The 69,643-nt window shown below is 50.7% G+C and overlaps 4 protein-coding genes, 1 long non-coding RNA gene and 2 pseudogenes across 9 annotated transcripts; 4 read left to right on the forward strand and 3 right to left on the reverse strand.

Moving 5' to 3' along the window:
• Positions 1–12,527: 12,527 nt before the first annotated feature.
• LOC100822746 (probable carboxylesterase 15) lies at positions 12,528–13,981 on the forward strand. Its single transcript, XM_003568533.4, has one exon. The coding sequence runs from the start codon at positions 12,674–12,676 to the stop codon at positions 13,697–13,699; it is 1,026 nt and encodes a 341-aa protein (XP_003568581.1). The 5' UTR covers positions 12,528–12,673; the 3' UTR covers positions 13,700–13,981.
• A 1,735-nt stretch (positions 13,982–15,716) lies between these two features.
• On the reverse strand, positions 15,717–16,820 carry LOC104582689. Of its 3 annotated transcripts, none has more exons than XM_010233175.3 (3): positions 16,525–16,820; positions 16,266–16,405; positions 15,717–16,159 (listed from the first exon to the last, which is right to left on the reverse strand). In XM_010233175.3, exons 1-3 carry the CDS (start codon positions 16,784–16,786, stop codon positions 15,983–15,985), a joined length of 579 nt encoding a protein of 192 aa, XP_010231477.1. In that variant the 5' UTR covers positions 16,787–16,820; the 3' UTR covers positions 15,717–15,982. The 3 variants fall into 3 exon arrangements, with proteins under 3 accessions (XP_010231477.1, XP_010231478.1, XP_014755205.1); XM_010233176.3 differs by having other exon boundaries at positions 16,556–16,737; XM_014899719.2 differs by having other exon boundaries at positions 16,266–16,453; positions 16,556–16,737.
• Positions 16,821–16,834: 14 nt separating this feature from the next.
• LOC100823061 lies at positions 16,835–22,387 on the reverse strand. Of its 2 annotated transcripts, XM_014899718.2 has the most exons (10): positions 22,186–22,387; positions 21,973–22,053; positions 20,819–20,908; positions 20,533–20,699; positions 19,178–19,247; positions 18,056–18,145; positions 17,797–17,876; positions 17,656–17,718; positions 17,237–17,313; positions 16,841–17,142 (listed from the first exon to the last, which is right to left on the reverse strand). In XM_014899718.2, the coding sequence occupies exons 1-10, from the start codon at positions 22,264–22,266 to the stop codon at positions 17,042–17,044; spliced, it is 900 nt and encodes a 299-aa protein (XP_014755204.1). In that variant the 5' UTR covers positions 22,267–22,387; the 3' UTR covers positions 16,841–17,041. The 2 variants fall into 2 exon arrangements, with proteins under 2 accessions (XP_003568582.1, XP_014755204.1); XM_003568534.4 differs by lacking the exon at positions 18,056–18,145 and having other exon boundaries at positions 16,835–17,142; positions 22,186–22,381.
• A 1,669-nt stretch (positions 22,388–24,056) lies between these two features.
• LOC104582690 (brain acid soluble protein 1) lies at positions 24,057–27,706 on the forward strand. Of its 2 annotated transcripts, none has more exons than XM_010233178.3 (2): positions 24,057–24,814; positions 26,455–27,706. In XM_010233178.3, the coding sequence occupies exons 1-2, from the start codon at positions 24,361–24,363 to the stop codon at positions 26,463–26,465; spliced, it is 465 nt and encodes a 154-aa protein (XP_010231480.1). In that variant the 5' UTR covers positions 24,057–24,360; the 3' UTR covers positions 26,466–27,706. The 2 variants fall into 2 exon arrangements, with proteins under 2 accessions (XP_010231480.1, XP_010231479.1); XM_010233177.3 differs by lacking the exon at positions 26,455–27,706 and adding an exon at positions 25,878–26,094 and having other exon boundaries at positions 24,058–24,814.
• Positions 27,707–29,088: 1,382 nt separating this feature from the next.
• LOC100823572 lies at positions 29,089–31,857 on the reverse strand. The gene is made up of 3 exons (XR_138095.4): positions 31,428–31,857; positions 30,589–30,815; positions 29,089–29,623 (listed from the first exon to the last, which is right to left on the reverse strand). It is a non-coding gene; the product is annotated as an uncharacterized LOC100823572 (long non-coding RNA).
• A 409-nt stretch (positions 31,858–32,266) lies between these two features.
• LOC100821490 lies at positions 32,267–37,013 on the forward strand (annotated as a pseudogene).
• Positions 37,014–65,564: 28,551 nt separating this feature from the next.
• LOC112270729 lies at positions 65,565–66,461 on the forward strand (annotated as a pseudogene).
• The last annotated feature ends 3,182 nt before the right edge of the window (positions 66,462–69,643 follow it).

The raw sequence follows: 69,643 nt of genomic DNA on the forward strand, positions 1-69,643 counted from the left end.
GCGGAAGGTGACTGCCCAGGCGGCCATCAAGTTCTTCAAGGGCATTGTGTGCCGGTTTGGTGTTCCTAACAGCATTATCACCGACAACGGCACGCAATTCACGAGCGCGGCGTTTCAAGCCTACTGCGAAGACATGGGCACTAAGCTGCGCTTCGCGTCCGTTGCTCACCCGAGGAGTAACGGACAGGCGGAGCGAGCCAACGAAGAGGTGCTGCGGGGGCTAGTCGGGCAACGAGAAGCACTGGATCGAAGAACTCCAGCCCGTGCTGTGGTCCATCGGGACCACACCTAGTCGGGCAACGGGCGAAACTCCTTTCGCCCTTGTCTATGGGGCAGAAGCGGTGCTGCCCCTCGAGCTCAAGTACGGATCTCCCCGAGTACGCGCGTACGGCGACACCAGCCAACACGAGCAAAGAGTCGACGATCTAAACTTCATCAAAGAACTTCAATGCCGGGCTGCTGTGCGAGCCGCGCGCTACCAGCAGGGACTCCGTCGTTATCACAACAGGCGAGTCCGTCCCCGGGGGCTCGAGAACGGAGACCTTGTCTTGCGCCGGTTACAAGGAACGAAGGCCGGGAACAAGTTGACTCCGAAATGGGAGGGCCCCTTCCGGTTAGTGCAGGTGACCAGGCCGGGGGCTGTCCGCCTGGAAACCGAAGACGGCTTGCCGGTGCCCAATAGCTGGAATATTGAGCACTTGCGCAAGTTCTACCCGTGAAGCGGCGGAGCCCGACCCTCAGGTGATGCCTCCGATGCATACCTCTCGAACTAGTGTAACCGGGCAGCCCCCGCGTGTAAACCGCTAGTTAATCGTGAATAAAGATAAGTGTTTCGCCCCTGAGCTTTGGATTTGCCTTGTTTATTCGCATGTTTTTTCTTCTGTTTCCTGCTTTAAGTGCACAAAGGTGTCTTTCCATACTTGGTTGTGAGCAGGGGGCTGTTGTGGCCTCGAAACGTAAACCCGTTGCTGGATCGTTCCGGCACGGGTCATGCCGTTGGCGGGCTTCCCGCAACGTGCATCGCTGGACATGCCGTTGGCAGGCTTCCCGCAACGTGCATCACTGGGCGTGCAGTTGCTCGGCCTCCCGCGCAGTCGCTGCGCCTGGGAAAGGAAATGCTCACATCCAAGTTTGGCATCAACACCTTTGTGCCCGGGGGCTGGGAAGCAGGAGAGATTTGTCTATGTTGCTTGTTTTCGTAAGTTTCGAAAAAATTTGCAGCACCTCGGGCCTGGCAAGAGTCTAACCTGCAGGAAAGGGTGCAATCTTGTACACTGTGGTGCCCGTGAGCTGCCCACGGGTCGCACCATACACCGGTGCCTTGTGGTGCGGGAGGACCGCAACACAAGGGGCTCACCGCACTCCGAGGCTTCTGAGTTGACAGATTGCTGCCACGTGTGCCACGGTTGCCTGGTAAACATGGCGACGGAAACTGCGCCGCGTTTGAGGGAAGGGCGCCACGGTGCTGCGCGGGTCCATCGTGCGCGGTGGCAAACCCCCCTCCCGCGCCTATAAAAGGCGCGCCCCAACCACGGAACGGCTCAGAGCGAAGCCGGGTTCAGGGCCGTTAAGGCGGGTGGTGCCACGGAGGCGCGGAGGTGGTGCTTCCCGCCGGCGCCGGCGGGTGCGCTGCCATCGCGCCCCTGCTGCATCACCCCATCGAGCCCGCCCCCGAGGGACGCCGCAGAGGCACAATGGTAGTGCATGCCATCGGCGTCCCGCACCGACGGGTGCACTGCCGTTGTGCACCTGCCACGCTTCCTCAAGTGGGCGGCTCCTGGTCGAGGGTCGCCGCAGAGGCACTGTGGTGGTGCATCCCATCAGCGTCCGGCACTGACGGGGTGCATTGCCACAGTGCCCTTGCCGCCCCCCTCCATAGGACACCTCCGCAAGGAGCAGGGGCTGCCGCGGAGACTTTATGGTAGTGCATGCCCTCCGTGCCTTGTGCCGACGGGTGCACTATCATAGAGACCCGGCCGCAAGAGAGCCTTTTTCGGGCACAGGTCATTGCGAGGACGCTGTGATGGCACCGGTGCCGGCGCTCATCGCCCGTTCCGGCCCATCACCGCGTCCCTGCCGCGGCCCTCGAGCAGTTTGCTCCCGGGCGACAAGGGCTGTCACATCCCTTGGGACGAGCCCCCCCCCCCCCCCAAAAAAAAGACCAGGTCTCCCCAGTTGCGGGAGCTGTCGCTGGGAGGCTATAACTTCCTCGCCACCCGTGCCCGCCGTTCAGGGTGGGGCGAAGCTGGCGGCGAGGACGTTATAGCCGTCTTGCGGCTGCTCCCGGGGCGGAGTCCTCCTAAGCTAGGGTTCCTCCCTGAAGGCCAGGGTTCCTCCCTGAAAGCCAGGGCCAGTCCCTAAAGGCGAGGGTTGCCGCGCGAGCGTGGTGGTAGCATCGTCGGCGGCGGTTGCCGCTGGCGGCAATCCTGCCCCCGCGCTCTTGCCGCATCCCTCAGAGATCGTTTCCCTTGAACAGGTACCCAACGTGGTTTCCTACCAAGGCAATGCCCCGTCTGCACTCTACTGTCGAGCGTCACAAGGCGTTGAACCGAACGAAAAAGCTAAGTGTCTGAACATGAACGCTGAATTCGCTAAGAGATGAACGAAACTGAGCACTGTCTCCCTGGGTGCGGCCCCAGATCCCGCGCATAGCCGGAGTGTTCAAAGGAACGCTTGCGGGGGGAGTGCGCTCCCCGTGTGGCTTCGCGGGTCCGTCCCAGAGGGGCACGGCTTGGAGTAGTTACCCCGCAAGTGGAGTGGCTCCCCGCTACCGCTTGGCCCTAGGTCGGTGCCACGGGTCCGTCCCGGGTCCCTAGTCCGGTCAAGGGAGAGGCGCGCGCGAGTCCCCCACAACACAAGGCAAAATACGCAAAGGCTAAAAGGGGCCACCCCGCGAGACAGCGTCAGGAATAACGGACTTGTCGAAAAGGTTTACTTAACTAAGTGTTAACGCTGCTTCGCCAAGTGTGGTCCCGGAGCCTGCACGTGACCGGGGTGTGAGGAGGGCGCTTGCGGGGGGAGTGCGCTCCCCGTGTGGCTCCCGGGTTCGTCCTGGGAGGGCATGGCTTGGAGTAGTTACCCCGCAAGGGGAGTGGCTCGCCGCCTACCGCTTGGCCCCAGGTCAGCACCACGGGTCCGTCCCGGGTCCCTGGTCTGGTCAAGTGTGGGGCGTGCGAGTCCCCGGCAACACAAGGCGTAACATGCAAAGACTAAGGGAACCACCCCGCAAGGCAGCCTCGGGAATAAAGGACAAAAATTAAGCAGTTTTAAGAGCTTGATTAACTGAGTGTTGAATGATTACATGGGCTAACCGGAACATGATTGTTCAAACGGCGCTAAGCGCCATACTTGCAGGGGAAGCAAACAAAAGAAAGTACAGTGGAAGCAACGAGCACGGCTGGGGGCTGCGGCAACTAGTTGTCGCCGTCTTCGGCCGGTGGGTCGGCGGGGAGATCAGGCTCCGGCTTCATCTGCATCCACTCGACGACCTCATCGACAAACTCGCGCACTGCTTGGGTGTGCGTGGGCTCGTCCTCGCTGTCGGACCAAGCGTCCAGCAGGGACTCGAAGGGAAACTCCGGGTCTCGGAGATGAATCCGCGGGAGGATTGTCCCGGCAACCTCCCGAGCGCAGTTGGCGACTTCGTTGGCGCCATACCTGGCGATCCAGACATCGAGCGCCCCGAGCTTCCCCACCAAGTCGGAGAAGAAGGGGATCAGCGTCGTGACGTCTGTGCTGTCCTCCTCCGCCGCCTGCAGCTCGAACTTGGGCAGTAGGTCGCGCAGCGATTGGGCGATCTTCGTCAGCTTCTCCGTCTCGAGCTGCCGCTGCCCGATCAGCGTGCCGTGATGGAGTTAGGCATCTTGCGTGGCCTTCTTGGCCCTGCTGATGCGGCCCTCCAGCTTCGCAAGCTCTGCGGCCTTGGTCGCGTTGGCCTCGCTGGCCTTGGCGAGCTCCTCCCGGACGGTGGCCAACTCGGCCTCGAGCCTGGCCGCTCTGTCTTTGGCGGAGGTGAGCCGCGGCTCTCGCTGCATCCTCGACAGCCTTGACCTGCACCTCTAGCAGGACGCAGAGGCCTTGGATTTCACCGCGGTGATTGGCGATCAGCTCGCTCTTCTCGCTCAGCCGCGTCTGGGCCGTCGCGAGCACCTCGGCATGCTCCTTTCGGGCCGTTTCGAAAGTTGCCGCCATCGTGTCGAGCCTTCCTTCGAGCTCCACGCGCTGAACCTCCAGTTGCCGACGGAGCTCGGTCTCCGGGACTACCGGCTCCTGAGCGGCCTCCAGGGCTTGCCGGGCCAGCCGCGCCTCCTCTTCGGCAAGGCGCGCCTCCTCGCGCAGCCGGGAGAGTTCGCGCCACTCTCTTTTCACGGCCTCTCGCACCTCGCCGAGTTGATTCTTGGCGGCTGTGTGGCGCTCCCTCACCTCGTTGTAGGAGGTGACAGAGGCAAATCGCTGGTCCCAGACGGCGTCCAGGAACCGGTGCCCCAGCTCAAAGATGCTCGGATCCCAGGTAAGGGGGTTCCAAGCGACCCCGGCGAGGGTGTCGAGGTCGGTGCCGGGGAGAGCCCCCGAGGATGATGAACCCTGCTGCCGAAGTGGGCTAGGCGCGGGGTCGCCAACTTGCTCCCGGGGATCTTGCCGTCCTTCCCCGGCAACTTCCCCCGCGCCTGCGCTCAGGGACCCCGGGGTTGGAGAAGCCTCCCTGCCTTCGGCGGGGGTTGCCCCCTGTTGGACGACAGGTGAGCTCGAACCGGCCACGTCCGCGGCTTCGGGCGCGTCGCCAGGTGCCGTCACGGCGGCGGCGGTGTCCTCTGCTGCCGCTGTGTCCGTCGCAGCGGGGCCGGACGTGAGAGCCGCTTCTGACTCCACCTCTGCCCTCGCGGCCTCGACGACCGAGTCAGGGTCGACCACGGGTGCGCCCGTTCCTGGCAGGTGCGCACCTGTGCCTGCAGCAATGAGAAGCATGAGAACCAGCGAAGGATGGCGCCTTCAAAGGCAGACAAGAGCGACCAGGGAGGTTACCTTGTGCGGCCGTCGGGCTTGCCGGGGCGGCCTCCTCTGCTTCGCTTGCACCGGTGGGAGCATCCACAAGGGTTGCCGCGGGCGAGCTGCCGCCCACTGCAGAAAGGAGGTACGTTCATGAGCCTAGCTAACAGAAATTGCAGTTGCAGAGAATCAACGAAGACATACCCGGGACCGGCCCTGCGTCCGTTGGGGCTGGGTCGCCAAGGGGCACGCCCGCGCCGCTGCGGACCCCTGCGGCAGCGAGGTCGGCGGTGCCGCCAGCGTCGGCGTGCGTCCTCTTGCTTGGTGTGCCGGGCGGGGAATCGCTCCTCGCCCTCTTGCTGGCACCCGCCGGCGATGAGGACTTCGAGGGGTTGCGCCGGAGCGCGAAGCCCCAGAAGACCCCACGAGCGGGCGGCGTCGTGGGCGCCCGCGAAGTCGTCGTAACCCGGAGCTCCGGGTGTCGTCAGCGAGGCCGCCGCGGCGCCGGGAACCAAACTCGTGGAGGGCCCGACCACCGGGGCGAAAGCCGTTGCCGGGGCGCCGGTGACCCCCGCAGGCGCTGGCGCTACCGGGGTACCGGCGGGCACCCCGGGACCGGTTCCCGCCGCGGAGCTAGCGGCTGCCACCAAGGCAGGGGCTGCCGCCGAGGCACTCGTGGCCCCTGTTGCCGCGGATGCCGTGAAGGTACCGACGGGCGCCCCAGAAGCGGCAGCCGCCGCCAGGTTGGCGGCCGCTGCCGGGGCGGATGTCGCTGTTGAGGAGATGGCTGCGGCCGTTGCGAACGCCCTTGATCTTCTCACGATCTAGGGCGCGCTGTCACTGCTTTCCTCGTCGTCGTCCTCCACGACGACGACATCCGGGGACGCAGCCACCTGGTCCCCCTCGTCGTCCAGCGACCGGAGGGAGCCCAGCTGGGCTCGGACCCGCCCTCGTTCTGCTCGAGCACCTGCTTCCCGCAGGATGCTTGCGGGGGGGGCGTGCGGGACCCGGGTGGGGGTGTCGTCCATCAGCCCCCACTCGTTGCAGGGCGGGAAGGCGCCGACAATGTCGCTGAGCACCTTGACGCCAGCGTGGAGAGCGGAAACCCCCGGCGGGAACTCCGTTGATTGGAAGATCTCGCCGGAGATCCCCCTCACCCATGTCCTGAGTGACTCCAAATCCATGCCGTCCGCCTGGAGGCGTGTCCTGTCCTCGGAACCCGTGTACATCCACGCGGGCCGGGAGCGTAGCTGCAGCGGGGCTATGCGCCGATGGACGAAGGTGCGCGCCACGTCGACATCGGTGGGCCCCGCTAGCCGCAGCGCCTTGATCTTCTCCACGATGGGGAGGAGGTCGGCGTCGTGGTGGTACCTGTCCTGCCAGCCGTTCTGGGGTACCGGCAACTCCGTCGGTGACTTGATGAACTCCTGGGGGTCCTCCACCCGGACCCAGCACCAGTCGCCCCGCCACTCTTTTTGAATCTTCTTCCCCGACCGGACGATGAACTCGGACTTTATCTGGTCACGAGTGCGGAAAACCACCCCCTTCGCGTTGTCGATCCGCGGGTAGAAGTAGGGGCGGAAGAGCCCCACCGACGGCATCACCCCCACGAACGCCTCGCAGAGGAACTGGAAGGTGGCGAGGAGGAACAACGAGGTGGGGTGGAGCTGCGCCACCCGCAACTGATAAGACTCCATCAGTGCGTGGAGGAACAGAGAGAAGGGCAGCACCATGCCGCAGAGGAGGAAGCGCGCGAACACCCGGAAATCGTTGCCCTGGTGCTCGACGCCCGCCGGGAAGATCTGCGTCTCCCCGTGCTCGCTAAAGCTGGAGGCGACGGCGAGCCGGAGCTTCCCCAGCGCCTCGCCGTTATAGCCAGGGCGAAAGAAGGCGACTGTGGCGCGCATCTCCCGCCTCTTCTGGTCCTTGGCGGCGGCCGCTTTGATTGCCGCCTCGGTCTTGCTTGCCGTGGGCTTCTTCGAGGTTTGGACCTCCTTCCCATTCCTGGTGGTGGGGGGCAACATGGTAAGCGAGGGCGGAAGCTGGCAGGAGCACAGGGATACGAGATGTGGAAGAGGATGGAGGCGAAAAGGCAAAATTGTTGTTCCCCTTTTGGCAACAGTAGAGGCTTTATGACGCCCGGCCGTTTGGTAACGGCCGGTTCCGTACCCTACGGGTGCGCGGGGATAACTCCTAATCACTGGGAGTAATGCGCGGAGTGGCCTTAACTACCCTATTTAGGGGGGGGGAGTTAGGGCAGAGATCGCGCGTCCACTGCTCCGCTTGTAACGGCGCCGTACACGGGCAGCGAAGGGACGCGGGCCCGCGACTGATCAGGGCCCACGCGTCGGTTAAGGGCGTAGCTCGGCAACCGACTAGGGGGAGACCCTTCCGGGAACAGGTGATGCCGGCCCACACCCGGGGGCTACTGTCGCACCAGTGGCACCCGGAATACCACCGCTGCGCGACGCGCGGGCCCCTCTCTCGGGTTCCCGGAAAGGTCTCATCCCGGGAAGCGTCTATGAGCTCCCCGGCAAGCTACCAGCCCGAAAGGGGCTAGCGGGGCCTCGGGGAATATTCCCGCTTGGGCACCTCCCGGGAAGCTGCTTCCCATGAGGGGGCTCCCGGGTGCGTTGGGCCCGGGTGCTTCCCGGGGTCGACTTGCTGGGACTGGGGGTTCCCGGGCGCGTGCCCCCGCCTCGGGTCGTGGGGCCCAATGGACAGCGCCGCGCGGGCGCGTGGCAGGCGCGGGACGCACGGTCCCACCAAGGCACACGGCTCAGTAAGCGAGCCGACCGGCGGGTAGTTACCCGTCCGATCCAAGGAACAGTGGTTGTCTAATCCTACCCTAGGGTCTTAGGCCCCTAGCAGCGGAGGTGGCACCCATGCACACCACCAGCTCACCGGGGAGAGTTACATGCCTCCCCGTTGGACACTTGTAGCTCATGCACTGTGACACATGTGGCATTCCCTTGTGTATAAAAGGAGAACCCATGCCAACGGTCAAGGGGGTTAGTCGGTTGGTTAGTTAGTCAGCTGGACAGTCGTTCAGTTCTGCAAGTTCCCTTCGTCGTTAGATCGAGGGTCAGTTGGTTCTAGTAGGCAGCCATCAGAGAACATTAAGGAGTACCTAGACACTGAGAGGAAGCCTGGGAGCTTGCCCGGCAACCTGTAAACATTTGATCCGTAATCAATATCAGCTCAGATAGGCAGGACGTAGGATTTTACACCTCCGGGTGGCCCGAACCTGGGTAAAAAACGTGCGTGCGTCTGTTCTTGGACCAACGCGTACCCCTAGCACTTCGTCTCGCTGGCCCCGTAGGGCCCCATCGGTCGAGCCGGTGATCACCGGGTCTCCGCCCCAGACGCCCCTACCGAACCTAAAAGGGGGACGTGGCCGCACGCCCCCGGTGTCGGAGCACTGAGTGACGACAATAGCAGCCATAATGGCATCCTCCTGATTGTTCCCCCAAGTAAATTTTCTATTGGCCAATTTAATTTCCATCAGGCCATGTCCATTGATCCAATCATTAAACTTGGCAGCCCATCCATAATGGATATTACATTTATTCTTATCTGAGGCAGTGTGACAGAATAGATTGTGCAACTCATCACTAAAAGCCTGTTTATATTCCTCATAGCTAGAGCCATAAACAACAACAAAATTCCAGCAAAAATTATCCAGTTTATTTTTCACAGAGGCCAGGACTAGTATGGTTTAATATCCCAAAAGATTACATCAAACAAATCAGTATTTACACTTACAAGAATGCCTCCTGCAGTACCAGTAGCAGGAAGCCAATTCCAAACAAAGTTACCATAAGTGGTAAAAGACTCTAGGAACTGCATAGAATAATCACTCTTTTTTGTTTCAGATAAACCACTGATGTTGGGGAGTTGTTGTTTAAGAAGATTTTTGACTTTAGACACTTCAGTGGGGTTGTTAAGCCCCCTAACATTCCAAAATAGACCTGTCATAATTTTTTCTTCTAGATTTGTTTTTTCCTCTACCACTCCTTCTTACAGAGCTAGCTATGGCTTGCTCTGTAAAATCTTCTTCTGCAGACTCTCTAGTTGCAGAAGAAGATTCTTCCTCACTAGGAATGGAGTGTAGCCAATTGTCAGTAAAAAGATCATTTTCATTAGGTAAAAACATATCAGGGTGATTATCATGAAAACTAACCATTCTGTCAGATTCAAGTTGTTTCAGTTGGTTAACATTAGTCTTAATAGCATCAGGGGTAGGCCCCAGACAAATGCCAACAACATGAGCAGAATGGATTAAGCTACTGCTAGAGCAGGAAGCATAAGAGTGTTTCAAAGTACCTTTTCCTATCACTTTAGCCTCTTTGAGCTCTTTAGCCCTCTCCAAGATAGATTTACCATCCCGTGGGATTCTTTGGCTCATTCTTATAGGTTGAGTAGGCCCCCACTTCTTGTTGGTCTTCATTGGAGATGTGATTGTAGTAGCCATCTGCACCACCTTGAGAGGAGTGATCTGTTTATCCTGCTGTATGTCAATATAGATATCCTCCATGGAGTTGAAGAACTCAGGCAGGTGAGCCTCAGATGCCACAGTCTCATCACATTTTGCCCACTCATCAGTGGAAGGGTCCTCCACTGTTGTATCCTAGGGGGGGTCTTCCTCCACATCCACAGCCAGGATCTGAAAGGAGTTGTCTGTCCTAATCACACAAACAGGAAGAGGCATTGCAGAGTTGACAGTCTTTGACCCAGATTGTTTGTTCTGAGTGGCTGGTGGGGAGCTTTTGCCAGAGTTGATGGCTGGGTCATCCAGACCATCATATTCATCATCCTCATAATCTTCACCATCATAACCATCCAACTCTTTGTTGTCACCATCTCCTTTAGCATCATCCTTGTCATCATGCTTGTCATCATCAGGGTCATCAGCAGGTTTGTCAGTGATCATCTTAGTGGGTTCAGATTCTGTAATGAACTTGAGCAGATACATCTTCTTCTGAATGACAAAGCATCTCTCAGCAGGAATTTTGTTCAGTTGTTTTACAGCAATCTTGACTCTAACCACATCATAGAAGGACTTGAAGATTTCATGCCAATCCACATCAATGAGCAGGCCAAACACCTTGGTAACTTGTGCAATGAGAGACCAGGAGATGCATTTTGGGGGGATCCCCCTATCTGAACCCAAATCTCATGCAGTTCTCTGACAGCAGGCACATCTCCATCCCAGGCAGTGATCTTGACTGACACAGGTTGATAGATGGAATGGCTGTAAGATCAGTAACCTTCTTCTGCGGAGGGAATCTCACAAGAAATTGCTTGTCTGCCAGCTGGCGAACTTGCCAAGGCCACTGGCTGTCCCAGATCGCTGAAAGGGCTTGAGACAGTCCCTGTTCGTCCAGCCTTCCCTCAAGCACAGAGATGACACCGCAGTTCTCCAGATTGAGCCACTAGCTAGCCTCAGCTTGATCGACCGCCAGATGGAAGAACCCTAGACCCTCGCCACCCGTGCCCACCACCTGAGCCACCGGAAGTGTCTTGCCCCATTCCGGGCAGTTGTCCATGTGGTGCCCAGTGCGACCGCACATGAAGCAGAGACGGGGTCGAACGTAGTTGTTGATGTAGTGACCCGGGAGCCCGCAATTGAAACAGATGAGATTGCGATACCTTGGGTCGAGCGGCTGAACCAGCAAGGTCGCCGGTGCAGAGGTCGCAGACGCCGTCGAAGTGGACGTCGCCGGCTGGGGAGCACCCTGTTGCAACGCTGGTGCCAGAGCTTGGGTCGTCTGCGCAGGACCCGCCGAGGTGCTTGCTGTGGAGCTCGCGCGGGGGCCTTCCCGGCACCACGCGTCCCAGCTTGTTGTCGCTGCCCTTGGTTCAACGGACGGCCATCACCACGACCCGCACCACCCTGGCCTCGAGAAACACCGGAGCCTGCCATGGTTGCCTTCCTTAGCACCTCCGCGTAAGTATCACGCGAGTGCTCCGCACTCCAGAAATCCCGAGCAAAGTGGAATTGAGTTGGACGAGGGAGTGGATGGTCACCAGGCCGCACCGGGAAGCAGTCGGCGGCCTGGAATCTCTTCGCCGCCACCAACTCCCTCCGAATATAGACGAGAGACTGGAGGGGCGAGGGTTTAGGAACCCTAGCTTTGGGAGGGGAGGAGGAGGGGATCGCCCATAGCTGGCCAAAGTATTCCTCCAGCACCTCCTCCTCACCACTCCATGGCGGGACCCTCCCGTCAGCCGCGGGGGAAGCGCGTGCGTGACCTCGTGAGGTGGATTCGCCATGTGTCGCACATCCACGAGCTTCGTCTTGAGGGAGGTTGGGTGGGGACCTGACGTCAGCGACTTGTGCCACCCTGGGAGGTGTGTATGCGGGGTAGGTAAAGCGTAAGCGCCGTGCCCGTCGGCGGCAATCTCTCGTCGGAGAGGTGGAGGCGGCAGGGAGAGCAGTCAGGCGGAAGCATTTTTTCCTCAAACTCCCTTCGCTCGATAAGATCGTTCCTCACACACATTCGCCTTTTGTGGCACCAACAATCGAAAATACTAAACGTGAGAGATGGTAGGGCCTGCTTGATTTAAATGAACTTCATACCAATCTCAGAAGGGTCTAATTCTAACAAAAATCGTCTACACAACTTTGCACACGAGGAAACTCCTGCCATAGCCAAGCGAGACAATGTTGCTGAGGAGAAGGAGAGTCGCCGACTCGTCAAGTCGGAGACCGCGCGGAAGCGCAACGCCCTCGCCCAGAACTGCTGGGCCAGCCTCGACATTGGGCTCGAGCAAGTGCTCGAATTGCGGTGGTTGGAGATGGAGCGGGCCGCCGCTCGCCAGTCAGAGCCGCGGAGAGCTCCGGGACCGTTGCCTGGCCGTGAGTCGCTGGGACCACCGCCCATCTTCTGTTTCCGACGATGAGGAGCGCCGCGGGAGGTTCTACGACGAGGAAACCGCCTGGACCATCTCGCGAGTACGAAGAGCCCGCGAGGAGGACTGGGCGTGGCGCTTGGAGGCGGAGCTCCAGTTGCATGGCTCCTCCGATTCTGAGCGAACCGGTGAACTTGCTAGTGATGTCCTGTCCGAGTCTAAAGGCTCCGGTGAGGAGCTTGGACCTTTTTTAGGCATAAAAGTTAGGTTACGTCTTCGGTTGAATGATGAATTGATGTGTTCGTGTTTGTGAATGTTGAACTATAATGATCATGAACTACCATGTGTTGTTTTCAAATTCTCCCGCGAACTATGTTATCTAAAAGTATATTGCAAAATTCGTTGGTTATCGACCGTGACACATAAACGCACCCGTTTAAATTTAATTTACAATGGCAGAAAAAACAGAAAAAAGAAAAAAAACAGAAAACGCACGGGCAAGAAACTGGTACGAGGAAAAAGTCAAATTGTTGGGAAATTAATCGACTGATCGATTCCAGCCAAGAATTTGAATGAGCCAGTGTACCGCACGAGGCACGACCCACGTCACAACAAAATTTCAGTGATTTTCCATTTATACAGTATACAGCTGTACAGGAAATCTTGGTTGCTCCGCCAGCCGGATATCACAGGTGAGTGACATGTGACCAGCTCACAGCCTGGCCTTCTCTCCTTCTATAAATCCGGCTCATCCATCAGTTCAGAAGAATCGCAGCAACCCGCTACCTTCTTCCGACGGCATCGGTTGGACCGATCGACCCATCCGACCACCATGTCCAGCTACACGGCACCACAAGCGCAAGCGCACGTGGTGGAGGATTTCTTCGGCGTGGTGCAGCTCCGCAGCGACGGCTCCGTGATCCGCGGCGACGAATCCGTCCTCTTCCCGCCGGAGCAGTACCCGGAAGTCCCCGGCGTGGAGTGGAAGGACGTGGTGTACCACGCGGCGCACGGCCTCAAGGCCCGCGTGTACAGGCCGTCGTCCCCGGTGGCCGCCGAGAAGGAGGAGAAGAAGCTCCCGGTGCTCGTCTACTTCCACGGCGGGGGCTACTGCCTCGGCTCCTACGCGCAGCCGTCCTTCCACGTCTTCTGCCTCCGCGCCGCCGCCGAGCTCCCCGCCGTCGTGCTCTCCGTCCAGTACCGCCTCGCCCCCGAGCACCGACTCCCCGCCGCCATCCACGACGGCGAGGGTTTCCTCTCCTGGCTCCGCGCCCAGGCCGAGACCCGCAACGCCGACCCATGGCTCGCGGATTCGGCCGACTTCGCCAGGACCTTCGTCTCCGGCTGCTCCGCCGGCGCCAACCTGGCCCACCACGTCACCGTCCAGGCCGCCGCCTCCTCGGGGATCATTGATTCCTCCCCGGTGCCTTTTCGGATCGCGGGGTTCGTCCTCCTGTCCGCGTTCTTCAGCGGGGTCCAGCGCACGCCGGCCGAGATCGACCTGTCGCCCGCGGACGTGTCCCTGACGGCGGACATGGCCGACCAGCTCTGGCGCATGGCGCTGCCGGCGGGGGCCACCAGGGACCACCCGTTGGCCAACCCGTTCGGCCCGGAGACGGAGAGCTCGGGTTTTATTGCGGCGGTGGAGCTCCCGCCGGTGCTCGTTGTGGCGCCCGGCATAGACGTGCTCCGCGACCGCGTGCTCGGGTACGCGGCGGCGATGAGGGAGCTGGGGAAGGACGTCGAGCTCGCCCGGTTCGAGGGGGAGCAGCACGGCTTCTCCGTCAGCCGCCCGTTCAGCGACGCCGCCGACGAGATGATGCGGCTGCTCAGGCGGTTCGTGTACCAACCGAGGTGACAGACATGTGGTCTCCTGAACCTGAAGTCCTGATGCTTCTCTACTCCTTTTTAGAATAAACAGTCTGAAACATTGTGATACGGAGTGGTTCTCAGAATAAACAGTCAGAAACTGTATGCTGGATTTCGTTGCTGGATTCTTCGTATTCAAAGTCAAAGAGTAGAACTGCGCTCTGCATTTCCGTGTTGTTTAACTATGGATGCAGTGATTGTCTTGCATCTGCTTCGAGCTCTATTTTCTGGTTGGAGTGTTGGACTCAGTACTGGTTCCGACTTTGTTCAAGTTTCTACTCAGTGCTAGCAAAATCCACCTCATCCAAACAGAAGATTGCCACTAGGAGTGCTCCGGGGTCAATATCCAATGTGGTGACGTCGCGAAACGCCAAAAGCAACATTGCCAGAATATTGATTCATCACGCAAGTGAGATGCGTTCCTTCTAAGGACTAAGGACTAAATTAACGGGGAACACATGGAGAGAGGACTAAGTAATTTGTTCTGATGAATGGGGCAAACAAATGGAGAGAGGTTGGTGACAAAGATGAGCTTCACAGGCTTACCATCACAACGCTGTCAGATGAAAAATGAAGCTTTCTTCCAAGTTGACTTGGCACAATTACAGAGCACGTCGCCGCTGCAGCGATGCACGCAGAATACAATATCACTGCGGCAGTGATGCCGCTCGCTAGCAAATCAGCTCAATAAGTTATTACCCACTATCAGGATGGTAACTTAGGCTAATAACAAAAGCATGTTACTACTTGAAGTTATTTCCAACTATGATCAGCCTTAAGTGTTGTCTCTTAGCCACCCTAAATGGTAAGAAACCATATATTCCCATGTATTGTCTCTTAAGATGGTATCTAAAGTAGCAAATATTTAATAAATTTGTGAGAGAGAGAGAGTTAATGATTTTGTGTTGGTTTGCATGAAGAGACAGTTGCTATCATAAGAGACAGTTTCATCATGTGCAATGTCAGTAAAATGTCTAATATAGTGTGCTACGAGACTAGCATTATTGGGAGTGACCTGAAGATTAAGCATAGTCATGGCTGTTCGTTTTTTTTTAAAAGGAAGTCATGATTGTTAGTTAGTGAGGTAATTGCACCACTGGCCCAACAACTTGAGAGGTGCGAGCAGTTTAGTCTAACAAGTTACAAATGAGCAAAACTAGTCTCAGAAGTTGAAATTCGGGAGCATTTTAGTCCAATTAGTCCGAATTAGACACGTGACAGCTAGATGGAGTCCCATCGGGTCGTGGAAATTACAAAAAAGCCCCCCGAACATGAACAATTTGTACACATGTCGGTCGGTGAGGCCATTGGAGGCGAAGGAGAGCTTCCATAGGGGGTTTTCAACAAACACACACTGGACACGTGTGTTGCGTCTGATTGTTTTGGACCTCTAATCAATCCGAATCTCAACTTTTAGGACTAGTTTGCTCATTTTGTAACTTGTTGGACTAAACTGCTCGCACCTCTCAAATTTTTGGGTCAGTGGTGCGATTACCTCTTAGTTAGTGCTAGAAATTTTGTGTCATGTTTTTTCAATGTTGACATCCGTGTCGTGTGAATACAGTCCTTTTTTAGAAACACAACGGAAACGCACATGCTCATCAACACGCACCATATATATGTAAAATTGTAGTCGAATGGTGATTCTTTTGAAGAGCTAAAAATACAGTGGAAACGCATATGCTCATCTTTTTGTTGGAGTTGTAACATGTGCTCAACATTTGCTGAATGCCCGTTTATCGAAAACATGAAATATAGGGAATTCTTCAGTTCCGTCTCTGGCAAGAAAAAATGCATGTAAAATGCTGAGCTGATGGTTCTCACCAGGAACTCGTGCTGTCGTGCACCATTCTTGGATGGACCCAGACGAACCGTGTGCGATGCAAAGCGTGCGCTCTGCTCTGTCGAGGTGATCAGAGCTGTGTGCGCACGGGGTCGAGCGATTCCACACCGCAGAAAATGAAAAAGGATCTCTCTGAAGTCTGAACGTGTTAGGTCTCTGAAGATAATCCGAAAAGATCAGATTGCATTCTGGGCCGAAATGAGAGTGGCGGCCCGAAAAAGAAACGACTGGTGATATGTTTTATACGATTTGCTTCGTAGCCCGTGGTCTCTCACACACAAGTACACAACACCAGTCGAATACGGTTCGGTACATACATCACACCTTTATTTTTGTACCGTCATACTGACTCAGGGTACAGTAAGCAAAGCTATCACGCACTGTACCGTGTGTAGGGCCACTTGGTCGAGATACGTAAGCGAGCTTATACTAGAGTAGCTGCCTGCCTGGTTGGGGCGCGCACGATGTGTGTAAGGCCACTTGTTCACTTCCACTTCCTGCCGTGCTTGCCGCCGAACATGCCGCTGCCCTTGTGCTTCCCGCCTCCGTAGATGCCGCCGCCGTGCTGGTGGTGCCCGGTATGGTATGATCCCATCCCCATGTGACCTGCATGCACGTTTGAAATTCAAGGGTGGCATGTACGTCTCAATTTGGCCCAGCTCGTGCACACTATGTATATAGCTTGATGATGACAATTTATAAGTTATGTTACCGTGCTGAGTCCCGTGCGAGGGGTAACCACCGGCGCGTAGCCGCAGTGCCCGTGCGGAGGGTAAGCGCCGGTGGCGGCAGGAGGGTAACCACCGGCGCGTAGCCGCAGTACCCCTGCTTGTTCCTTGTTCATCCCATACTCTACCATGAGAATAGAACCCTTGAGCTTGAGCCTCTAAGGAAAGAAATCTAGAGGAGGGGGAATCCATGGAGAAGAAAGAAAATCGACAGGAGAACCAAATTGAGGTGAAAAGAGAAACCTAGAGGCAAGAACAAGGCAATCTTTCTCACAGGAAGAAGAGAGTGTAACAGTGAGCTCCCCCATCCTTTGACCCATCCATCTTCTCGTCCATTTCTCTCATCCATGGTTTGAGCATGGGGAACGTCCACAGCATGTCGGGCGTAGGGATCGATGACTCCAACCACATTTGCACCATCTACCCCCGTCAGTTTTGTTGCAAGCATATGCCAAATGGTAACGAACGGGTAATATCCCAACTTGATATAGTCACTTCTGGTCATCCCTGACTTCCTAAATTGCGACGCTGAATATATTAGTGGTAGTGGGAGTGAATATCCTGGTAGTAAATAATGTATTGAATGGAAAAAGGGCGAAGTTAGCACAAGTACATCATGTCAAAAAGGAGTCACCAGAAAAGAAAACATAGTTTGGATAATCTGCGCCATTTCCAGCTATTTGAGCTTTTTGCTGAAGTCAGGGAGATCAATGACCTGGACTCTTCAGAACATAGTTTGGATAATATGTGTCATTCCCATCTATTTCAGCTTTTTACTGAAGTCAGGGAGATCAATGACCTCGATTCTTGAGATGCCGCCTGCTTCCTCCCTCTCTTTCGGTGTGTTGTATCCCCAGTTCACTGCCCAAAATGGTATCCCGGAGCATCAGCTAAAGAAAGCAGTTCAACAACTAACCATCGTACAGGTTGAATAATTACTAGAAACATGGCTTACCAAGGTAGAGGTTCCATCCGTCCAGTGCCGGCTCTTTGATAACATTCTTCAAAGTTGCAAGCCGGTCCTCAACAAAACTGGTTAAGATGCAACAGAAGGAAAAAGGGCTTCAAATGTCTAGTGTACAGTTCAGGGTGATTAACAGGAAAAAGAGAGAGAGAGACACACACACACACATCAACAAACTGTCATTCTTTACTTCTGAGTTTTATGATCATAATTTGTAAGTGAGTGTCATCTGATACGTGTAATTCATTCATTTGATTGCCATGCTTACTGTGTAGCAAATTGGTCAACTCCAATTAGCAGATTATGGCCTACCCGTAAATGATGTGGGCGGCAATGAGCTAAACATTAATGGTCAGAACTAATTCAAGAGAGCAGTATTCCATTTAAGAGAGCAAGCAGTTGGGACTTACTGAAGTGTCAAGCCTTGATGCTGTGGCATTTGCTGGAGTTGCTGGAGAACTTTAACCTTTGGACTGAAGCAAGAGGAAATTCACAGATTCAGCAGTCAACTACTTAACACGTATAGAGGATAAAATATGTACTGTACAAACCCAGTGCCAAGGCCATATATCCTTTCGGAGGGAATCTCTATTCCAGCCAATTCTTTCAATAGTGCTTCAGCAAATCTTCCCTGAAAAGACAATCAAAAGCTGAGCATGGAGTATCAGGCTATCAGCATCCTACTCTTCCTGTTGCCTACACAGAAGACAACCATGAAATACGAAATGTAATTCCATTTCCCATGTAAATAGTAGAAAATAAACTAGTTAAGCTTGAAATACGGTAGTTGGCATCATTTGTAGTCAATACTCGGTTATTCACAAGCTTTGAAAATCCTTTCATCGATATCTTGGCATAGCTGACAAGCTGATACCAATTTGATGTCATTTTCAACTTGGCCTGAAATATGATGCAAAAAGCTCACAAAAATTGGGATAAACACGCACAAAACGAACATTGCAGCTCAATGTCATGCAAGGAACTGACCACCTTCGGCATAACACACACACAGAAATAGGCACCTTATGACACAAAATACCAACAATTATGGCATAAATACAAACAAATCAGGGTGAAGGAGATGTAAGTTTGGCACTGCAACTTCTCTGACTGGAAATGTGAAAATGACACCACCAGTGCTGCACTCTTGCAAGAAATGATAAGGAATCCACATATTGGAGCATAAGGTGGATGGGGGTTCACAGCTCGCTGTCACGATTAAAAAGGCTGAACCATATACGACGACTGTAAAGAATCTTCCTGTATGCCTGTGCCCTGTATGGATGAGTAGAGGAGATTGGATTCGAGGTGGGCTGGTGATTGTATTCAGCCACACATGAGGTAGGGCCCTATCTTTGGACACAAGGTTGGTTGGGCCAAGTCTCCTTGTACTTTATTTTCATAATTTTTTTTATTTTTCAAATTGTTTCTTTGGACATTTTCTACATTGTGTATTTCAACTGCCAAAATTCATGGTGGCAACAATAAATCCAATAATACATGGATCTGTGTTAGATTAAATTGGTTACACTGGATTTGTATTCAAAAGAATTTTCTTGTGTTTGTGATTTTGCATCTATTAACAAAATATTTTACACAGACTTCAATACCAAAGATCAAAATTGGACAGACAAAATACACACAGAATTTTCGAGGGGGCGCAATTTCTTGGAGGTCATTGTTCTTTCATATATATATATATGTCAAATTTGCTGTCAGTATTGGGCATGCGCAGCTATGTTAGTCCAACTAAATATTATGTAAATACTAAAGATTTTGGTACAGAACATAATATATGGTATATCACCTGGCATCTGGTATCAAATAAACCAAAGTCAAATCTAATATGAACCACTCTTTGGAAGCTTTGGTTGTGAACGAAAAGCAGTGTACAGAATTAGTGGCTGGATGTAGCTATTGTAAGTGAGGTACCTGTTTTGTAGTAACTATGTACACTTCCGAGCTTGAAAATTTCAATGCATCAGCTGTTCCGGGATAAAATCTGCAATTATGTACAATTGTTGCTAAAATATTTGCAATGGTGGGACGTCACCAAGTTTCTCATAAAAGGTTATACACAATTCGAGGGCCTAATTATCCCGTCTTTTTTCCATAGTTTTCTGAACAAATGGAACAACCTCTTGTGCAACTCTAAAAAAACTGAAGAAACTTTCCCTTCTTTTCAGTTCAATACAGTAGATTTTCAGTTTCTGATATTACGCTTCTTTATTTTCTCAACAAAATGAACAACCTCTGTGCAACTCTCAACAAAATGTCATTCTTTTTGGAAAGCAAAACATAACTTTAATATAATTGTACACAATTAAGGGTTGAAAGAGACAGAAATCATTCTAAATAAATATACATGCTTTAATCATGAATATATTAGTAAATTCTGTAGCAACAGCAACACATATGGCATTCCTCATTCCACTAGTTATAATAAACATACGATAATTCAGACAATAACTGAACATCTTCAGTTTCATTACATCACTTACACCTTTTCAAGCTTTCAGTTGTGTACAGATCATAAAATAAAGTAGACACTGCAAAATTAGTACTTCTTAAGATTCTTAAGATGCATCACAAGGTAGAAGGTACGATGGCTCAAGTATTACTTGTACATAGATAATTTGAATTGAGTTACATCACAATGCCTGATAACCAATGTTGCGCACCAGAGCAGAGATGTCCACATGCAACCAGATCTATGGAGTGCGGATATGGAGCCATATTTGAGATCAATGTTCAATTTTCTTTTGAATTGAACAATTGGTACTCTGTAGTCTATCATTATCCTTGCACTTATAAACATCTGAGTTGGTGGTTGTCCGTTCACTCCACTGAGACTACCTCCTCAATTGCTACGGAATCACCTAATTGCCACTCATTTTTATGCGGTGGATATACGTATCATGATCTTTTGATTATGGTTAGCAAAAAATTAGAAATAAAATTAAACAACTGAAGCATAATACATATTTTTATTTCTGTAGCAAAGCCGCATGCATTTAGCTAGTTCCACAAAGGTTATAGTATTATACCATTGAGTTAATGTAAAATAGGAAGTTCTTTAATTACTACACTTAAATATGATAATTCATCTTGTGGTACCTTCCTAAGCCAACTTAGGACAAACGATAACAAATCTAGTGATAACTGGCTTTCCCAGTTGAGCGTACCTACCAAGTTTCAACGCTGAATCGGAGAGTGTTCGGTTAAATCTACCTTAGCTTATACTGGAAAAGAAAACATACACTGATTATTTCATATATATAAGTCACCTGTTAGCGCCTATCCAGCCTGGCAAATCGTTTTCAATCCAGTCATCCCTTATGCGGCCAAAGAGGTCAACTAGAGAGTCCCTATCTTCATTCCATTCAGACATGATGGTGGGCTTCAATTTCAACCAGTTCTCCAATATTTCTTGGACGCTAAGCCCATCTGAAACCTTGCACAGATAACCCACATATAAACATCAATCAGCTACAACCATATGTACTGCACAACATATATTATAGGTCCATCCATTACTGACACACGAATGAACTGGAGTATTGAAGAAGTTACCGATGATCGTCGAGCAGAGGGTATTCGGATCTCGACAAGCAGCCTAACAAGCAACAGATTCTCATATCCTGTTTCCACCACCGGTCGAAGCTGCAATAGTCGGATACATTCTAAAGCAGTATTGAAGTTTGGTCGTAACTCGTGAAGGAGAATCTTATGCTCCTCACAAAACTGTGTTTTATGATAATGAACAGCATATATAACCCATTGCACCAAAGTTGTGAAAAGCCAATAAGCGGGTTTTTTACAGTCTTGAATGTCTCACACACAACTGGCATGTTAGTTTCCTACACAGGCTAGAGGAATGTGTGAACAGTGAAAACCATAGGTAGAGGCTGAACAGCGACGGCTGGAAGGAGTATTGGCACTAGACCAAAGGGGTGCACAGCCAAATAGCCAAGGGGAAAGTTGCTCCAAAGTGTTTCAACTGAGTTTGCTTGGCTAGAACTCAAATCTAATTAACACAAGGATGCCATCCAGGAACAATGAAAATTTAACAAATTAAGCGAAGCCATTTGGATAAAGACACATTATCTTCTTTTTTATATGTAAGGATCTTTTTGTAGATGCTGCAAGGTTGCGTTCTATAATTCTATTTAGTGCAAAATTATGAGCTAGCAGTATATATATAACACACCTGAAGTGACATGCTGGCTTCATAGGTCACCAACAAACTAGTACTAGCCATGTAGTCAGCATTACTTTAGCAGCACAACTAGTCAAAGCAAAGCTATTTCTGATACACAAATGTATGACCATCTAGCCTAAACTCAGAGCCGGGTCATTCAGTTGGTGACTCAACCATTCAATTAAACAACTAATGTAAGCATCTAGTGTAGTTCAAGCATTCTACAAACGACCCAACCATCTAGCTAGCGTCAAATCGCCCCAGGGTACTTCTACGTGTGGGAACCGTTGAGGTGTCTAACTCCTTATCAAGCGGTGATGCCAACCCAAAGGCTTGGAACAAAGGTCACACTAGCAGAACGCCAGAACGGGCGACATCTTTTTCCTTGGTGCCAATGAAAAGCATCGCATTGGTCATGGCCTTAGATGATACAGTAATATTAGAAAAAATATCGCACCACTAATATAACCATTCAGGTGTAAATTGCAAGGATTAATGTGGGTGTGTGGGCACGAATTAGACTCACGGTGTACATTTGCTCCACAATCCACCCTTCCATGGCAGCGTCGACCTGCTCAAACACCCACGGCCATCTGACCTTGGCAGCCTGAAAAACAAAACCAAACCAAGAAATATACAGTTACATATTCGTGCAAACAAATGCTAAAATCCTCGCAACAAATTGACTAAAATGCAATAGGGGGTGGGGGTGGGGGGAAGGAGGAACCGAGGAAGAGACCTTGACGGCGGAGAGGGAGCTCTCGCCGCAGCTGTCGCAGATAACGCCGTCGAAGTCGAGCGCGTACAGGTGGCCGCCCATCGCGCGGCGCTTCGGCCGGCCTTCGGTCCCTGCCTCTTCTCCGCTCAAAATGGGATGGGGATTTTGATTTTTCTCAGGAGAAGGTGAGGTTTTTTTTTTTCTTTTTCCGAAAGGGGGAGAAGGTGAGGTTTTGGACTTCGGAGTTCAGCGATCTTTGGATTGGACGGATCATGGCAATTGACAAGGCGAGATCTCTGGTTCGCACAATTTCGATGGAACGGCCGGATGACCCCAAGAGGCAGCAGCAAACTTCCTCTCTACTTACCTTTGGATGCGTTGGATGATTTCAACTTTTAAAAACACTTTTTCAGACATACAAATACTTTGATGACATATGCTCGGTGATGTAGATCCGGGGTGATTGTTGGTAAACTTCCATTTATTTATTTAGAGATTCCTATTGAAATGAATAGATTGAGCAATTGTGGAAACTAGTGGAAGAGAAAATGGAGAAAAAACTCAAGGTTTGACAGGCAACATTTATCTGGGTCGCTCAAATGTAGATCCGGTCTTAAAAACTAACTTGTCATAGTTTGTTTTTACTACTAAGCACTTGACATGTGACACACAATGGAGTAGAATGTTTCATCGCTGTAGACTGAATAACTCACCAAGATGATCAGAGATGAAGTCACTGACATATATCCAATATGATACTCTAAGGTCCTCACGGTATGATACCGTAAGGTCCCCACATGTCACAGTCGGCGCCGAAACTATCGAGGATAAATTATCGGTATCTCACAATAGTACGGTACGAGTACGTACGTGATTTTTTTGTCTCGCGACACGACTTTACCTAGGTACGATCCTTCCTGCCTTGATTGTATCATATCATGTCCATGTAGTTCGATTGTTTGCATAGAGGGGATAGCTAGTGAATTAGGGTGCCATGGGTTACGGTTTTTGCACACAATTGGCTCATGTGGCTCTTTCGGATCTTGACCACCCTTCAATAGTTACGATACGATGATTATGTCCTGCTAGTTGAGGAGAGGTCCACGACACATCAGTTTGGTTTTCAGGTCGTGTACGAATAAGAGACATGTTACTCTTTTTCAAGTAATCCGCAACGCTTTCTTTATACTTACCTAGACCGGATGGATCCCTGTACGGTCGCCGCTAATGTCACGTGTACTCGTCCTACGAGTGCCGTCTTGTCTAATTGCACGAGTATACATTATCGACACTCTTATATGTGGCTTGATTGTCAAGTTGTAATTCTAACAAATCTGTACTACTCCCATTGATTCTAAATTTTTGACTCAAATTTGCCAAAATATAGATATATTTATTCTTAAAAAGCGTTAGATACATGTAATATTTCGACAACAATTTAGGATCGGAGAGAGTAGTGCATATATGCAAGATGAGACCCAACAAGGATCACATTCACACGCCTCATCAGTCGTTGCCACTTTGGTTCACAACTCCCACCTGTATTTGTCCATTACTAGCAGACTAGCTAGGTTAATTAACCATGGAGGATATCGACGATTCATTTTGCTGCAAAGAAACGGCAAAGAAAATAAATTGGTTTCTTGTTTACAGTCTCACAATTGGCCGATCTCCTGCCGGCCAAGCCAATGATGTTGAGCGACCCACAACGCACAAACGACGAGCCGGTGGTCAAGTCCGGCGTGCCGGCTCGCCTGCCGGCGGAGTTTCTCGAGGGCGGGCCATTGACAGGCCGTCACTGTCACTTGTCAGCCCTTGCAATGCAAACTCCATACTCCTAGTATTTCTCTAACCAAGACGGCCTCTGGTTAATTTGTTGTTCCTGGCTTCCCAAACTCTGTCGTGCCTGTTTGTTCATCGAGGTTGACTTTTCCCGTGCATGGACTTTTCCCGGAACGGGCGGGGTGCTATAAAAGCGGCCGTACCAGCGCAGCCTCTCCTCGCCTCCAATCAAATCCTTCCTCCCCCTCAAAACAAAAAAAATAAAAAAAATCAAATCCTTCCTTGGAGCTCGCTCGACGTACAGCCCGAAGGTTCCTCTCCTCCGTTGTTCTCTCTTCTTCTTCCTCCTGCAATTCTCCCTCTCTCTCTGAGGCCTCGATCGTCGATCGGCGTCGGCAGCGCCGGCCGGGCGCCATGGGTTGCGGTGGCTCCAAAGAGGACGTGGCCACCGGCAACAACAACAACGGCGCCGGCCGCGGCAACAAGCTCTTCAGGAGGAAGTCCACCATGGCTGCCGCCAGCCACCGCTCCTCCCAGGCGTCATCCCCGTATCCGTCCGACGACACCTCCGTCACCGTCAAGGACGTTGTCAAGGACCCGGCGGCCGGCGAGGCCAAGGCCCCTGAGGCCAAGGCGGATCAGTCATCGGCGCGCGAGAAGACACCCGTTGGTGCCGTCGTCGAGGAGAAGAAAGAGGGCGTGGTGGCCGCCGCTGCTTCCACGGTGGCCGAGGCGGCACCGGCCGCGGAGAAACCACTTGTGAAGGGGGAAGACGAGCTGCCCAAATCCACCATGGCTGATGAGCAGGCGGCGGCTAAGATTGAAGAAGCAGAGGAAGAGACGCCTCCTGCTTCCAGAAATCAGGATGGTAAGTCAGGCACCAATTTGAATTAGCATTCAGATACAAATATACGATCTTGTTTTGAGCACTTTGTATGATTAACACGTACCAGAGTCCAGAGGTGAATGCGATTTTAAACCACCACCCCCCCCCCCCCCCCTCTGTTTATAAGTCCAGCTCAAGTTGCGTTGCAGAGAAATGTGTAATTACTACTATTTTCGACAAAATATTAGTGCAGTTTTTTGTCGTTACTTTTTCAGTCATTGGTTTAGAGGCTCACCCTCGACAATATTATAACTCAGATTTTTTCTCGTCTTCCAGTTTTTCACTCCATACATATATATCGAAAGTAACAGGAAAGGTGATGTAAACATGTTTTTTAGAGCCAAAGGCTCCCGTCCCGTTCCATTTTCATTAAAAATGAAACAACAGTCTTACAGCGTTTAAGCCCACAACCAAAACATTACAGCGTAAACATCCTAAAGGATAGAAGCCAACAACAAAAGCTGAGAAAACAACAATTTTCCACCGACGGCAAAGAGCTAAGCAAGCCGCTTGAAAACACAACCCTCACGCCAGCTTCTGGACAATCAGGTGATCAGAACTCGTCGCGGTCCAGCAGCTTGAGGTGTCCTTGGGCCAAGTACGATAGCCAACCTTCTTTTCTTCGGCACAGTAGGATCCTGGGGGCTTCCTCCACCTTGTTCTCCAGCAAAATCACGCAACTGTCCATCTAAATAAGACTTTTTCTAGGGCAAAGCACCCTCCATCTCTTCACTAAGCATACCAATCTGTGCCAGATAATCTGTAAACCAGACCAATTCACACGACCAAAATGCATGTCATTTCGAAATTTCCACATTGTCCATAAGAAGTCACAAGATATCATATTGTAAACAGCATGATTAGTATTACTAAGCCATAATCTGGCAACATCCTCATAATAGTTCACTTGATTACTTCCTAGCAAAGCTGCCATTTCATGTCAAAGTTGTTTAGTAATATCACCGGAAAAGAACAAGTGTTCTACTGTTTCTGGTTCACAACACATTAAACAGGTTTTATCTTCAACATGTTGTCGTTTCTGCAGGTTATCCCTGGTAAGCAGTCTATTGTGTGCTAGAAGCCAAAGAAAGAAATGCACCCTAAGTGTTACATGAAGTTTCCAAATAGATGGGATAAAGACAGGGGAAATCCCCCTAAAGTTGATGATGGAATAAAGAGACTGTACATTGTACACACCAGAACTGTGCACCTTCCAGATTAATTGATCTTGTTCCTCAGAGAGGACCACACTTTCAACAATATTGGTCAGTTCAAACCATTTATACATCATTCTGTCATCAAAACCTCTCCTAAAAGATAGCTCCAGTTCATTTCCATCCCAAACGTCAGAAATGACCACATTTTGTTCATTAGAGATGAAATGCAGTTCCCAGAATTGAGTGGCCAAGCTAGAGCTGCCAGTCCTCCCAAAATCTAATGCTTGCCCATTACCAACTATCTAGCCCTGTCTAGCAGCATGACAAGCCCACATAATCCCTTCCCAAAAAGGAGAGGCATTTTGAGGGAAGTGAGCAAAAATATTAGGGTATAGGTCATCATATTTATAGTCCACAATTTGTTTCCAGATTTTCTGCCCATCTAATTGATATCTTTTTATCCAGGAAGCAAGTAAGGCAACATTCAAGTCTCTTAAGTTTGGAATGTCCAAAGCTCCATATTCTTTTTTCATGGAAACAAGTTCCCAATTGGACAAGTGGTATTTCCTGTGCCCCTCATAGTTATCCCAAAGACAATGAGCCATTTGGGATTTAATGGCATGAAGTGCCCAGGCAGGGAATTTAATATCAGAAAGTACATAGATATGTATACTAGGTAAGCACGCTCTAACGAGGATTAGTCTGCCACCATAGGAAAGAAGTTTTCCCCTCCACCCAACAACTCTTTTAATAACCTTGTCAACCACTGGTTGTAAGTCATCTTTGGTTAATTTACTGTGGTGTAGAGGCACCCCCAGGTACTTAATAGGAAGTTCACTTAGTTTACACCCAAAAACATGGGCAAGAGTACTGGAATCAGTCTCAGAAATGTTTATGGGAACAAGGTCACTTTTACCCAAGTTGATTCTCATCCCTGAAAGCTGCTCCTGTTTGGATCCGGAGAGACCTTTTTGAATCCAGAAAATTCTCCGTTCGCGATTGTCATCGCTTCCGCCTCTCGGATCGATTTCCACCAACACCGAAGCATTTCAGCTTCTCGAGTGATTTCTGGAGTCAGGAACAAGGCAGAGCGACTTTCGTCGCGGTTGCTCGTCTGCAAAAGATGGAGGCGCGTGCAATTGGAGGCCCCCCGGAATCCATACATGTACAATCGTCCTCGTCAGGCACCGGCCGCAGGAGGGACCGCCCCTACGGCGGCGGCGGGCGGGGCTGCGCCTGCTGGGGCGGCGGGGGGAGTTCCAGTGGTGGCCGTGGTTCCGCTGGAGGTCACTGGGGGTGGTGCTCCTGCCGCCCCCACGGTCCCGGGCGCTCAAGCCCCGCGCCCGCAGGCTCCCCCTCCCCCTCCTCGGGTGCGTCCTCAGGCGGCTGCTGATCTGATCCAGCCCATGGATCCTCGGTACGGGGTGATGTAAACATGTGCAGGGAAATCGGTTGAGCCCAGCACCATCGAACCTATGGAGGCCAACCTCGTGGACTAGCAAAAACCAAAGGAGGCGGACGCCGTGTCAGAGCCATCGCCGCCGCAGGAGAAAGAGAAACCCAGCGAATCGACGTCGAACTAACCAAAGCCAATTAAGGCGAAGAGATGTGAGCGATGCATGGACGGACCCCCAGTGTACTCCATTATTTATTCTGATGCACGTACGCGTGTGTATGAGTATGGTGTACGTACGTGCCCTTCTTATCTGAGACACTCGTCTACGTAGAATCGATCCGTACATTCTTTGATGGCTGTGCACGTTAGTGTTTCGATCCATCAACCATTGCCCATTGCTCGTAAGCTCTCGATCGAGCACATGGTGCGTCGGCGCTTGCGTACATGTTAAATCCCGGAACTTGTCCGCGCGCCTAGCAAAGGATAGTGGCCCGGAATATTGGAGGTGTGTCTCCCCCTAAGCCCTAATCTTAAAGTTGCTGTCTTCCATGCTCCTCCTGATACTGGCTCTCTTCAGTTTTACGACTCGTCGACTCACCTCAACGTATGATCCGAACTACCAGCCCACAGACACATCTCGCTTGCTACGTGCAGACTAGACACAACATTAGTCTCACGCAGGAACTCAACTAAACTAGTCATGGTCCCACTACACGTCAATCTTGATTTTCTCGGAGAGACATACAAATGACCACATGCCATTTTGTCTGCACGCACGTCGATCTCTTGCTCCGATGACACACCATACCATACAACCTTCGACCATGGCACACTTCCACTTCAACAGAGCCTCACGCCGACGAGCACTTAGAGACAACCACGACTCAGAGACGCTGACCTGAACACACATAACTCCTTGAAGACGATCTTGACTAAATTCTCCGGTAACCTCAGCAGCTCAAATCCTCATCAATGGTAGTCAACGAGCTTGCCGATAGTTTGCCCTAATGCTGAGAAATTTCCGACGATCAATACTATGATCTACCGTTACTAGAAGATCGGCCCAACCGCGACGATCACCTCGATGCAATACGATGCACACAACTCTGTCACAAAACAGCAGAACGCTGCTCCGCTGCCAATTGCCCGTGCCGAGGCGCTTGCAGATCGCCTCCCCGGGCTAAGTGCGTCTTCAAAATTTTCACCAGGCTCTGATACCAAATGTTGGGTTTGCCCCAAGATCAATCACATGAAGACGCACACGCACATACGAGATCAAATGTTTATGGCCAAAGACACATATGGTGCCTTATCTTTTTATTGGACGGGACTAGAGAGTGCTCATGCACTTTCCCTCTATTACGAGTGCACAACCTATAGAAAGATCGGTTGTATCCATCCATTAAAGGAAAGTTTTGGCATAGATTCCTCACGACTCTCCGCCCGCTCGCCACCCAGATAATTGCCGAGCAATTCTCTCTCGTGCAGGCAATACACAACGCATAAGAAAAAGCAACTCCCTTTTCCCCTTTGCAGATCGGAAAAGAACACCGGACGAACTCAAGAAGTAAATCTCATCAAAGTTGCTAAAGCTGACTACCCCTTACAAGCCCCACGGGTCTGCAGAAGGTAATTGCCATCCCCAAATTCCAGCATGTGACTCTCCCAAAAGAACAAGCACAAAAATCCATGAAACACAATTGAGATCTGATCAGGAAATTCAATGTAATTGCTGCAGCTGGCCACGAAAATTAATCAGCAACAGAAGAACACAATGACTTGGGTCAGTTTTACACAAGTTGCTCCTAGGGGACACAAATTTTTGCATGCTTTCCAGTCCCTGGAACGCACCAGAATTGAAATCTGGCCGGATAATTTAGTGCGCATGCTAAATCTAGGCAAGACAATTAATCAGGCAACACAAGAACACATGTGGCCACAATTTATTGCTTCCTGGTTCATCTCATAAGTAACTTCCCTCGCCTTGTTTGGTAAATCAAAAACCTTTGTACACTATCTGCATTAACTGGGATGCTACCCCTCCTTGGTATAACAATTTCTGATGTTTCTGAATTGTAACACCTCATTAGCCACTTGCTAAAATCGCTGGACATTGATTGAACCTTGATATTCAATAACCCTCCAAATTGCTTCCCTTTGATCGTTGTTATCTGATCTGGCAAAAAGCTTTTGGTTGATTTTGAAGAGCCTAGCAGGTGATGGTCTATTTCTTCCAACCTTGGTGTTGCAAAAACAATAGGCAGGTTTAGAAAATCAGTTATCAATCAGGTTGTGGGCAGCTATATTGACTACTATGAACCTATATCAAGCAATTATATAGCTTCTCAAGACCTATGTTAGAAAAGCAACTATAACAATAACAAAAGCAAACTATGTAGGGCAAAAAAAGCAACTATATTGTGGGCATATGTATCAGGGGAATTTTTTAGAAAAGCAACTATATGGCCTACTAAGAACCCCTATATCAAGCAACTATATAACTATTGGAAAAGCAACTATATCAGTAAACAAAAGCAAAGTATATAGGGTAAAAAGAAGCAACTATATCAATAAACAAAAGCAAAGTATATAGGGAAAAAAAAGCAACTATACCATGGGCACATGTATCAGGGGAAAAAGATAAAAAAGCAACTATATCGACTACTATGCACCTATATCAAGCAACTATATATGCTATTAGAAAAAACAACTATATCGGTAAACAAAGCAAACTATATCCTATAGGAAAAAAACACCTATTTTGTGGGCACATTTCAGGAAAAATATATATTAAAAAGCAACTATATCGCATACTATGAACCCCTATATCAAGCAACTATATAGCTATTGCAAAACCAACTATATCAGTAAACAAAATCAAACTATATAGGGCAATAAAAGAAACTATATTGTGGGAAAAAATAAAGGCAACTATATCGACTACTATGCACCTATATCAAGCAACTATACATGCTATTGGAAGGAGCAATTATCTCAGCATAATTGTTTTTGGGAAAAAAAAGGCAACTACAGGGCGAAAAGCAACTATGTAAGCTTATAAATCTCATTTTTATCATGAAAAATATATATTTTAGGCAACTGTAAGTGAATAGGGCAAAAAGAAACTATAAACGAGGTTGCCATACACGCATCTATATTCAAGCAACTATATTGTGAAAAATGAAAAAAAAGTAGGGGATTACCTCTTGACCTGTCCGTCTAGTATGTTTACCACTTTGGGGGGACAAAAAACCACGCCTGAACCGCATTGTCGACCCCTGGAGCAATTTGTCCCACACTATCAAGCTCCGGAATTTGAACCTCAAGTGATTTCCGTCTACTACGGCGATGACGATGAATTAAATCTCTAGAGTTATTTTCTTCAGCACTCCCCCTGCTGCCTCATCCTCAAATGAATTCATGATGTCGGCTGCAAAAACACGAGACATAAAAACATAAACATGGGGCAAAAAATGGGATTGCTGTGTAAAATAGACATAAACACATAGACAGGTAAACACGTACACATTAGGACATCTAATTGACCAAAATTTGTGCATCAAATGGGATTGTTGTGTAAAAAATATATGATGAAAAATAGCAGCTCTCACACATAGTTGGCAATCACAGAAAGCAAAAATTGCTCGAAAACAAAATGCTGTTTAAAGAATGCATACTGGTTCTAATTAAATCTGCATTAGCTACTTATGGACAATTTATGAGCATTAACACTGCATTTCCTGCATCACTCGGGGCCAAAAACACACACCTAGATTTGCTCTTATGGGGACGGGATTTGCTGAAGAAAGCAACATCTAATTGTACGTGAAAAATCAACAGAAAAATGCAGGGATATGCTTAGATCCGGGGGGTTAGGGGGAGGATGCGAGAAGCATCTAACTGTACGTGAAAACTTGATGCAACACTAGATGCACCCTCTGTACTCGATGCTCTCCGTGCTCGACGACATCCCCAAAACCTAGCTAGAACGGAAATCAACAACGAACATGCTTAGATCTGGGGGATTTGAGAGGGATCTAACTGTGAAAGCTCAGGCAGTCAGGCTCCTGCAGTTCTTCACCAGGGACGCCCCCATCGCCTGCGCGCTCCGCTTCTCCCCTGACCCCGACAAGTCCATCTTCGCCTGCGACACGGCAGCCGCGCCCGCCTTATCTGAGCCGTGTGGTGCTGCCCCCATCCGTGCGTTCCAGTTAGCCGGGGCCGGCGGGTGCGCGCGCAGGGAAGCCCTCGCCCCCGTATCAACTCGCCGGTGGAGTTAGCTGGGCCGGCGGGCGCGCTGGGAAGCTCTCGCCCCTGTATCAACTCGCTGGTGGAGTTATCTGGGGCGGGCGTGCGGGGAAGCCCTTCCCTCTCTTCTCCGTCGACCTGCGCCACCGAGAAACACCATCAAAAACACGAGAGGAGGAGGCAACGAGCTATCGGGACGAGATGGGGAAACGCGGAGGGGTCGAGCCGTCGAGGGGATAGAGAACGCTAGGCAAAACGGCTGACCATGGGCCCCATCCCGTGAACCAGAGGGGCCCGTCCCAAACACATCGCACGGTTTTGCTGCGCCAGGAAGAAACGAACGGCTAGGAAGCCTGCACCCGTCTCCACCAATAAGTGCATAGGCACTTTCAAGCAATTAGGCTTTTTTATTTCTTCTCAACTCAAAACTACGTTATACAAGACTCACGGCCGGGTAGGTGTTTGCACGCACACTGCACACAACCAACAATCCTATGCCGACTAGGACCGGCTCCAAGCCAACTGACGCTACTAGGTCTAATCGGACATAATTAACTTAGTCTCCTAATTAAACTCAAGCTCAGTCATACTAATACGATCAAAATCTTCACTTGGAAAACTTTGCATGGGGCCATGCCCTGTTTTGCTGTCCTCGCGGACAGACATGTTAAAGTTAACCCGCAATGTCCTCAATGCAAATCAGGGCCTGAAGACATTGCTCATGTCCTGTTCCGTTGTCCTAAAGCAGCACTTATTTGGGAGGAGCTGGGTTTAACTGCGGCTATTTCAGAAGCTGTGGCGCAGGATAGAGCTGGACCGGCTATGCTGGAGTACCTGCTTTGTGCGCCCCTTGCTACTGAAGTTATGATCGACCTATTCTTTGAAACTGTTGTGATTACAGCCTGGCATCTCTGATGGCAACCGCGTTGCTTTGTCCATGATGAACCTACTCTTAGCATTTCTAGGTCTGTGTTTGCGATATCATCTATGGCCAGGAACTGCAATATTGCTAGCTCCCATAAAGCTGAGAAGAAAAATGAGATGTGGCTGAAACCACCTGTTGATTATGTGAAGATCAACGTGGATGCAAGCTTCTCAGCCGATGATTTGAGTGGAACGATTGGAGCTGTTATCCGGAATTCTTTTGGGGAGTTCATTGCAGTGGCGAATGGTCGGCTTCCTCTTGTTGCTGACGTTTGTCTCGGCAGAAGTTGCGGGCGTCAAACTGGGGCTGGAGCTGGTGGTGTTCCAGGGCTGTAGGAAGGTGATCATTAACTGTGATAATTCTGTGGTTATAGAGACATTGCAGAAAGGAGACCGTGCTTATAGCCTGGCCACGGCTATCTTTGAAGACTGCTTCCATCTGCTGGGAGAGTTTGGCTCTGTGCAGTTCGTTCACTGCAGTCGGAATACAAATAACGTGGCTCACGAACTTGCCCGTCAAGCTAGATTCTCCCCGGTTGGATCATGGGCGTCTTCTCATCCCTCTTGCTTAATCCCTCTGATGTAACTCTTGTTACTATTAATCAATAAAGGGGGTTTTTGCCGGAAAAAAAAAACGCTCACAACTCGTATAATTCAAGATTAATACTAATAGTGTGGACTGTGGAGACGGAGTTCCGGCGGCAACCGTTTATTTACAGAGGAGAAAATCCTAGTCGATCTCGATAATAACACGAAGTCGGTCCTAATCCTACTGGACCCAACTCCCGGTACAAATTCGATCAATACTGGACCCAACTCCCGGTACAAATTCGATCAATCGATCATAGGATATAGAGTACGTAGTATATAGCTAGCTATCTTAAAGCGTAGCAGGAGAGAGACAATAGCAGTTGAATCCAGACGCGGTCGATCGAGAAGAAATCATCAGTGCTCGGAGCTAATCAAGATGGCCGCCGCCGTCGCATCTACTACTAACGTTTATGTATCAGACCTCGTGCGCTACGAATCGGTGCGTGGCCTGGTCAATGTGGACACCTTGGCGTGTCCCCTCGCCGAGGAGTTCCGAGTGCTCCGCGCCGGCCGCACAGACGTGACCAAGGAGGCCGGCAACACCGACGTGACCCTCCTCGACCGGAGCCATCTCCGCGCCGGGGATATCGTCGTGTCGGCGTCCGACGTCGAGGGCGGACAGATCGGCGTCGTCACCGGCGTCACCACAGTGGTCGACCTCGCCCAGCTCGACGAAGACGACGAAGAAGCAGAAGCAGAGTCCGTCGTCACGGGCGTGTCGCCGTCAGATGGCCTGCTGCGGCGTGTCAGGGAGCTGAGCCCCGGCGACTACGTCGTATACGGGCCGTGGCTGGCCCGGGTGGTCGAGGTCTCCGTGGACGTCGACGTCGCGTTTGACGACGGCGCCGTGTGTAGGGTCACCGACGCCGAGTCCAAGGATCAACCATTCGCATCGGTGAAGACAGAGCGTGCTTGCCGCATCCAGGCCAACTCCCGGTTCTACCCGGGGGTCCGCCTCATCATCGCCAACGCCGCCTCGAACTTCTTCAGAGGGGCGCGATGGCTCAAGGGCCACCGCCAGATAGAGGGTGAAGTGGACACAGTGGCCATGGTGGAGATGACTGGCGTCCTTGTTCACTGGATCGCGTCGGCGCACTGCGGCACGGATCAACGACTCGTCCAAGACTCGGCTCCTCCGGCCTATCAGGACCCTGCCAACCTCACTTATTTCTCCTCCGACTCCACTTGCTTCTGGGCCGTAGGTGACCGTTGCTTCCTCCGCGAAAGCGCCCGTGCCCAGGTTGAGTCGTCGTCGTCATCTCGGAGTGGTGGCGACCAACCAACCGCGACACTAGTCGGGAAGAAAAAGAGGAAGCAGCAGCTGTGGAAGCCGGTGGTCACCATGACCGTCTCCAACACTCTCACCACCGCCGACGTGTTGTGGCAGGACGGCACGCGGCAGCACGGGGCACCATCCACGTCCCTCGCCCCCATCAGTTACCTGAATGAGCACGAGGTTTTCCCTGGGCAATACATTGTTGACGCTCATGTTACTGAAGATGATTATGATGTCGTGGGTGTTGCCACGAGGCGCATGGGCGTCGTCAAAAGTGTAAATTCCAGAGAACACGTGGTAAATGTGTCATGGTTCAAAGCAGCTTCCCTCCCTGAGGAGGCCAATAGATGGGAAGCCAAGTGCGATGCCACGGTCAGTGCGTATGATTTGGACACGGACCATGACCATTGTGCTTTCTACGGGGACGTTGTCGTCCGTCTGCAACCAAATGGCAGTCAAAGTACACCACAAGCGCATCAACCACGTTCGCCATGCAACAAGAAGAGAGGCCCCGACGATCTTTCATGGGTCGGTCGTGTTATCCACCTTCATGACGGTCATGTCCAAGTCAAGTGGGGTGACGGCAGCACTTCAACGGTATGCGCACCTTTAATTTACATTTACAGATACTCACTTTATTTGTATATAGATGTTGTTTCATATACTTATTGATATTTTCCCATATCATGTTTCAGGTATTACCCCATGAGATAAGTGTGGTCAACGAGGAACACTACGAGGAACTAGGAGCTGAAATGGGTGACTGGGTGGAGGAGGAGGAGGAGGAGGAGGAGGAGGAGGAGGACGACGATGAGGACGACAATGAGGAGTTAGACACCACAAGGACAAGCCGGTTGGGTGGTTTCACATGGTACATGATGCGAGCGGTTGTGCAAGTATTGGCTGAAATGGACGACTGGGTGGAGGAGGAGGAGGAGGAGGACGACGACGACTTAGCCACCATAAGGACAAGCTGGTTGGATGGTTTCATATGGTACATGATGCGAGCGGTTATTGTGCAAGTATTGGCTCGAAGAAAGTGGTATCCTACAAATTGGTTACTGCCACTAGCCTCAGATTTGCCCGAGACAACACAAAATGGTGAAGTGCCCGAGGATGTAACCATGGGTACGCATCAAGATCCTAGAATTACTGACGCTGCAACGGAGACTATATTTGCTCCGGTGACTAGAAGTGATGCAAGTGTCGATAAAGATGACTCAGTGGAGGACGTTGTGAAGGCCAGAGAAGCCAATGGTGACGAAGATCCGTCTAACTTGCCACATTTTGATGTCGTGCAGAGCCCTCCAGACCACCATTACCTTGACAGCAGGGACCAGGTTGGTGCACCCTTTTTTGCCCTTACTTTCACAGTTTATGGTTTATCTTAGGAGTATTTAGCAGCCCCCAAATATAGTTTTAGCATGTCGCGCGGGTCGATCATGACACTTAATGAGTACACGTTAGTTAACCGACGAATGTTGTTTCTCTTTGCCAATGAGCGGCATGCAGGGTAGCAACAGCGGAAAGAAATGGGTCAAGGCGGTGCAAAAGGAATGGAAAATACTGGAGAACAGCTTACCAGGTATGCTTACATTAATATATCAGCTTCCAATTTTTGCATAATATACTTTCGGTGATATAAAATGAACAGATATATGACTTGCAATTTGGCGCAGACACCATCTACGTCCGGGCGTTCGAGGACCGCATGGACCTGCTCCGGGCGGCGATGGTGGGCGCGAGCGGGACGCCGTACGAGGACGGGCTCTTCTTCTTCGACCTGCACCTTCCACCGTACGTCCTTCCCGGACGTGCCGCCGCAGGTGTACTACCACTCGTTGGGCCTCCAGCTGAACCCCAACCTATACGAGTCCGGCACGGTGTGCCTCAGCCTGCTGGACACCTTCGGCGGGGAAGGCACCGAGCTGTGGTCTCCGGGCACGTCGAGCCTGCTCCAGGTCCTCGTCTCCATCCAGGCCCTCGTCCTCAACGTCGACCAGCCCTTCTACAACGAGGACGGCTACGAGGACCTGGTGGGCAAGCCGGAGGGCCACCGCAACGCGCTGCCGTACAGCGAGAAGGCCTTCCTGCTCACTCTCCGGACCATGCTCCACCTGCTTCGCCGGCCGCCGCAGGGATTCGAGGGGTTCGTCAAGGACTACTTCCGTCGACAAGGGAATCGCGTGCTTGGGACTTGCGAGGCATACCTGCGGGGTTGCGATGAGGGGTCGTCCATGCTGCTGCCATGCTCGGCAGGCTTCAGGATCACGCTTGCCAACTTGGTGCCGAGGCTCCAGGCTGCGTTTACAGAGGTTGGCGGCCTTCTCACAACCGCTCAACAGAGTCTCGCATGATACAATCATCATACAACTAGAACTTCAGTATAGTAGGAGGCAGCAGTAGCAGTACTGACATAATGCACTGGAGTTTTACTAGGATACTTTAGGCTGTGTGATATGTACTTGGTAAACTCGTCCACACAAAAATTGAACACATTGCTCCATAAACTTGTATTTTTTGTGAATTTCATTATCTGCTGATATTTTTCTAGCAGATGAGTTTGACACTGTTAAATCAACTTTGACCGCCAGTTGGAAATATGCTAGTAGCCAAGAGTATTAATTTCCGCAAAAAATTGTGGAAAAATAAAGTGCCATTGAGGGTTAAAATTTTTGTGTGGTTCACTATTAGAAAGAAAGATAATCATTCGAAAAGAGGATGGCCAGGATCAAATTACAGCCACCTTTCCGAGGATAGGTAACTGTACATCTGTACATCTGTTTCTGAACTGCTCTGTAGCAAAACTAATTTGGGCTGTTATGCAATGCTCTTTGGGTTAAGAAATGTTCCTCAACTCATGATTTGTTTAGTGGTAGCCTAGATTTAGAAAACCAGAAAAATATTTAGTCATGGTTGGAATCGCTGCTACTTTTTTGGACCATTTGGAGATTCAGAAATGATGTCTGCTTCAGTAATGATCGAGCTGGTTTAATGGATGGTCTACAGTTCACCTGGAGTGCAACTGATTGCTGGGTGCAAAAACAAAGGAGGAGGATAGAAGACGAAGACGTAGAGATGTTAAATAAAAAAGATGCTGCTTACCGCGTCTAAAAACTCTCTACCCAGCCCCTTGCGGAGACGATAACTTCGCTCTCGTTTTCCTAAACCGCCCAGGAGAGAAAACCGAAGAAGGCGATCCTTGTTCCTCTATTCACCGCCGGCAGGACCGTGGGTTCCTCTCCTGCCCGTCTGCTTGGGCGATGGGTGCGGAGGGGAACCCAGGTTTCTTCAAGTCCGGTTGTAGATAAGGTAGGAGTAGTGTGTGAGGCGCGCTTTTGATGATGACGGCAATGACTTATCCAATAATGGTGCCCGGGCTCCAGTCTCGTCTCGACGAGGCTACCAGCGGCGTCGAGGAGCCAGTGGGTTGTGTTTTCTGTCGTCCTTTCTGGTCAACGGGTTTAGATCTTCGTCAAGTGGTTGTCGTCCTGGATGGTGCCATTGGTGTGTGAGGGAAAATGCCGGTTCAAGTTCTGGGTAGATGCCCCGACGGCGGCCGATTTGGTGCTCGGCCTCGATGATGTCGATGGAGGACACTATTTCTGGGATTCAAGGAGGATGGGGATGCTCCCCGGCCAGCGCGCCATAGCGACAAAGGCTTCACCAACGGCAGGCTTCTTCTTTGGCTCACAAAGCCTCTTTAGGGCGATGGTTCTCCTTCGTCTCCGACGACGGTTGCGGTGGTGATGGCAGTTGCAAAAAAGATTTTCTTTTTCCGAAGGTGTTTTCTGCACAGTTCTATGACATGTGTTTGCTCTCGATCTGATCCGATCTATTCCGAACGAGTTTGTAATGCCGTGACTTGTGGCTCATGAATGTATCGTGTTTATCTTAAAAAAAAAGGTGCTGCTTTGGTTAGGAGTTTGTAGAAGCTCTGTACGTAGACTTGTTTGGGTAGTGGTGGAGAGGGTCGGGGTGTGTCCTCTTCACACCTCCTTCCTTTGGGTTCTTTTCTGCAGTGGTTTAAGTCCCTCGTAGCACACTGATTGATTGTTATAAAAGAAATCGGTTAGGAGACTTTTTTTATTTAAAGAAAACTTATATTTTGGCACGCTTCTGGCATCACAGTTCCTCAGCCAATACAACAATGTCAGCCTAGTTACGCGCAACAAAGACTCGAAGAAAATCCAAATAGTAGTGGCAGCATGATAACAATCTAATTTTAAATGTAAAAAAAACACCATATATAACTTCTAAAACCAAAATAAAATATTTTATTATATCCGACACTAAGAAAACTCCTCAGCCAATACCAGAATGTCATGCTTTGTTGGTGAATGGAGCTCTCCGGGCCGGCTTGAACGTCGACACATGTGCCAGTGTACACAAATTGCCATGATTTTTTTTCCTTTTCTTCAATGATTAAATCACAACATTGGTGAACTCATCGATATATTGCTTGACATGAGTGGTTTCTGTCATACGCATCCTAAACAAGCGCATCATGAGGTAGAACCCGCTAGAGAGTGACTTGTCCAAATAAAGAGTTTCCAATTTTTTCAAAAGAGCTACAACGGTCTTCTCCACAAATTTGCCTTAACACATTATCAGCAAGATTCAAACGGAGCACCATCAATGCCCTCTTATCTAGCTTCTTCACCATGTCTAGTCTCTTATCAACAAGAACTGAATGTATTTTTACTTGTCATAACCGATTCACCATTCTCATCAAACTTGGTGACTTCCAAAGTTGACATTTCCACACAACATCAAACAAATAAGTGCCTTTGATATAACAAATGCTCTGATAAAAAATTTTGAGCACAAAGGGGCAGCGGAAGACTTCAAAACAGAAAGCTGCTCCACACAAACATTTCAACAAACAACTCGTGTGTATAGAACAAAGAGTTCTGAACCAGTACAACAAATCTGCAAAGACCAAGTTGTCCAACCTGCACACAGTGATAATAGCTGTAAAGATATCTTACTAGAACATGAGTACCCCAATAGAATCATCCATATATCAAAGAACACAAGTTTGCCTTGCCTCAAGTGCCAACCCAATCAAATAACACCAAACTTGAGCACTAGGTGCCAATAGCAAGTGGAGATGAAGACCAGAAACATATATAGCAAGAGAAACACCAAATTGCGAAAAAAAACCCACGCGCGGCGGTGAGCATGAAGTTTCACTATGGAGATGAAGAGTATAAGGTGTAAACCAACAAGGATGGGGAGGCTCCAAATTCCCATCAAACTCTCACAAATTTATACGGATTTGGTGGATCAAATGCCTCTTCTCGTACCATAACCCTATGACGAAGATGTGACTTCGACAATGTCCATATTGATGGACTTGTATTAAAGAAAGATTTCGAGTGTGTGTTGGCGAACTCGTCGGCTAACAAGGACACAGGGGACACGATTTACCCAGGTTCAGGGCCCTCGATGAGGTAATACCCCTACGTCCTGCTTGTCGGATCTGTATTGATGAGTCGATTACAATGGGGTGCCGCAGAGTCTAGATGCCCTGAGTTGTCGAGTGCGTCTAGGCGATTTCTATCTAAGTTGGGTTGTTCTCTTGGCTCCCCCTCCTGGTCCTTTATTTATGCAGGAACCCAGGTCTAAGGTAGAGTCCACGTCGGTTACAATGAGGAGATATACTCTAATTAATCTTTCTTATCTTGAGTCGCAAGACTTGGCATGTAGACTCCTGGAGTCGAAGTAGGCTTCCTTGTGGGCCCCCAGCTGGGCTGTACCAGGTATACTCGAGTCGAGTATGTGATTAGTCCTAACCATGTCAGTAGCCCCCAAGTGCCTGGTTGAGTCGAAGACTCGACTAGGGACTTTTTCCGTAAAGATTGAGATTATTCTGCTGTTGAGCCAGTTGCATAATGCTGCAAACTTGGAGTTTCATTGATTTGTACTTCGAATGAGAAGTATTTTCGACTCAAAGAATGTCTGAGTCGATGCTTTAGTGCTTGACTGTTAGATGACGGTTTCACAATATGATCTGATAGTGGATCAATGCGGTGAGTAGGAGTCATAGGGATCATGCTTAATGCGCCTAGATACTCGAGAAATCGAGTCTAGTTAATCGCTCTAGAGCGAATACAACACTAGTTTTCATCAGCATTCGAGTCCCCGTGCTCGAACCTGGTGACTGGTGAATTTTGACTTAGCCTGCTAAGGTCTTACAGAGTCAAATTCCAGTTTTTAAGTACTCGACTCGTTCGTCAAGATTGCTTGTACTGGAAATATGCAGCTGGTACGTTTCCAGGCCGTATAGGAAGCCTACGGGTCTTTTCTTCATGTAGTGAACATGGTTGCAGGGAGCGACCCTTAAGTGAGAGTTGTTACTGGAGGGATGCAATTGATGCATATCCATGTCTAAATTTTAGGACTTACCTTCATACAATGAGTATGGATTTGATTGGAAATAGCGTAGCTGGTACGACTCCAGGCCCGTAAGAGAACTTTCGGGTCTTATCTTCATGCAATGAGCATGGATTTACTGAAATACGCAGCTGGTACGATCTAGGCTTGATGGAATGATCCATGAGGCTTATCTTCATGCAATGAGCATGGTGTTTACTAGAGCAGCGCATCTTCTGCGGCTCCAGGCTCTTTGGATGAAATCCAAGAGGCTTACTGTTATGCGAATGAGCATAAACAACTAAGGTGACGTAGCTGGTGCGACTCACTTGAGTCGACTGTATGAAATCGACTGTCTTGTGTCAGGATCATTACCCTGTTTTTAGCGTTATAAGTAAAGAATAAACAATAGATGACCGTATGAAGTCTTTAGTATAAAGCGACAACTGATTAATTCACGTCTCGAATGAGAGTTTTAGTATTCATAATCGAGACTCAAGACGAGTCTCAACATTCTTATGATAAAACTCGACCTCTCTATATGATAGATAGCTTTTGAGTCATGATATTTGAGTCAGACCCCGTCACTGATGACGTACCTGTTGAAGGTGAAGAGCCGTTGGGTCAACCGATGTGACTGGGTGCACAGTCTAGCCTGACAGCTAGGCGCACTGTTGGCGTGCGTCAATGGGAAAACGATCACACTTCGCGCAGTAAATAAGGCATAATGATTTCATCGATTCTTGCGTCCAAAACATGGGTGGCCGTTTCTGTTTTCACCACTTCACTTCCGGATCGATGTGGGACACGTGGCCAAGATAAGGATCTTGCGGCCCGGATTCTTCGGCCGGATTCAGCCTATAAAAGAAGGAGGGTGGAAAGGGAATACCTTTTACCCTTCTTCATCCTTGCGAACCCAGTTCAAGCGCTAGATCTCCCTGCCTCCATAGCCAAAAACTCTTGCGAGTTCCTTCATTGACCAAGAATCCCACACCATCCGGAGATGGGCATGACCAAAGCCGCGGGTTCGAAGACCGATGCCGGCAAAGGAGATGCTCACAAAGGAGTCATTCCTTGGCCCGTGGTAGCCGACAACGGCATCAAGATCCTGGAACTCCAGGACGAGGGATTGCTGCCAGGAGGCCCTGACGGGGTTCGCTTCCCGGCAAAGGAGGAGTACCCGCGACCATTGCTAGGTGAGCGGGTTGTCTTCCTCGACTATGTGCTACGGGGGCTCTCTTTTCCCCTTCATGCCTTTTTCCGTGCTATGCTGCTAGCCTATGGGCTGCAGCTTCACGATCTGCCCCCCAATTCTTATTTGCACATCGCATGCTTTCCCACGCCGTGCGAATGCTTCTTGGGGGTGAGCCCTCATTGGGGGCTCTGGAAGCGGATCTTTATGATCAAAGGCCAGAAGGCGGACGCCGTTGGGAACGTCAACTTCCAGGTAAGGCCCGACGCCAAATACTTCTCCCTCCAGTAGCGCGAATCTATGCAAGGCCAGAGGTCGAAGTGATTCTATGTCCGAGCTGACGCCTCGGGTGCCGATCCGAGTCTTCCTGCCTTCTCAATCAAGAAGAAGACAAAGAAGACGAGGGCATGTAGCCACGAACTGACGCCTGCAGAGGAGTCTGAGGCGACTCCCCTAATGGCTAAGATGCACTCCCTTATGGGACAGGGGTTGACAGGTGTTCACCTGATAGCTCTGTTCCTCAGGATGAGGATCCAGCCACTGCAGGCTCGTGTTCACCCGATGTGGTCCTTCGAAGGACCCGGGGGTCCGGAGTCACGGGTGCGAAGGTTGACGATCCTGACCGACGTGACTCCGGACAAGATCGACTCACCAGTAGTCCCTTATGGCCCTGACAGGCCGAGGGAAGAGGTAACTTATATTTCTGCCGTTTTTGAACTTGTATTTGTAAGTTATTGATCTGCTTGCCGGTTGTAGGGACTCAAAGATCCCTTGAGTCAGCCTCCTCCTGCAAGGGAGGAGGAGGAGCTGGCTGACGAGTCCTCGGAGTCGCCGGAGTAGGCTAGCGACTCCGAGACTGAAGAGGTCGCCCTGGAGACGGGGAGGAAGCGCAGCAGGGAGTCGAACCCCAAGTCTGATGATCAGTCGACAGGTGTCGAGGGTCCATCCGCTGCGACCTCGTCTCCTCCTCCTGCAGCCAAAAAGACCAAGACGGGTGGGCCAGCGCCTGTTCGCCGATTTGACCTTCTTGGCCGAGTCACCCAGACCAGGTAGGTGATTCTTCATGCAGCAACTCTCCAAGTAATGCAATCTAAATACTGAACTAGAAGTTTTCCTTTGCCAGCTCTGTGGTCTCGGGTGACCAACCAACGACCCATGCTATTGAGCCCACTAGGTCGGACCCGATAGCTTCAGGTCCCTCAATCATTGTTGAGACGTTTGAGCCTCAGGTAGTGATCCTGAGGCGCCTTCTCCAGTGAGTGGGGAGCGTCAACCCCAAAGGTTGCCCCACTCGTTGACTCACTTGGAGAGGCATGGAGCCGAAATGGCTCCCTCAACTTCGGCTTGTCACGTAAGTTTTGAGTTCTTTTTGTTAAGTAAACTTATTTTGTTAAAGAATTTTACTCTCCTGGTGGGAGTATGAGTCAGATGCTGACGTAATCACTGTTGCAGCCGATCATTCGCTCCATAACGGAGTTTGTTGATCGCTATGATGCGGTGATTGCTGAGCGAGATCAGCTTCGCCGAGACTTGGAGCGAAGCCAGCAAGAGCTGAGGTCTGCTCAAGGTAATGCTTCCAGCTTAATCTTTCCTTGAGTTGAAAAACTATTGTATCTTACTGTTTGTCGTCTAGATCTCCTTTCTCAGGCTAACTCCCTCAAAGATGCCGCCGAGCTTCAATCCAAGAGTTTGGAGAAGGAGCTTGCTGATCTGGCCAGGGAGTCGGCAAAGAAGCTGGAGGCTGAAAAACGCCTCGCCCAAGAAGCTTCGGGTGCCCTTCTCGCCAAGGAGGCCGAGAAGGAGAAGACGAGAGCCGTACGACTCCAAGGAGTTGTTGGTCCCCTTGCAGGTAAGAATATCGTAGTTTAATCCACTCACTTGGATACATGTTTAATGCTTTGACTCTTTTGCAGGCCTGCTTTCCTTGTCCGGTCTCTTGCCTTCGAGTGAGAGTTCACTCGACAGGGTGATCGACGCTGCGGCAAGCGTCTGCTCTGGAGCGGCGACTGGAATGCAGGGAGCTTCCAGGGTGCTCACCGATTTGTTCGGGAAGATGTTTCCTGACGAGTCGGTGCCTGAGTTGCTAGGGAAACTCGTAGAGTTTTTCAGCGCTGACTAGGATCCTCTGGATGAGTTTAGCCGGGTTCAGACCAACTCCGGTGCGGAGTCGACTGTCGTGTTAGTGTTAGCACACGGCGTCGGCGAGGACGTCCTGCCCTTGTTACCCAGTGGGGAGGAGGTGGCTTTGACGCCTTACTTCCAGCTCGGGGAAGAACTGGCAGCCCAGCTGTCGGCTCAGCTGGGGAGCATGGCCTCTGAGGGAGAGGCGGCTCCGCCATCGTCAACTCCTGCACCGAGCCAAGAGGTGGGCCAAGCTTGAGGCTTAGAGTTCTTAGGCTTTCTCTTGTCCTCTTTGTAATTTTCCTTTTTTTTGTATCTTTCTTGCTCGAATGTGAGCATTATTAATAAAGAAACATCCTTATTCCTTTGCACTGATATGAGTCGGACTCCTTGCTTTTAGTTAGACTCATGTCTTTGAATCCTTTTCGGGACCTAAAAGGGGTATTTCTCTTCTGCAGTGGCAGAAAGAGCCTGCGACTTCGACAGTCGAGGTAGGCACATAGAAGGTTGTGACACCTGAGTCAAATATCGTGAGTGCCGCGGTCTTGGCTGAGATGCTCCCTTTGAAAACTGCGGAGTCGACTGCTCCAAAGGAGGTTACTTCCCTGGACAAGACTCGAAGCGAACTAGAGTTCCTTCGTCGGTGCCTCCAAGAAGCCGAAACTGAGCCAAAAACTCGACGATGGAGAGTCAGAGAGCTGCGAGCGAGATGTAGATTGCCAAGACCAAGTTGAAGGCGGCTGCCGCCCGGGAAGAGTTTATCTTCAAGGAGCTTCACGGGCTGAGTTCTCAGCTTCAATGTGAGCCGCTGCCTCATTTTTTCTTGGATCTTCTTCTTTTCGGTTTATGCTTTACAAACATGAGTTGTTTGCAGATGTGCAGGCCGACCCGCGAGCCGAGCAAGATCGTGTAAACAGTGCCCTGAATGCTCGCGAAACGATCGATCGATCATCGTTTTGGTTTGACCGAGCGAGGGGTCATGACCTGATGCTTTTGCGAGACCGCATAGACCCGAATAAAAGCTTCTTCAACTCCCACTTTGAGACTTTGAAGGCGATTCGGCAGGCATTCTGGCCCTTGGAGGAGGTGCCCCAAGAGCTGAGCAAGCTGACCCGAAAGCTTGGGCAAGATAGCATCTTTCGGGAGCTGATGTACCGTCAGATGGTCCAGGGGGCGAAGATAGCCCTGGCGTTTGTGCGGGTCCAGTACCCTCGACTCGATCTCAGCCGAATATTAGAGCTTCCTGTTGACCTGGGCGATGAAATCGATCTGTGACCTCATTTCAATGCTGTTTACGAGCAGGCGGCGAGAATCATCGGCTGGCGTTACTGGAAGGAAGAAGACCTTATAGCATGACAACGTCGACCGCCGAGTCCTCAGTAAATAGCAGTAGTATAGATTCTACCGGGTGCGCGACCAGCGCCCCCGGTGGGAGTAGCCCCCGAGTCTGGTGATGACTGTTTGCAGTGGTGACCGGACTCAAGTTATGTACTCAATGATTGTATCTTGACCAGGTGTCCTCCCTTGAATCTGAAAAGTTCCAGAACGCGGGTAACGTTTACCGGGTGCGCGACTAGTGCTCCCGGTGGGAGTATCCCCCAGGTCCGTGGTCGACTACGAGTAGTCGGGCGTGGACCCAAGTGAGCTTTATTTGCGTGGGTAGTACTTTGTTTACTTGCTAACTGGACGCAGCTTCCTAGTGTCGTGTGCATCCAAGACAAGTATTAGAGTCGATTGGATGCATCCCCCGAGTGTCAGGTGCGTCCAAGACATGTATTAGGGTCAATTGGACGCAGCCCCCGAGTGTCGGGTGCGTCCGAGACATGAATGAGAGTCGATTGGACGCAGCCCCCGAGCGTCGGGTGGGTCCAAGACGTGAATGAGAGTCGATTGGATGCAGCCCCGAGCGTCGGGTGCGTCCAAGACGTGAATGAGAGTCGATTGGACGCAGCCCCGAGCGTCGGGTGCGTCCAAGACATGCATTAGAGTCGATTGGACACAGCCCCCGACCGTCGGGTGCGTCCAAGACATGCATTAGAGTCGATTGGACGCAGCCCCCGAGCGTCGGGTGAGTCCAAGATATGCATAGAGTCAATTGGACGCAGCCCCCGAGCGTCGGGTGCATCCAAGACAGGTATTCCTTCGGTCCATCCTTTTGAATGGATCAGAGCTGCGAATCGAGCGTTGTTTCGCTTGCGGTAAAATGTTACAGCAAGCTTGGGCGGAGCCACCGAGTAGGTAGCGAGCCCAAAATGTAAATGAGAGATCTCTGTGTAGAGAATATCAAAAACTTTATTGAGTACCGGGGTACATGAGTGAAACTAAAACAATTGTGACCTAGGGATGCTAATAAAAGTTGTAGGGGAAAAGCAGGGGAAGAAAACGCTGGAAAAGATTTTAAGCGTAGAATCGTCGCAGTTGTGCGACGTTCGAAGGCCTGTTGTATGTGACTCCAGTCTTCATGTCTTTGAGATAGTAAGCGCCTCCCGGAATCACCTTGGTGACCACGTATGGTCCCTCCCAAGGCGATTGGAGCTTGTGATGACCCTTTTGCTTGAGTCGTAGTACGAGGTCACCTTCGATGAAGGAGCTGGTGCGCAAGCATCGGCTGTGGTAGTTACGCAGGCTCTGTTGATAGAACGCTGCTCTTGCGAGCGCAACGTCGTGAGCTTCGTCGACTGCATCAAGTGCGTCTTCCATTGGCATGTCAACTTCCGGTCCAGAGTACGCCGTGACTCTAGGAGCGTTGAACCGGACATCGGCTGGTAGCACTGCTTCGGCTCCGTATACCATGAAGAACGGTGTGAACTTGGTACAACCGTTTGGAGTTGTCCGCAGGCTCCAGAGTACGGAGGGCAGTTCTTCGACCCATGCCCCGGCTGCGCGATGTAGGGGAGTCATGAATCATTTTTTGATGCCGACTGTGAGCAGGCCGTTCGCCTTTTCGACCTGCCCGTTAGTCTTGGATGGGCAACTACTGCGTATTTGAGGTGGATTCCCATCTTTTCGCAAAAGTCCTAGAACTCGTTAGAAAGGAAGTTCGACCCGTTGTCGGTGATAATGCTGTGAGGGACTCTGAAGCGGAATACGATGGAGCGAATGAATGCGACGGCAGTCGTTCCCGTGGCATTTGTGATCGGCATTGCCTCGATCCATTTGGTGAACTTGTCGATAGTGACAAGCAGGAAAGTATGACCCCCTTCTTTTGATCGCTGAAGTGGCCCGACCATGTCGAGTCCCCATTGAGCGAAAGGCCAAGTAAATGGTATTGTCTTGAGTTCTGAAGCTAGGGCATGCGGCTTAGTTGTGAACATCTGGCAGGCCACGCATCGGGTGACGATGTTGGCGGCGTCTTGCAGCGCTGTCAGCCAGTAGAAGCCGGCTCGAAAGGCCTTTGCCGCGATAGCATGGCTGCTCGCATGGTGACTGCATGTGCCCTGATGTATGTCGATCAAAATCTCCCGTCCTTCCTCAGGTGGAATGCACCGTTGCAGGATGCCGGAGACGCTTCATTTCTAGAGCTCGCCTTCAATGACGGTAAAAGCTTTAGACCGTCGAGCAATTCAACGTGCTTCTGTGACGTCTGCAAGTAGCTCCTGTCGTATCATGTACGCAAGAAAGGGTTGCATCCACGTCGGTTCGACCATGAGCACCTCATCGGATTCTTCTTCACCGGTTGCGACTGCAGGGTCGTCCGGTGAGTTAGGGTCGAGAGGTTTTTGCTCACCGTCGATTGGTGTTGACTTCGGACTCAAAGTATTCTTTTCTTTGATTGATCTCTAGTGGACGATCTCTAGGAATACTCCTGACGAGATTGGGGAACGAGTCGAGCCGATGTTGGCCAGACTGTCCGCTTCGTCATTGCTGTTTCGGCCAACGTGACGCAGCTCACATCCGTCGAACTGGCCTTCCTATACGTTGTAGAGATCACGATAAGCAATCATAGAATTGGAGATGGCGTCACATGACTTCATCGTTTGCTGAACGACGAGGTATGAGTCGCCGTATATCATGAGCCTCGTGGCCCCGCAAGCTTTGGCCATGCGCATGCCATGCAAGAGGGCTTCGTACTCGGCTTCATTGTTTGAAGGGTTGTGAAAATGCATCTGAAGCACGTAGCGGAGTCTATCACCTTTGGGTGAAATAAGCACGACACCCGCGCTTGCACCTTCATGTCGCTTCGACCCATCGAAGTACATCGTCCATGAGCTTGACATGTCGGGCGGGCCCGGAGTCTGAGCCTCTGTCCACTCGGCGATGAAGTCGGGGAGCACTTGTGATTTGATCGACTTCCGCCGCTCGTAGGTTATGTTGCGAGCCGAGAGCTCAATTCCCCACTCGGCGACTCGTCCCGTCGCTTCAGAGTTGTTCAAAATGTTGGCGAGAGGAGCCTCGCTGACAACCACAATTGTGTGTTGCTGGAAATAGTGTCTTAACTTTCGTGGTGTTAGAAAGACTCCATACGCAAGCTTTTGATAGTGTGGGTAGCATTGCTTTGTAGGCGAGAGGACCTCACTGATGTAATAGACTGGGCGCTGAACACCGTGGGTTTTGCCATCTTCGGCTCGCTCAACTACAATCGCTGTGCTGACCACCTGAGTGGTGGCTGCGATGTATAATAGGAGCCGCTCATCTTCTTGTGGAGCGACGAGGATCGGCGAGGTTGACAATAGGCGCTTCAACTCTGTGAAAGGAGTACTGGCCTCTGGCGTCCACGCGAAGTCGTCGTTCTTCTTTTTCAGAAGATGGTAGAAGGGCAAGGCTTTCTCGCCTAGCCTACCGATGAATCGGCTCAGGGCCGCGAGTTGACCAGTGAGCTGCTGGAGCTCATGAATTTTAGTCGGCTCCTTCAAGGTTAGGATGGCTCTGATTTTTTTCGGGTTTGCCTCGATGCCTCGAGCCGACAGCAAGTATCCAAGGAGTTGCCCGACAGGTACTCTGAAGGTGCACTTGGTTGGTTTCAACTTGATTTTGTACTTGTCCTCGAGAAGTGTTTCTTCTTTATTCGTCTTTATGACTATATCATCGATATAGACTTGGACGTTGTTTCCAATCTGAGGCTCAAGGCATGCCTGCATGCAGCGCTGATAGGTGGCGCCTGCGTTTTTGAGCCCGAAGGGCATTGTTGTGAAACAGAAAACTCCATATGGAGTGACAAATGCTGTCTTCTCCTCGTCTTCAACCTTGAGTTGAATCTGGTTGTAGCCTGAATAGGCGTCCAGGAAAGACAGTCGATCGCAGCCGGCGGTCGAGTCGACGATCTGGTCAATCTGGGGCAAAGGGAAGGGATCCTTTGGGCAGTGCTTGTTAAGCGATGTGAAGTCGACGCACATACGCAACACTCTGGTATTCTTCTTGGGGACAAGGACGGGGTTTGCTACCCAGGTCGTTTATTTTATCTCCTTGATGAATTTAGCTTCGAGGAGTCGTTTAACTTCCTCCCCGATGGCTTTGCGCTTTGGGTCTGAGAAACGCCACATGGGTTGTCGCACCGGCTTTGCGTTCTCGTCCACTTTAAGTGCGTGCTCGGCTAATTCCCTGGGAATTCCTGGCATGTCTTCTACCAACCAGGCAAAGATTTCCCATCGCTTACAGAGGAACTTGACGAGCGCGCTCTCCTGTGCCGGAGGAAGGCTTGTACATATGACAACGGTCTTGCTAGAGTCGGTCGGATGGACCTGAACCTCCTTGGTGTTTGCTTTCTTGTTGAACTCGGGCTGATGAGCCGTCTTCTTGGAGATTGGTGTTTGCTCTAAGCCAGTTGAGGCTTTTAGCAGCTCGAATTCTTCATGCATGCCAAAGGACTCAGGAATTGTGTGGAATTCTTTGTCGCGGATGTCTGATCGCGTGAAATTTCCTGAGACAATGATCACGCCGTTGGGCCCTGGCATTTTGAGCTTGAGATAAGCGTAATGCGGGACTGCCATGAAGCGAGCCAGCGTGACTCGGCTCAGTACCACGTGATACTGTGAAGGCCAGTCGACTACTTCGAAGTCAATTCTTTCACGCCGAAAATTGTCGGGTGAGCCGAATACCATGTCCAGGCTGATTCTTCCAAGTGGCGTGGCTGCTTTGCCCGGTATGATGCTGTGGAAGGTTGTGTCCATTACAGGAAGCTTTGTCACGGAATGGTTCATCCCGCAGAGGGTGTCAGCATATATGAGATTGAGACTACTTCCGTCGTTGACAAATACTTTGTTCATCATGTACCCACCGATCTGGGCTTCGAGTACCAGAGCAGCGTGTCTAGGTCGTGCGACCCTGGGAGGGTGATCTTCTTGAACCCTGTTGGTGGTGTGGCCACAGCCATATGTACTTGTCGGGTTATTAGCTTCTGAACCCTGTTCGTTGGTCTGCTCTTCTGGATCATGCAAACGTAGCCTGCTGGGGCTGGAAACGACTCGACAGCAGCACGTGTTTGCTCCGAAGAGTGGTTCGTTGCCTCGGCCAGGTTTGTCTGTAGTACGTGAGCCGATGAGGCTCCGATGGCCAGAGTCGCTGGTGACGTCATGGCGACTCTATTGTCGAGGTAATGGGGACAACCCATTTGTGAGTTTATTTGCTGTGCTCTGACAAGCTTGAGGTGTAGCTCCTTGAATTGTCTGCACTCCTGCAGAGGATGGCTAGGCTTGATGTTGCCCTGTTCGTCTTTGTAAACGTGGAACGGGCAGGAGGCCATCAATTGCTGAGAGAGTGTAAGTTGGCATCCCTTGCGTCGCCACTGAGGTTTAGGCTCGCGGACTTCGCTGCTGCGGTCACCCTCCGCATGGGAAGTGGCTGCGATGAAACCAGACGAGGCTACACGATCTGCACTACTGGTTGGGGATCGACCTCGTTCATTGCAAACTAAGTCCTCTCCATCAGCCCATCGGTTGGCAATTTCCATCAAATATCTGATGGTAGAAGGTCGGACGCGACCCAATTCTTCTTTGAGCTCGACTCGACGAAGACCTCGTTCGAATGCATCTATGGCGCTTTCATCTGAGATTTCTTTGGAGGCGTGCTTCGAGTTGGTCCAACACTGGATATAGGAGCGGATAGACTCTTCCTCGCACTTAATGCACGACTGGAGCTGTTCGAGAGACACTGGACGCTTATACGTGGCTTTGAAATTGCGCGTAAAAGCTTGTACCAGCTCGTCCCACAAAGTGAGCTCGCCGTCGCGCAAGCTGTTCAACCATGTGCGAGCCGGATCCCTGAGCTGGAGTTCCACCCTGGCATCGAATCCTGGTGAGGTAGTCCTCCAACCAGGTTCTTGGCTCCTGCGTTCCGTCATATTTGACCAGGTCAGAAGGTGCCTTGAAATTTCTTGGCATCCTGGTTCGGCGAATGTAACATCCCAATTTTTTCAAATTCGGATGTTCGCACCTTTTCATTTCTTATGCATATCACCTTGATCATATCTTAAAATATTGGTGTTCGTTGTGATGCATTATTGATAGTGTTTGAAATGGTGTTTTGGAATGTGTTAGGTTCATAGAAATTGATTTGAGAATTTTCTAGAGTTTAAAAATGCATTTTAGGATTTTATTTGGGTTTATTTAAAGCTTAGAAACATTAAAACTATTTTTACAAATTCATTTTTGAGTGGGAATAATTTTCCTGGGCTCTAAATGAAATCTATTATTTTACAGAATTTTTGGAAATTTTTCTGAAGCCTTTTGATATTTTAAATGATTTAAATAGAATTTCGGGTGAATTATAGATCCTGAAAAGTATTTTATAATCTTTTTCTTTTATTTTTTTCTTTTTCTCTGAAAATACGCTTTCTCCGCGGGAACACGTATTCATGGAGAAATACGCTTTCACTTAAAACCTCGAAGGGGTATCTTCTAATCTCGGCCGTTCATCTCAGATCCAACGGTCACATTTTTTTTCCTACCTGTCTCTCTCTCTCACTGACGTGTGGGGCCCACGCGTCATCCCCTATCTCCGGCCATTCCGCCCACGTCACCGGCGCCCGCGTTTTCCGGCCCAACCGCTGCACCTGCCTGCGCGCTTCCCCGCGCCGACCCCGCGCGCGCGCGCACGCCCGCACCACTCCGCGCCCACGCCTGCCTGCCCGCCTGCCCGTGCCGCCGCTCGCTGCGCACCGGCCGCTCGCCCGCGCGCGCTCACGCATGCCCACGCGCCCCCACCCGCGCGCCCGTGCTCGCGCACGCGCGCGCCCGCTCCTGGCCACGCGCGCGCCCGTGCAACCGCCGCACGCTCTGCGCCCACGACCCCACGCCCGCGCAACCGCCGGCCACGCGCCTCTGCCCTATAAAAATCGCCCGCACGCCCTCTCTTGCGCGCCCCCGCCTGCACCCGCTCGCCCGTCCGCGTTCTCCCTGCCCGTGCGCGCTCCTTGCTCGCCCTGCACCTCAAATTCCGGCCAAAACCGCCGCCGCCGCCGCCCAACTCCGGCGAGAAATTGCCGGAGCTGCGCTGCCCCGTTCGCCGAGCCGCCACCGCCTTCGTGATCCCTGCGACGCCATGAACCCCCCCCCCCCCCCCCCAATTCTTCATTTTCTTCCCCGAGTCCTGATTCGTCGAATCGTTCATCTCAAGTGAGATTTGGGTATGAACTTGTTCAAGTTCTCTGAAACTTATGCTTTTCGGTTAGCTCTGTTCAAGCGTCGATTGTTAGCATACCATTGATCGTTATGTGCTTAAGTTTTCACCATTGTGTAGAGGGAATGTTTCTCTATAATTTCTCTGTAGACAGTAGCCGTAGATGGTTCATCTCGGGCATTGCATCGTCGTCGCAAAATGGTATTCTAAGCAGCCTCTCTTTCGTATCTCTGCCGCGGCAGAAAGTGCAGCACCATTCTTAGTGAGTAGCCTTATTCGCAGTAGTTCTTCTTGTTGTCCGTAGTATCATTTTAGTTGTTTCTTTCTGTAGATTGAACTTTAGGAACACCCCTTCACAGCCATTTCCTAGTTGGACCATGTCAACTTCACCTTCACTAGCAGCTCGACGGTAGAAGTTCATATCCTGTTCTGTTCTGTTTTAGAGTAGCCACATTCACCTGTTCTTAGCTACTGCCTCATATCTCCATAGTTAGTAAAAACAGTGCCATTTGGAAGAGAAGATCATATTCTTGGATTCCTTTTTTTATTTCTCTGTCATTGGAATAGTTTAGCGCCAGTAGATTTTCAGTAGAAGTTAGTATTCTTTGTCTGTCAGAATCTGACTAGCCACCTTTGCAAGCCAGTAACTTTTGACCTGTTTATTCATTGACCTGAAACCTGTTGCATTAGTTAGTACGACCTTAGAACTATACTGTAGCATAGGTTTCATGCCATGTTCTATACTTTAGCACCTTTTGCGTGTCAACCCTAGTTGCTATCTGTTAACAGTAGCAGATTTCTGAATCTTCAGACTTAGCCACGCTAGCCTTAACCTTAGGTTTTAGAACTTGAATTGTTAATGCTATGGTATTACTTAGATGACGTTTAGGTTCTGTTTTTGTATGCTTGTGATACATCCTTTATCCGAAGTTCATTCGTAGTTATATTTGGCCTTTGAGAGATGTTTGGAACTATGCATTTATTGTTGTTTCGTTCTTCGCGTTAGATTATTTGGATTGCGATTGCGAAGAGTGCCAGGAAGTTGATGACCGCAACAACTTTTCTAAACCAGGAAAGTTACACTTGTTGACCATGTAGTACCTATATTTTTGCTTATGCTATTTTGTTTTACAACATCATAGTGATGCATATTAGAGTTATTTCTTTATGAAGTATTTATCAAATGCGTTTTCAACATGTTTAGTTTATTCCTAGTAGAATTGCTTATAGGATTTTATTGCCATACCACCAAATACCATAGGTTATGTATTTACATTTTTCCAAAGCATGCTATACTATTATAACGGGACGGGACCCAAACTATATTGCAAAGTATTAAGTGCTCTTTATGAGTGAGTATGTTTTTGGAAAAATGTTTTTGAAATAAAACCAAAATGTTTTATCTGGATGGAGTGGTATGATGGAGGCCAGTTGGCTGTCGGCAAGTGTTGTAGCCCCGTAACGGGTAGGCGCTCAGGAGAAGGTGGGGACCGCTGTCCAGAAGTCCAAGAGTTCAAACCTTCTCATGTATCCAAAGGCTTCTTGTGCAACCACTTGCTATTATGGGCTCTGGCTTGGTCGACTAACTAGCGGGAAACCCTTACCTGGGTATCGCCATCCGGAGAGGTGCCAATGTGCTTCTAGTGAAAGACTTCGTCATAATCTTTACCTGTTGCGCACGCTTGTCGTCAGGCAACACTTGGACTGATTGTGTCAAGTGGGTAAAGTGTACAAACCTCTCGAGAGTGTCAATCTAATCGATTAGCCATGCCCCTGGTTACGGGCGACTTTGAGTCATTAAGTCAGGAGAAGTGGAGATCTTCAAGTTTTGTTTTCAAAAACCCCAAAACTGTTTTGACTCGATGGAAGGTTCCACAGAATGAGTCAGGGAAAAGGGATGCTATGTGACTGTCAGTTGACCCAGAGTGCATAGCTAGGTCGTGGAGTGAACATCCACAGAATGACCATACTATTGATCAAACCCTGTTTTATCAAAACTCTAGGATGGAGATTTTCAAAGGAAAATACTATGAGTATTTCGAAACCCCAAAAGCAGCATTTTGCAAAAACAACCCTAGGAGACAAACTAGGAAATCTTCATCATTTCCATGCATTCCTCCTAACCACACAGGTGTGACTTGCAAGCACATTCAATGTACTGACCTGCACCTATCATGTGCAGAGAGTGACGCATAAGAAGAAGACGCAGGGTCGCGAGTCTACACTCAACTTGCCTGTGGCGTTGATGGGACTCCCTCTTTATCAGTGTGTTTTATTTGAACTTCCGCTTGGCTTGTATTAAGTACTCTGGATTTGTTATTCAAACCGATGTAATAGACATGTGTATGATATTTCATCAATGGAACTGTGTGTGCTAGCATTTGATCCAGGGACTAGCACAGTTTACACAGAGGTCCGGATCCTTACGGGTCTGGGTCGCCACAGCGAATCTGATGACTGAAGCATGGCGCTCCACACGCTTCGTGGTCTGAATCAGGAAAGTCCTCCCTGTGGCCGGCTAGGTGGCTAGCGACTCGACGAAGAGATTGACTCCTTCTGCGACGGTTTTGCTCGTGCTCATTTTGACCCAAGTCGGGCAGTCGTCGATCATGCTGAGGCTTGCCATCCTTATGAGGCAGGGCGGTCGGGTTTTGCTTGATACAAGCAGCTCCCGCTTTAGCTAATCCTTTAAGGATTTGCTCGCGGACGCGCCAGCGTGGGTCATTGTCGGGTAGTGGGATTGACTGTAGATAAGTACTCGCAGCTCGAAGTGCCTCTTCAGTAATCCCCAGTGTCGCCTCGTTCCGATCATCTGCTGACAGGAAGCTTGAGGATAGATCGCGAACCGTGTGTGTTCTGTCTTCCTCGGGTAGTTTATAGAAACGGGACCCGTGATGGGCGTTTCGAAGAGGGGGAGCACTTCTGCCCAAACTATCAGATGACTCAGGCCGAGCCTTTATGGACGCTTGAAGTTCCTCCTCTATCTTCTCAAGTTTGTCAGCTTCAAGCTTCTGCTGCTTAACAAACTCTTCTTTTTCTTTGACCAAGTTGAAGCGGTTCCTAGCCAAGGAGTTCGCATATAATTCCAACTCTGCAGGAGTTGGATCATCCATGAGGACTCCCGAGTCGAGGGCTGCTTGAACCCGCGACTTCTCTGCTGCTGGATGTCCACCTTGCGGATTGACGATCATATCCGCAGTCGAAGGAGTTGAGATGACAGGGTTTGTCATGAAGACTTGGGCGATGGCGCACTTGGGCGCAAGATCGCTGCTGTCATGGCAGCCTTCTTGTTCCGGGCAGTCGCCAGGGTCGCTTGGGACGGGGCTTTCTGAACAGCAAGGCGAATTGGCTTCGACCCAAGAGGGAGTCTCGAGGGAGTCTTGCTCTCCGAGTGGTTCCGCCGAATCTGTCATCGAGATCTTACCTGAAGGTGAAGGAGGAAGCGACTTCTCCCGAGTCGGTGCAGTCAAATCTGGTAGTCGAAAGATACCAGTACGGTCGGCTCGAAAATGGAACTCCCCGAACACGAGATCCACGCTAGTGTCAAGCACGTTGAATACCGCGCGGCTGGCTAGAGGGTGAGCGGAAAAGTGAAAGGACCCGAAGGTCATCGACTCCGCCTAAGTCGACGACGGGTTTGAGGAGTCTGAAACCGCCAAGGTCGTGTTTCCAACACACTTCTTTCCCACAGACAACGCCAATGACGAAGATGTGACTTTGACAATGTCCATATTGATGGACTTGTATTAAGGAAAGATTTCGAGTGTGTGTTGGCAAACTCGTCAGCTAACAAGGACACAGGGGACACGATTTACCCAGGTTCAGGGCCCTCGATGAGGTAATACCCCTACGTCCTGCTTGTTGGATCTGTATTGATGAGTCGATTACAATGGGGTGCCGCAGAGTCTAGATGCCCTGAGTTGTCGAGTGCGTCTAGGCGATTTCTATCTAAGTTGGGTTGTTCTCTTGGCTCCCCCTCCTGGTCCTTTATATATGCAGGAACCCAGGTCTAAGGTAGAGTCCAAGTCGGTTATAATGAGGAGATATACTCTAATTAATCTTTCTTATCTTGAGTCGAAAGACTTGGCATGTAGACTCCTGGAGTCGAAGTAGGCTTCCTTATAGGCCCCCAGCTGGGCTGTATCGGGTATACTCGAGTTGCGTATGTGGTTAGTCATAACCACGTCACCCTACAGCTCTCAAGAACACAGAAGACTCAAATCTCTGTCTACTTTCGTGCAAGGGGAGAAGGCTATTAAAAAGTTTTGCATTCAGCCCACTCAGCTTACTAACATGTGCAAACAAGACCTACTTCAGCCTACCACATGCCTAAGCATTGTCTTGCATGATTAACAAGCCAAAATGGCTCTCAGATGATGAGATTAAGAGCTGCACATCACACATAATAAATAATCCAATTTTCGCCATGTCAGACAGTTTTTGAGAGATGTATTTTGTCATTTTGACCCGAACTCGGCAGAGGCCCAGTGCGGCGGTAAGCTATGGGAGAAGAGTGTTTATTTGCAAAACGATCAATGATGGTGTGCCAAAAGAAGAAAATCATTTCCCCTTTCAAACAAGCTCTATTATACAACCTAGAACCAGGGAGGATAGGGTAGTCCACAGCAGCAATCTTGTAGCGGGCAAAAGCAAACCACCGGTGTGAGCGATCTGAGAAGCCACCCGCTTGTTATGCTGATCAAGGGCGTCTTTTCTCCTCTCGAGTTCCAACCGGCACCTTGGCAGCGCTTGCTTGGAAGGCATGTCGTATATGTGGCTGCGTACATGCACCGTCAGGTGGTCTGTGTCGCTCGGCACCAGGTAGAAAACCCCGGAGTCCAGGCGACGGTCCTTGTACCGCTTGGCTGCCTGCGCGAGGGTCTTGACTAGGCTCCGGATCGTGTGCCGATGTTGCTCGTAAGCTGCCCACTTGAACATGCTTCCTCAGATAAATTTTCCGGGATGTACTTCAAGAGATGGCAATTAAAAGCCATGCTCTGGTTGCAGACTCTGAAAGTATTCTGGGTGACAGACCGCAAACCAGAGGGAGATTTATCTGAGGAAGCTCAGAAAAATTTCCAGGATGCCAATGTTGCCTTTAGAAGATGCATTCTGAGTGTTCTTTCTTACCGTCTTTGTGATGTGTATATGCACATAGAAGACGGGAAGGAGCTATGGGATGCACTGGATGCTAAATTCGGTGCAACCGATGCAAGCAGTGAACTGTATACCATGAAGTCGTTGAACGACTACAAGATGGTGGATAACCGTTCTGTAGTTGAACAGGCTCATGAGATACAGATCATTGTGAGAGAGCTCAAGCTTCTCAAGTGTGAATTGTCCGACAAATACGTGGCTGGGTGCATTATTGCAAAGTTACCTCCTGCATGGAGGAGCTTCGCCACGTCTCTGAAACACAAGAGACAGGAGATATCAGTTGAACAACTGATAGCGTCCCTTGATGTTGAAGAGAAAGCTCGGGCTAAGGACACCATTGAGAAGGCTGCTGATTTTCCGTCTAACACCAATATGGCACAGAGGAACTTTTGCGGCAACGGAAAGAACAAAGGGAATAAGTCCACTGTTGTTAACAACAACAAGCCTACGCAGACTACTACCTTCAAGAAGAAAAAGAAAGTAAACAAAGGCGAGATGAATTGTTTCACCTGTGGAGAGCTCGGCCACTTTTCCAGAGACTGTCCTGATCGTGCAGATCAGAGAGGGAAAAATGGGCAGAAGACTTTCAACGTCGTGATCGCTAGCAACACTGACACGTACAGTATTTTACCTATTGTTCTTTCAGTGTTTCAATCTCCATGTTGGTGGATTGATACGGGTGCTAATGTTCATGTATGTTCTGACATCTCTTTGTTTACTTCTTACCAGCATGGAAGTGGTTCAACCGTCTTGATGGGGAACGGGTCGCATCCAGCTATTCGTGGTGTTGGTATGGTCGATCTGAAGTTTACTTCGGGAAAGATCGTGCAGCTAAGAAACGTGATGCATGTCTCCTCCATGAACAAGAATCTCGTTAGCGGTTCCATTTTATGTAGAGATGGGTTTAAGGTTTTAGAGTCTAATAAAGTAGTTGTGTCCAAACATGGACAATTTATTGGTAAAGGCTATGAGTGCGGAGGCTTGTTCCGTTTTTCCCTTTCTGATTTTAGTGACATGTCAGTGAACCATATTTGTGGCAGTGTTAATGATGATGCAAGTGTTTGGCACTTTCGTTTATGTCATGTTAATTTTGGTTTAATGTCTCGGCTATCCACTATGAGTTTAATTCCTACTTTCACCATTGCCAAAAGTTCTATGTGCCATAGTTGTGTGCAATCAAAGCAACCTCGAAAGCCCTATATAGCGGCCGATAAGAGAAATCTAGCACCTCTAAAACTCATACATTCTGATCTTTGTGAGATGAATGGTGTGTTGACAAAAGGTGGAAAGAGATATTTCATGACGTTAATTGATGATGCTACTAGATTCTGTTATGTTTATTTGTTGCGAACTAAAGACGAGGCTTTAGACTACTTTAAAATCTATAAGGCTGAAGTTGAAAATGATAATGAAACTAAACATCCTGAGGATGATGTTGACAAGGATGACAATGAAGCTCCTTCCAGGAGTAAGAGACGAAGGATTGCCAAATACTTCGGTGATGACTTCATTGTGTACCTTGTGGAGGATACTCTCAAAACCATTGCAGAGGCATATGCATCTCCGGATGCAGATGACTGGAAAGAAGCTGTCCAGAGTGAGATGGACTCCATTCTTTCTAATGAGACTTGGGAGCTATCTGAATGACCCCACGGTTGTAAGCCAGTAGGCTGCAAGTGGGTGTTCAAGAAGAAGCTAAGGCCTGACGGTACTATTGAAAAGTATAAGGCACGGCTTGTGGCGAAAGGCTACACTCAGAAATAAGGCGAAGATTACTTCGACACCTATTCACCCGTTGCTAGACTTACTACCATTCGAGTACTACTATCCCTGGCTGCCTTCTATGGTCTTGTCGTTCATCAAATGGACATAAAGATAGCTTTCCTTAACGGAGAGTTGGAAGAGGAAATTTACATTGATCAGCCAGACGGATTTGTGGTAAAGGGTGAAGAGAGAAAGGTGTGCAAGTTACTAAAATCTTTGTATGGACTAAAACAAGCACCTAAGCAATGGCACGAGAAGTTTGACAGAACTTTAACTTCTGCAGGCTTTGTCATTAATGAGGCTGATAGATGTGTGTACTATCGCCATAGTGGGGGCGAAGGTGTTATTTTGTGTTTGTACGTGGATGATATTCTGATTTTTGGTACAAACATAAAAGTGATAAATGAGATCAAGTCGTTTCTGTCAAATTGCTTTGATATGAAAGATCTGGGAGAGCCTGATGTTATTCTTAACATTAAGCTGGTTAAGGATGAGAGTGGAATTACTTTGTTGCAAACCCACTATGTTGAGAAGGTCTTGAGTCGCTTCGATTTTACTGACAGCAAACCTTCACCAACACCGTATGACCCCAGCGTGATACTCAGAAAGAACAATGGAGCAGGGAAAGATCAATTGAGATACTCTCAAATAATCGGTTCTCTTATGTACTTAGCTAGCGCTACGAGGCCTGATATCTCTTTTGCTGTGAGAAAATTGAGTAGGTTCACGTCAAATCTGGGTATAGATCATTGGTGTGCACTGGAAAGGATATTGCGCTATCTAAAAGGTACGATGAGTTATGGATTACATTATTCAAAGCATCCAGCTGTGCTTGAGGGATATTGTGATTCGAACTGGATCTCTGAAGTAGATGATCTCTACGCCACAACCGGGTATGCCTTCATACTTGGTGGTGGTGTAGTATCATGGAGATCTTGCAAACAGACCATATTGACGAGGTCAACTATGGCAGCAGAGCTTGCTGTTTTAGATACAGCCACCTTTGAGGCAGAGTGGCTGAGAGATCTTTTGATGGACTTGCCGGTGGTTGAAAAACCAGTGCCGGCTATTCTGAAGAACTGTGATAATCAAACGGTTATTACTAAAGTGAACAGTTCAAAGGATAACGCGAAGTCATCAAAACACGTGAGGAGACGTGTGCAGTCTGTTAGGATATTGAAAAACTCCGGAGTGATAACTGTTACATATATTCAAACAGAGAAAAACCTGGCAGATCCATTTATCAAGGGACTATCACGTAATGTGATAGAGAGTGCATCGAGGGAGATGGGGTTGAGACCCATGAACGTTATGCTATAGTGGTAACCCAATATATGTGATCGGAGATTCCGTGAAGTAGGATCTGGGAAGAACGAAGCTATTGGTATAACAAAGGAGAGTATGTTATAACCCTCTCTATGTGAAGATGTGCGGCTCTCAAATTTCTGTAAGGCAGGTTGGCGACATGCCTTAATGTGTTCATTGCGGCTATGAGTAGTGAAAGATGCTGTCCTACAGAGTATTCTTGAAAGAACACACCTATATGAGTCCGACTGTCTAACGTCGCAGTCTATGAGATTTGGGTGATCTCTACTAACTCAGAAAGAGACCACGGAGTACGACGCATATGCTCCACGCGCGGGGTAGACTACTGATAGCCCAATACTGGTTGACTTTGAGTGAAATCTATTTCACGCCAGCTTGCAATTCAAGGCTTAGTCCATTGTGAGTGTGGATGGATGTAACTTAAAGTTCTAAGCAGAAGTTCAACTTAACAGTTTCTACTGAAACACTAGTATATAAACAAATAGCGAGAACAGGTAAATCTCTAAATGGGTATTTGAGATCTGGTGGGGGACTGTTAGAATTTGGTGGGCCTGATCAGCCCAAGCCCAAGTTTTAATAAATTCTGAAAATCTCAAAGGCCCATTCATGAAGTGGGTTGAGGGGAGTGGGAATGGGAATAGTCCTACCATGCTAGTTTAGAGCGAGTGAGACCAACATATAAGGGATGTTGCTTCTCACCTATTAAGCAAATGAGCAAGGGAAATCCCCACGCGCGCTCCTCCTCCTCCGCTCGCCTCGTCACGACGCGCACGCGCCACGTTTCGTGGATAGAGTTCGAGTTCGAGGCCGAGCCATGACGGGTCGGTGCGGTGCGGTGCGGTGCGGTGCGGTGCTTCCTGTCTTTTTGTCACGCGCGCTAGGTATTTTTCGGAATCACGCGTGCAGATTTTGTGGAGTCGGTTCAGGTTTCCTAAACTGAATCGACCTATACCTGCGTGACTATATATACAGCTGCCCCGTCCCTCTGATCGGTACGCAACACAACCGAGTTAGGGTTTCGTCTGTCTCTCGCTTTTGCGTCGTCGTCGTTGTCTACTCCATCCCGAGCGCCGGCGTGCACCAGCGATCGGGAGAGCAGGTCTTCGGAACCTTTCGCCTTTGCGATCCTGTACGGGAGAGGGTGAACAAGGTTTTTGGGAAGCGCTCCGCTCGATGGCTCACTTCCCTGCAACCACGGGTCGTCTACCTCCTGGAACCGGCTGGTGCGCGACGCGCCGCCGTCTTCTTCGTCAACAACTTCGTCAAGCGAACGCAACAGCAACAGCTTCCACTCCACCGCAACAGTACGTACATTGTGATTCGATCTGCTGTTTAGTTATGATCTGCGAGTTCATATTGCTGTTCGTTGGGCTGTTCAATACTTCTAGTATTTTCGAGATGCATCTGTTAGTTGCTACTGTCGTCATGATCTATATTCTGGAATTATTCATTAAATTGTTATTCTCAAAATTGCTTAATTTTCCAACAGGGCCATGGTGGGGCGGGTGGTTGAGGTGTCCCTGGATGTCGACGTTATGTTTGACGATGGCGTTGTCTGCAGGGTCACCGACGCCGAGTCCAAGGAGCTGACTGCAGAAGCGTATTACTGCCCCTAGATGAACACCCGCTTCTACCCCGGGGAGCGCGTCTTCACCACCACCAGCACCTCGGCCGTCTTTAGAGGGTCGCGGTGGCTAAGAGGGCAGTGGAAGCTGGACAGGGAAGAGGGCACGGTGATCAACGTGGAGATGGCCGGCGTCCTTGTGCATGTTAGAATTTCGTGTTGGTGGGCCTGATCAGCGCAAGTCCAAATTTTAATAAATTTTGAAAGAGTAAAAGGCACCCACATTCATTGAACTTGGGGGAGCAACCCAATTTAGTCCAAGTTGCAAACTGCCTCTTTAGGTCCTCAAACTTGCATTATACGCTCATATACGGTCCTTATATGTTATTATCCGTATTCTGTTATCTCGGACCCACCTGTCAGGCCTGTACCGGACCGTTTCTTTTGTAGATAATCCCCTCTTTCCTTCTCCCATTTCCTCTCACTGGTCCCATGAGAAAAATTCGTTGCCAGTGAGATGTCCAGGGCCCTGCTTTGCGCTCATGTACAACTCTGCCGGCCAAATCTCCACCTACGCGGCTACGCCAACATGACCAACGGCGCTCCTCAACCTCACCACTGCCGGCACGACGCAGCTAAGCGCGTCCAACCAGGGCGCTAGAAACTGGCTGCAGGGACTCACCCTCGACGATGGCGGCAACATGCGGCTCTACAACCTGCTGCCCACAACCCGGCAATGGCACGTCGTGTGGGAGATGGGCAGGAGCTCTGCACCATATAGGCAACTGCCCGGGCAGCAACCCCATCTGGAGTTTGCTTTTCTTCTCGCAGAACCTGTTGGGTTTCTGATGATGCATGGTCGCTGCAGCTGCCGCCGCTGGACCTCAAGAAAAGGTCGAGGTGGATGCCCGAGGGAAGCTACGTCCGCGGGACATCAGGACATCGTCTCCCGCAAGGGCGGCGCCGCCGTCACCGGGGATGGGCGGCCACGAGCGCTGGTCGCCAAGCGTCGTCGCTCGGCTCTTGGGGCTCTATGCGCTGCCACATTGCGCCGACGCCGACGAGGATGACGGGGAGGGGCGGAAGGAGCTCGTCGTCACCGCGGAGACGAGCTCAGGCGATCGGCGTCCGAGCGCATGCCGCGCACACGCGACCCGGCCCGTTTCCAGTTCTCTGAACCGAGCTTCTTCGAGAAGGCCGCGCCGCCGTGCATCTGCCGCCGCCGCCGCCGCACTCGCAGAGGCCGACCACGACGGAGCTGGCGCTACAGTCTGCAGAGGCGGTCGTCGCCGGATATTCTGGTATCCCACCGGCCGGGCGCGGCGCTGCATAGGCGCAACAGTCCATCCCCAACATCGCCATCATCACCATGCTCTTCGCCATCGAGCTTCTCGCCGGGGTCCTGTACATTTGGGTGTTCCTGCACCAGTACTCCAGGTACAGGGAGATGGCGCGCATGCTAGGCCTGGAGTACCTCCTCGCTGGCGGCCACCGCAGTTCTCGTACCCGGAGCCTAAGGCACTCCCTAGAAAGGTTGATGACCTGGAGACGAAGGGAACACGCGGGGAAGAAAGGGCCGAATGGGAGCAGGGGATGGGTAGGGAATTGCGGAGATGACGACGGTTGGTGGGGATTTTGACCGAGAAAAAGAAAAGGTGGACCGCGAGTGTAAAATATACTGACGCAGGGGGTTTCCTGAAAAAGCAATGGTCTGCTCAGTCAGCAAAGTGGGCCTGACAGTTGGGTCCAGTTTGTCAGAATATGTAGAATACCGTACAAGGACTGTATGTGGACGTATAATGCAAGTTCGAGGATTAAAACGGGCAGTTTGCAACTTCGAGGACTAAATTGGACAGCGCCTCCAAATTCAGTGACCGGGAATGTCTTTTATTCGTTTTGAAAATCTCAAAGGACCATTCATGAAATGGGATGAGTAGAGTGGGAAGGGAATAGTCACACCTTGCTAGTTTAGAACTAGTGAGAACAACATATAAGGGATGTTGCTTCTCACCTATTGAGCAAATGAGTAAGAGAAATCCCCACGCACGCTCCACCTCCTGCTCTCGCCTCTCCACGACGCGCGCCGCGTTTCGTGGTTCGAGTTCAAGTTCGAGCCGTGCCGAACTGGTGCCGAGCCGGGCTTCTTATCCTTTTGTCACGCGCGCGAGATATTTTTGGAATCTGTTACGGACGCGTGCAGATTTTATGGAGTCGGTTCAGGTTTCCTAAACAGAACCGATCTATACCTGCGTGACTATATATACAGCCGCCCCGTCCCTCCGATCGGTACGCAACACAACCGAGTTAGGGTTTCGCCTGTCTCTCGCTTTTGCGCCGTCGTCGTATCTACTCCATCCTGAGCGTCGGCGTGCACCAGCGATCCGGAGAGCAGGTTTTCGGATCGTCTTTGCGATCCTGTATGGGAGAGCGCGAATAAGGTTTTTGGGAAGCGCTCCGCGCGACGGCTCGCTTCCCTGCAACCACGGGTCGTCTACCTCCTGGAACCGGCGGGTGCGCGACGCGCCGCCGTCTTCTTCGTCAACAACTTCGTCAAGCGAACGCAACAGCAACGGCTTCCACTTCATCGCAACAGTACGTACATTGTGATTCGATCTGCTGTTTAGTTATGATCTGCGAGTTCATATTGCTGTTCGTTGGGCTGTTCAATACTTCTAGTATTTTCGAGATGCATCTGTTAGTTGCTACTATTGTCATGATCTATATTCTGTAATTATTCATTGAATTGTTATTCTCAAAATTGCTTAATTTCCCAACAGTGCACTGGATCGCGTTGGCGTATTGTGGCGTCGACCAGCAACTTGTCCAGGAGTTTGCTCCTCCGGTTTACCTCAAGCCTGACCACCTCACATTTTTCTGCTCTGCACCCGAGTGCAGCTGGGCTGTAGCCGACCGCTGCTTCCTTCGAGAAAGCTACCGGCTGGGCACTACAGAAACCGATCTTCCTGATCATCATCAACAGAATGAGCAACACTCATTCCAAATCGATGACGATGCCTCCTCGTCTGATGAATAGTCCTCTACCAAGCAACCACAAATTACCGTACTGGTCACAAACAAGGAGGACATGCCCTACCGGAAGCAGCTGAGGAAGACCATGTTCATAGGGCACAGGCGGACGCGGCGAGATTACACGCAGCCCATGCCCCCGCCTACCATGACCGTCTGCAACACTCACACCACTGTCGACACCATTGTCGACGTGTTGTGGCAGGACGGAACGCGACAACATGGAGCACCATCCATGTACCTCAACCCTTCCAGATCATGAACGACCATGAAGTTTTCCCTGGACAGTATGTTGTCGGCAACGCTGCTACTGATGAAACAGGAGATGACGCCGTGGGTGTTTCAAGTGGATCCCCGAGGCGCGTCGGCATTGTCACAAGTCTAAGTTCCAAAGACCATACCCGTCCACGTGTCGTGGTTCAAGGCCAACAGCTGGGAGGTCGAGTGCAACGACACCGTAAGTGTGTATGATCTGGGCAGGGACCCTGACCACTCTGTTTTCTACGGAGACGTCGTCGTTCTTCTACCATCAAACATCAGCGGAGAAACGCCACTGGTGCAGCAACCGCAAGTGGAATGCAACAAGATGAATAGAGCCCCAGCCGATCTTTCTTGGGTTGGACGTGTTGTTGACCTATACGACGGTCATGTTAACGTTAAGTGGGGTGACGGAAGCACATCAATGGTATGCACACCATGTGACATGGCCATACATATCTTCTGCTACAATTACTTAGACATATCAATTCTTACTCTATTCGTAAATACATTCATGTTGTTTCACATATATTTCATAACTACTGCACACATCACGTTTCAGGTATTACCCCATGAGATCAGTGTGGCCAATAAGGAACACTACACGAAACTGCAGGCTGAAATGGGCGACTGGGTGGAGGAGGACAATGTCGATGCTCCTCAAGAATTGGGTTCTGCCAACACGGTATCTATCTAGAACCATTATCGATCACATGCACCTTAACTATCATCAATTTAATAATACGTCTACAAATCTACTCTTGAGTAGTTAATTATGTACTTACCATGTCTTAATGTATTATATTACTAATTATGTGGCAACATGGCTTATATCCAACCTATAGGACAATGATCCACATGAACCGGCATGTCGCACCAGTGACACCCGGGGTACCACCGCTGCGTGACGCGTGGGCCCCGTTCCCGAGTTCCCGGGAAGGTTTCATCCCGGGCAGCGTCTATAAGCGGCCCGGCAAGCTACCAGCCCGGAAGGGGCTAGCGGGGCTTCGTGAAATAGTCTCGCCTGGACACCTCTCGGGAAGCTGCTTCCCGGGGAAGGTCCCCGGGTGCGTTGGGCCCAGGCGCTTCCCGGGGTCGACTTGCCAGGGACAGGGGTACCCGGGCGCATGCCCCTGCCTCAAGCATGGGGCCCAGTAACCAGATCAACAGCGCCAAGGAGTAAGCCGCGTGGCGGGCGTGGGGTGCACGGTCCCATCGGGGCAAGGAGTAAGCCGCGCGGCTCATTAAATGAGCCAACCGACGGGGCGTTACCCGTCCGATCAAGGGAACAGTGGTTGTCCAATCCTACTCTAGGGTTTTAGACCCCTAGCGGCGGAGGTGGCATCCATGCGCGCCACCAGCTCACCGGGGGGAGTTTTATGCCTCCCCGATCGACAGCTCATGCACCGTGGCACCTGTGGCATACCCTTGAGTATAAAAGGAGGACCCACGCCAACGGTCAAGGGGTTCAGGAGGTTCGAGTTTTTGTTCCGCGTGAGTTGAGTCCGGTTCGATCGGTCCACAGTTAGCCTCTTGCACGAGCAGAGAATAGTAAAGAGCACCTAGCCAGAGAGAGAGAGGGTCCGGGAACTCACCCGGCAACTTGTAAACGCTTGGTTCTTAACCAATACCAGCTCAGACAAGCAGGACGTAGGGTTTTACACCTCCGGGTGGCCCGAACCTGGGTAAAAACGTGCGTGTGTCCGTTCTTCGATTAGCGCGCACTTCTAGCACTTCATCGTGCTGGCCCCGCATGGCCTCATCGGCCGTGCCGGCGATCGCCGGCGCTCTACCCCGACTCCCCATTGGGCCTCATCGGCCATGCCGCACTCCCCCGGTGTCGGAGCACCGTGCGACGACATCTGGCGCGCCAGGTAGGGGGCGCGGGAGTAGAGCTCCTCGGTAATCGCCGGCAGCAGCGTTAGCTTCAAGCACGTCAAGCGGAAGGATAACTTTGCTGTGGACGAGCTGGCCAAGATGGCAGCAGAGCGCCAGAAGCCTCCGGCGGGGGTGTTCTGTCAGAAGCAAGCGGCTCCTTCAGTCGCCCCCAGCCGACTGCCGGGGACACCCCTCCGGCAACCGAAAGAACCCCTGCGGCAGCAGGGGTCCATGCCGCTGATATAGCGGCATGCGTTGGCAGGGAGATTCCCCCCTAGGCGGAAGAAATCACCCGCTACTTGAAAGGGGAAGCTCTCCCGGAAGATGACGTCGCCGCGGAGCGAGTAGCGCGGCAAGCCAAGATGTACACTGTGGTGGATGGGAACCTTTACCGCAGGTGTGCAAACGGTGTCAAGCTTATCTGCGTGCCGCAGGATGAAGGGCGCGCACTGTTGGAGGACATACATCGGGGCACATGTTCACACCATGTGGCCTCTCGGGCTTTAGCCGGCAAGGCATTTCAGCATGGCTTCTACTGGCCCACGGCCCTGGCTGACGCGGAGTGGCTGGTGAGGACGTGCGAAGCGTGCCAGTTCCATTCGAAAAAGAGCAACCAGCCGGCGCAGGCCTTACATGTCATCCCGACCTCATGGTCGTTCGCGGTCTGGGGGCTCGACATCGTCGGCAAGCTACCTAGGACGGTTGGCGGTTACGAATATTTGTTCATGGCCATCGACAAGTTCTCCAAGTGGGTGGAGGTGGAACCAGTGCGGAAGGTGACCGCCCAGGCGGCCATCAAGTTCTTCGGAAGCATTGTATGCCGGTTTGGTGTGCCTAACAGCATCATCACCGACAACGGCACGCAATTCACGAGCGCGGCGTTTCAAGCCTATTGCGAAGGCATGGGCACCAAGCTGCGCTTCGCGTCCGTTGCTCACCCGAGGAGTAACGGACAGGCGGAGCGAGCCAACGCAGAGGTGCTGCGGGGGCTCAAGACGAGAACCTTTGACAAGCTCAAAGGCCACGGGAAACACTGGGTCGAAGAACTCCAGCCCGTGCTGTGGTCCATCCGGACCACACCTAGTCGGGCAACAGGCGAAACTCCATTCGCCCTTGTCTACGGGGCAGAAGCGGTGCTGCCCCTCGAGCTCAAGCACGGATCTCTCTGAGTACGCGCGTACGGCGACACCAGCCAACACGAGCAAAGGGTCGACGATCTAAACTTCATTGAAGAGCTTCGATGCCGGGCTGCTGTGCGAGCCGCACGCTACCAGTAGGGACTCCGTCGTTAGCACGACAGGCGAGTCCGTCCCTGGGGGCTCGAGAACGGAGACCTTGTCCTGCGCCGGATACAAGAAACGAAGGCCGGGAACAAGTTGAGTCCAAAATGGGAGGGCCCCTTCCGGGTAGTGCAGTTGACCAGGCCGGGAGCTGTCCGGATGGAAACCGAAGACGGCTTGCCGGTGCCCAATGGTTGGAATATTGAGCACTTGCGCAAGTTCTACCCGTGAAGCGGCGGAGCCCGACCCTCAGGTGATGCCGCCGATGCATACCTCTTGAACTAGTGTAGCCGAGCAGCCCCGTGTGTAAACCACTAGTTATTGTGAATAAAGATAGTGTAGCCGGGCAGTCCCCGCCACGGCCCTCGAGCGGTTTTGCTCCCGGGCAACGAGGGCTGTTACACCCCTTGGGACGAGCTCCCCAGAAAAAACCAGGTCTCCCCGGTTGCGGGGGCTATCACCGCGAGGCTATAACTTCCTCGCCACCCGTGCCCGTCGCTCAGGGTGGGGCGCAGCTGGCAGCGAGGACGTTATAGCCGTCTTGCGGCTGCCCCTGGGGCGGAGTCCTCCTAAGCCAGGGTTCCTCCCTGAAGGCGAGGGTTGCCGCATGAGCGTGGTGGTCTTGAACAGGTACCCGAGGTGGGTCCCTACCAAGGCAGTGCCCCAGCTGCACTTTACCGCCAAGCGTCACGAGGCATTGGACTGAACGGAAAAGCTAAGT

The sequence above is a fragment of the Brachypodium distachyon genome, chromosome 2 (genome assembly GCF_000005505.3).
Source record: "Brachypodium distachyon strain Bd21 chromosome 2, Brachypodium_distachyon_v3.0, whole genome shotgun sequence".
Lineage (NCBI taxonomy): Eukaryota > Viridiplantae > Streptophyta > Magnoliopsida > Poales > Poaceae > Brachypodium > Brachypodium distachyon.

Bases quoted from the DNA above. Each gene is read 5' to 3' on its own strand.
- LOC100822746 (XM_003568533.4), top strand. From the start codon at position 12,674: ATGTCCAGCTACACGGCACCACAAGCGCAAGCGCACGTGGTGGAGGAT.
- LOC104582689 (XM_010233175.3), bottom strand. From the start codon at position 16,786: ATGACCAGAAGTGACTATATCAAGTTGGGATATTACCCGTTCGTTACC. The intron at 16,406-16,524 runs GTTTCTCTTTTC...TTCTCATGGTAG, and splicing joins TGCCTTGTTCTTGCCTCTAG to AGTATGGGATGAACAAGGAA. The intron at 16,160-16,265 runs GTAACATAACTT...ACGTGCATGCAG, and splicing joins CTCGCACGGGACTCAGCACG to GTCACATGGGGATGGGATCA.
- LOC104582690 (XM_010233177.3), top strand. From the start codon at position 24,361: ATGGGTTGCGGTGGCTCCAAAGAGGACGTGGCCACCGGCAACAACAAC.
- LOC100823061 (XM_014899718.2), bottom strand. From the start codon at position 22,266: ATGGGCGGCCACCTGTACGCGCTCGACTTCGACGGCGTTATCTGCGAC. The intron at 20,909-21,972 runs GTGAGTCTAATT...CGACTATTGCAG, and splicing joins TTGTGGAGCAAATGTACACC to CTTCGACCGGTGGTGGAAAC. The intron at 17,314-17,655 runs GTAAGTCCCAAC...CATCTTAACCAG, and splicing joins CATCAAGGCTTGACACTTCA to TTTTGTTGAGGACCGGCTTG.